The 72,089-nt window shown below is 39.3% G+C and overlaps 1 protein-coding gene across 1 annotated transcript; it reads right to left on the reverse strand.

Moving 5' to 3' along the window:
- Positions 1-12,376: 12,376 nt before the first annotated feature.
- On the reverse strand, positions 12,377-13,785 carry LOC127080775 (uncharacterized). Its single transcript, XM_051021076.1, has 2 exons — positions 13,152-13,785; positions 12,377-12,804 (listed from the first exon to the last, which is right to left on the reverse strand). Exons 1-2 carry the CDS (start codon positions 13,783-13,785, stop codon positions 12,377-12,379), a joined length of 1,062 nt encoding a protein of 353 aa, XP_050877033.1.
- Between the last annotated feature and the right edge of the window lie 58,304 nt (positions 13,786-72,089).

The raw sequence follows: 72,089 nt of genomic DNA on the forward strand, positions 1-72,089 counted from the left end.
CTCAATCAAAGGCAAATAACAATCCCAAGCACCTCCCTTTTCCAAAACACAAGCCCTCAAAAGATCCTCTAGTGACTGAATCGTCCTCTCAGTCTGACCATCAGTCTGCGGATGATATGCAGAACTCAATCTCAGCTTAGTTCCCATAGCCTTCTGCAGACCTTCCCAGAACTTCGATGTAAATCTAGGATCTCTGTCCGAAACAATACTCGACGGAATACCATGCAAACTTACAATCTTCTCAATATACAACTCAGCTCATTTCTCTAACGGATAATCCATTCTGATCGGAATGAAATGAGCCGACTTTGTCAATATGTCAACAATCACCCAAATAGCTTCACAATTCTTATTTGTCCTCGGAAAACCAGACACAAAATCCATACTGATACTATCCCACTTCCACTCTGGAATAGTCAACGGTTGCATTAGCCCAGACGGCTTCTGATGCTCAATCTTTGACTTCTGACAAGTCAAACAGGAATAAACAAAACTCGCAATTTCTCTTTTCATTCCCGGCCACCAAAATAACTTTTTCAAATCATGATACATCTTCGTAGCTCCAGGATGAATACTCAGGCCACTACGATGTCCTTCCTCCAGAATACTCTTCTTAAGTTCGGTAACATCCGGAATACACACCCGATTACCAAATTTCAAAACACCACTCTCATCAACTCTGAATTCACCACCTTGACCTTGATTCACTAGAGTCAACTTATCAACCAAAAGCACATCGGATTTCTGACCCTCTCTAATCTCATCCAGAATACCACTCGTTAATTTTAACATTCCCAATTTAACACTATTGTGAGTACTCTCACACACCAAACTCAAGTCTCTAAACTGCTCAATTAAATCCAATTCCCTAACCATTAACATAGACATATGTAATGATTTCCGACTCAATGCATCAGCCACTACGTTTGCTTTACCCGGATGGTAATTCAAACCAAAGTCATAATCCTTCAGAAATTCTAACCATCTCCTCTGTCTCATATTCAGCTCTTTCTGATCAAACAAATACTTTAAACTTTTATGGTCACTGAAAACCTCAAATCTTGATCCATACAAGTAATGCCTCCATAACTTCAGAACAAATACCACAACTGCCAACTCTAAATCGTGTGTCGGATAGTTCCTCTCATGAACCCTCAGTTGTCTCGAAGCATAAGCTATAACCTGCTTATTCTGCATCAACACACCACCCAAACCCAACAATGAAGCATCACAGTAAACCTCAAATGGTTCCGACGGACTCGGTAATATCAGAATAGGAGCAGTAGTTAGCCTTCTCTTTAACTCTTGGAAACCTTCTTCACACTTTGAGTCCCAAACAAACGCTTTCCCCTTTCTAGTCAACATCGTCAACGGTAACGCCAACTTAGAAAATCCCTCAATGAACTTCCTATAATAACCAGCCAATCCAAGGAAATTTCGAATCTCAGCAACAGACTTCGGAGCTTCCCACTTAGACACCGCTTCTATCTTAGAAGGATCAACAGCAACACCACCTCTTGAAATTACATGACCAAGAAAACTAACCTCTTCTAACCAAAATTCACACTTAGACAGTTTAGCAAATAACTTCTTTTCTCGGAGAACTTCTAAAACCACTTTCAAATGTTCAGCATGCTCTTCTTCAGATTTCGAATACACCAAAATGTCGTCAATAAACACCACAACAAACTTGTCTAGGTACGGATGGAAAATCCTATTCATATACTCCATAAATACTCCAGGCGCATTAGTCACACCAAAAGGCATTACAGAATACTCATAATGTCCATACCTTGTTCTGAAAGCAGTCTTCTGAATATCCTCAGTTTTCACACGTATCTGATGATACCCAGATCTCAAATCTATCTTGCTGAACACACTCGCACCAACCAATTGATCCATCAAATCATCAATCCTCGACAAAGGATACTGATTCTTGATCGTCACTTTATTCAGTTGCCTGTAGTCCACACACAACCTCATAGTACCTTCTTTCTTCTTAACCAATAACACTGGTGCACCCCACGGTGACACACTCGGACGAATAAATTTCTTATCCAACAGATCTTCCAACTGACTCTTCAATTCAGTTAACTCAACAGCAGACATACGGTACGGAGCCATCGATATCGGTCTAGTACCAGGTACCAAATCAATCGAGAACTCAACTTCACGCTCTGGCGGTAATTCATTCACTTCTTCTGGAAACACATCAGGAAAATCACACACCACTGCTAGATCACAAATCGCCAGTTTATCTTTAGCCTCCAAAGTCGCTAACAGCATAAACAACTCTGCCCCATCTGCTACTGCCTCATTCACCTGCCTCGCTGATAGAACCAAACTCTCTCCTTCCTCAATCTCAGGAAAGATCACAGTCTTATCAAAACAGTTGATAGAAACCCGGTTAGACACCAACCAGTTCATACCCAAGATAACGTCAATCTGCACTAGTGGAAGACACACAAGGTCCATCCCAAAGTCTCTACCAAAAATACTCAAAGGACAATTTAAACAAACTGAAGTAGTAGTCACTGAACCCTTCGCAGGAGTATCAATCACCATACTACCATGCATCTCAGATATCTCTAACTTAAGTTTCACAGCACAATCCAAAGATATAAAGGAATGAGTAGCACCTGTGTCGATAATAGCTACAAGAGGAAAGCCATTAATATAACACATACCTCTGATCAAACGATCATCTACAGAAGTCTCAGAACCCGATAAGGCAAAGACCTTGCCTCCTGACTGATTCTCTTTCTTCGGCTTAGGACACTGTGGACTGATATGACCCACCTCTCCACAGTTGAAACAAGTTACAGTCTTCAACCGGCACTCTGCAGCCAAATGACCACCTTTGCCACACTTGAAACACTTCATCTCAGCACTGGTACACTCATGGACACGATGTCCAGCCCGACCACATCTATAACACTTAGCAGGGGCGCTAGAGTCTCCCCCACTAGGCCTTTCCATCCCACTCTGCTTCTGAAAACCTTTGCCAGCTGCATACGGTTTCCCACGATCATTCTGATTCTTGCCTTTCCTATCAACCCTCTGCTGATAGCTTTCCGCTCTGGCCTTGGTATCCTGTTCAAAAATCCTGCAACAGTCAACCAAATCAGAAAACACTCTAATCCGCTGATACCCAATAGCCTGCTTGATCTCGGGGCGTAACCCGTTCTCAAACTTCACACATTTCGAAAATTCTCCAGCAGCCTCATTATAGGGAGTATAATACTTTGACAGCTCTGTGAACTTAGCAGCATACTCAGTAACAGACCTGTTGCCCTGTTTCAATTCCAAGAACTCTATCTCTTTCTTTCCTCTGACATCCTCTGGAAAGTACTTCCTCAGAAATATCTCTCTGAATACAACCCAAGTGATCTCAGCATTCCCAGCAGTTTCCAACTCAGTGCGGGTAGCAACCCATCAATCATCTGCTTCTTCTGACAGCATATGCGTACCGAACCTGACCTTCTGGTTATCGGCACACTCAGTCACTCGGAAGATTCTCTCTATCTCCTTCAACCACTTCTGAGCGCCATCTGGATCGTATGCTCCCTTGAACATTGGAGGATTGTTCTTCTGGAACTCACTCAATTGACGAGCAACTCCCACCCCCACAACATTCGGATTCCCTCCAAGTACTCCAGCTAGCATACCCAGAGCCTCAGCAATCGCAGCATCGTCTCTACCTCTTCCAGCCATCTCTATTCTGAAAACCCAACAAGATAAAACAATAAGTACTGATAGGGTTACACAACACCTATCCCGTACAGGGGAAACATAATAATTACGACTCGACTCGACCGACTATGCTCTGATACCACTAATGTAACACCCTTCTAAAATACCCCAAATATTTAATCAAAATAACAAATATGTATCTATCAGAGTAAATATGCAATTAAGGGTGTCACACAATATTTCACACTATTCATCAAAGTAGCTTGTCATGCTCATTTATTTATCAAATAAAACAGTTGCATAATACGCAGCGGATAGAGATCAAATCGATCATTCAAAACATGCAACATACTACATGTAAACTGGTTCAACAATCATCAACAATACAATTAAAATGTTCCCTCCCGATGTTACATCTATCAGAGCATGACCCACTAAGGAGACTACACTAGACTCCAAGCATTAGCTTCTACTCAACTCATTGCTCGTTACCTGAAAAATAGTTGTAAGGGTGAGTTCCTCAATCGATATAGTAAGCATTATAAAATATCATGTCATGTTAAGTAATTTAACACATTAATCACCCTAATCATATCACACATTCAGTAACGGCACATCAACCCAATTATCATACTCAATACTACACAATTCATACTCATACTCAATGTCAACACAACCACACGTATAATATTGAAATACATCCATTCATATTATACGCCATACATACATTATGAAATGAGACTCCACACATGCGGTACCGACTATTCTTGAACATATAGTTCAAGCTCACCGATCAAATCCAGATACGGCTACTAAGCTCACTAGTCCCACTCATTTGAGATCTAGTGACTCACTCACTAATTCCTCACCATGGGAATTAGCTACAACCCCAAAGGCTATGCTATGCACACTAATCACCTAGCATGCAAACATCAACAACGAATCCACAATGATTCACTCACTAATTCCTCACCATGGGAATTAGCTACAACCCCAAGGGCTATGCTATGCACGCTAATCATCTAGCAATGCAACATCAACAACAATCCACAATGGACATATGCTCACACTCTAAGCCATACAACAGTCCATTCACAAATACATGCATAATATATACATTCACAACATTATGCATATCATCATACATCATCAACACATGTATCAAACACCATATCATGTCAAATAATTAATTACAGTATTAGCACACTCTACTAATACCCTTACTACTCAAGACAACATGAACTAATCCCTATTACATCATCCGCCAACATATGCCAACCATCAATTAAGTACACAACATTTAAAACACCAATTTTCCACTCTGCAACAGTGTTAACCGGTTAACGCCCTGGGTTAACCGGTTAACGCAGCACAAACACGCTTCCTGCCCAAAACTTAACAGTGTTAACCGGTTAACGCCCTGGGTTAACCGGTTAACGCAGACAGAACAGCAATATCTCAGCAATCCCAACAGTGTTAACCGGTTAACACCCTGGGTTAACCGGTTAACGCAGACAAAACAATAATTTTACACAATACAACACAGTGTTAACCGGTTAACACCCTGGGTTAACCGGTTAACGCAAGACAGAAAGCTGTTCCTGCGCTAACACAAGGCAGAATGCAGAATTCTCCGCATTTTCCGCCGTTGGAGGACTTCCGGACCTCCAATTCCAATTCCGTAACAAGCTATACGTCCAGCAAATTACGACTCACACGACTATCGATTCAATTACAGTTTTTAACACAGTTTATCCAACATAATTTTCAGCATTCACAATCCCAATTAGGGTCAATTCAACGGTTTATCACTACCCATTACATGCTAATCCATAATACCCATTAAACGACGATAAACCCCCTTTACCTGAGTTAATCCGGCGAATCTTTTAGCTTCGAGCTCTTCCTTCTTCAACCTTCTTCCTCTTGTCCTGCCTCTTTGCCCTTTCTCCACTTTCCACTTTTCAGCCGCTTCTCTGTTTTTCACGTAAAAACCCTTTCTTTACCAAATGGACTCTTTTTCTTATTTCCAACTTATATATATTTTCCAATAATTATTATTCCAATAATAATAATAATCCAATAATTCCAATTATTTAATTAAATTAATAAATATAATATTAACTTAAATTAAATAATTATCTTATTTTTATCGGGGTGTTACAGCTTGTATGTCTTATGCTTAGGCCTGACATGCGAGGCTTGGTTAGGAAAACCATGAATCCAGTAGCAGAAGGCTTTGATATGTCCAAGCCTACCACAGTGGTGACACCTCCACTCCTGGAATTTCCTCTTCTGATGACTATTCATCTTAGTTCCCCGATGTTGAGACATTGGCTTTGACTTCTGCTTGAACTTCTGAACTTTAGCCTTTGGGCGTTTGTGTTCAGCTGAGGATCTTTTCCCAAATCCTAGGCCAGATTTGGTTCCAGACTTCTGTCCCACCTTTAGAATTTCTTCCAAGGTGTCAGTTCCCTTGTTCATCATTCTGATGGATTTAGTCATCTGATTCAGCTTGGAGGTCAGCAAGGCTATCTCACCATTTAGGCCCTCTATGGCTGTCAGATGCTTCTGTCTCTCATCTTCCAGTTCCTTGATGAGTTTCTTCTGCTTTTCTCCTTGTGCACGGACTTCTGCACTGGTGGTACACAACTTCTTATAGGCTGCAGCAAGTTCATCAAAGGTCAGTTCATCTGCACTTGAGTCATCATCAGTGGCACAAACACTGGTTAGTGCAGTGACATGTTTGGCAGATTCTCCTTCAGATTCACTTTCAGAATCTCCTTCAGACCATGTGATAGTTAGCCCCTTCTTTTGCATCTTGAGATAAGTAGGACATTCAACTCTGACGTGTCCATATCCTTCACAACCGTGACACTGGATTCCCTTGCCTTGGTTGAACTTTTCTTCAGAAGTTGATCTTTTCCTGATGTCAGACGGGATGTTCTTGACATTAGGTCTCCCTCTTTGATCAATCTTCTTCACGAACTTGTTGAACTGTCTCCCAAGCATGGCTAAAGCTTCTGATATACTTTCATCACATTCAGTATATCCTGCTTCTGACTCCTCTTCAGCATTGGATACAAAAGCTATGCTTTTGTTCTTCTTTTCAGCATTCTCACACAAGCCCATTTCAAAGGTTTGGAGAGAGCCAATGAGCTCATCCACCTTCATGTTGCAGATGTCCTGTGCCTCCTCTATGGCTGTGACCTTCATAGCAAATCTCTTAGGCAAGGACCTGAGAATCTTTCTTACAAGTTTCTCTTCAGCCATTTTCTCACCTAGTCCACCAGAGGAGTTTGCAATTTCAAGAATATTCATGTGAAAGTCATGAATAGTCTCATCCTCTTTCATCCTCAGATTTTCAAACTTGGTGGTCAGCATCTGCAGTTTGGACATCTTCACTTTGGAAGTACCTTCATGAGTTACCTTGAGAGTATCCCAAACTTCCTTAGCTAGTTCACAGTGGTGCACCAGCCTGAAGATGTTCTTACTGATTCCATTGAACAATGCATTCAGGGCCTTGGAATTTCCAAGAGCTAATGCCTCTTGCTCCTTGTCCCACTCTTCTTCAGGAATCTGCACACTGACTCCATCTTCACCTGTCCTCATTGGATGTTCCCATCCTTTGTTGACAGCTCTCCAGACTTTGCTATCTAGAGACCTTAAGAAGGCTATCATACGAGGCTTCCAGTCATCATAATTAGAGCCATCCAACATGGGTGGTCTATTTGAGTGTCCTATATCCTTGTCCATGGTACTAGAAAGTAACTTCCCTATATCTCACCCAGAAAATCACAGGCAGGGTGCCTGCTCTGATGCCAATTGAAATTCTAGTTATCAGACTTTAGATGTCACACGGGTTGTTATGACATCCAATTCTGCACAGACAAGAATTATGCAGAACTTAACAGTAAGTGCAGTAAATAACACAAGTAATTGTTTACCCAGTTCAGTCCAACATGACCTACATCTGGGGGCTACCAAGCCAGGGAGGAAATCCACTATCAGTAGTATTAATTCAAAGCTAAACTCACCCGTTTACAACTCGTCACTTAATCCCTACCCAATGCAATTTCAATCTTACTCTAAGATCAGAGTTCCTACTCACTCCCCCTCAATCACCTCAGTGATTACTACCTTTAATCAATATTAAAGACACTTTTGAAGTCACACTTCAAACAACTCTTGATTGTGCTTAACAACTTTAATCAAGATACACAGCACTCACGCTTAAAAGCTTTGAGCGACACAACACTTACAACTCAATGAACACCCTATACCAAAACAATCATCAACGTGATAAAGGCTTGGCTTACAAGATATGTCTAATACAAGACTCACAAAAATACAGCAGTGAAGTATGATGGACACACTTAATCTTCACGCCTCAAAATCCCCGAAACTGAATGAAGGAACGACTTCCTTTTATATTGCAGTACCTGGGCTTTTGCACTTGTATTCTCCTGAATTTAAGGTCACGCGAGTTCCCATAAATTCAATATCTAGGTTACTAACAAATAGGCTATTTGTTAGGTTCATTAAATGTAGCTTGGTTGTTGATTTCCTGGGTTTTCTCTAAGCTGTTGGCTTCCTGAAGAATAACCCAAGAAAAAGCTGAAACAGAAAACTGAACAACCTACAATATAGCATATGCTGTCAGGAATGAATGTCACGACATTCAGCTTGACATCAAGGATCATATGCTGAGTCTGTTTTTCCAAAAAACAGACTGTACAATTTTGCTGACCTGTACATGACCAAAATGACCATACTACAGTAACAACTTACATTAATAAATGTCAAAGTATCCAATTTGACATTTACACATTTGGCCTTAAGTTAGTTATGTTATCCTCTTGGAGAACAAACTAAGAAACATACTGAAGTGTAGCAGAACACCACTCTGTCTATTATTCAGTATATACTGTCCATGATGAATGTCATAACATCCAGTTTGACATTCATACAGTAGGCCTTATGCCAGGTCTGGTTTTTCCTTGATAACCAGACTGCAAATGAATACTGAGCTCTAACAGAACACCAACTGTTCTATTCCTCAGTATCTGCTGACAGGGATGAATGTCACAGTATCCAGTTTGACATTCAATAAATCCTGTATTAGCTAATCCTGCAGTAACTACTCAAGTGTGTCATGACATCAGTCAAGACATCAGAGTACAGTTAGATATTCTAACCTACAATGCAGTCACACAACCACACCATGTCATGACATCAGTCAAGACATTAGAATCCAGCTAGTGTTTTACCATATAATGCAGCCAATTAAACACCTACATATTAGATCTGATTTGAAGAGTCCAAGACCATACTGCAAGAGTCTATTTATAAGGACCGCCTAAACCTAAATTTTCAAGCAATTCACATTGAAGAAACCGTGTGCACAAATAAGGGTTTAGGGTTTTGAGAGTTCCTTAGGTTTTTGTATGTCCCTCATGTATCTTTTGATGCATAGTGGTTGACTGATTGTACTTGATTGTATATCAAGTTATTATTCTCTCTCTTGAGATTTTAAGTAAAGAGTTGAGTATTGTTCTTGGTTGAAGCTTTTAAGCAAAACCAAGTATGGTTTATTGGAAGTGTAATCTTTGATTGTTTTTCAGTTGTTATCACTATTATGTGATTGAAGGGAAGTGAGAAGGGTCTCATATCTAGGAGAGTTTTAGATAGAAATTCCACGGGTAGTGTTTAAGTGAGAAGTTTGTAAAACCAGAGGTTGTTTAGATCTTCAAACTAATATTGCTTCAGTGGATTTCCTTCTTGGCTTGGTAGCCCCCAGATGTAGGTGACATTGCACCAAATGGGGTTAACAATTGATTGTGTCTTTACCTTCTGCAATTTAATTCTACATACTTACTATTTTGGTAAAAGTGTTTCTGTCAGCAGATGATGTCTTAACATTTGTCTTGACATTGTGGTCTATTATTTTTTGTTCTCATATTTGTAAGTTATCTTGTTATTATGTTTTGATCAGATATCAATGTCTCGACATCTCTTAGGACATCTGATATCTGCATACCAGAATTTCACTTGTTTTGCCTACTCCACTCTTCAATGGTGTTAAAGAACCATTTGGAAACAATCACGATCTTCCACTATTTTGATAAGTTTGATACAATCCTTTTGATTACAATGAAATATAACACGATAACTTCCTATGTTGATGCAAACACTCAAAGTACTAACAGAAACAAGATCTCCAAAGATCTTAATCCAATAACCTTGTCATCCACAATAACCTGCTTTAAGTATTCGTATGTGGAAATCCACCTGATCCCACTGATTTCTTGTATAAGCATTTTTTATTAGCTAAGCGTTTATTGGATAACTCCTAACTTTCTCTGCAACCAGTCTTTCCACAATCTCACCAAAGTTGGACACCTTCAAACTTCTCCTTACGGACAATTTGTACCAGACCTCGCCAAAGTCTTCCACGGAGTATAATGAAACTCTCTTCTTGATAGATACCAATAAGATAAAAACTAAATTCAAGAAATGATACATGCACCTATTACAAACAACAAACTTCACACAAAAACATTTGATACCCTAATGTACCATTATTCTCCCTCAAACATTCAATCTTTAGAGATCAAGGTCCACAATAATGGAATATGACTAAGGATGAAGATGATGAACAATTCCAAAGTAATCTTACACACGTTCTAATTCACAAGGTGTTAATCAAGGAACCAGATGTAGGTTAATGAAGAACGCACAAACACACAAGATTCTATCAAATTTCTAGATAAATAGGTCTTGGATATTTATGGATATCATGAGCTTGATCAACCATGAATCATTGCAAAATTGATCAAATCACTCTCTCTAACTTCCCTCAAACAACAACAAATTACACAAGAACAATATACAACAAAAACAAGTAAATCTAACAGGGATTAACACTCAAGAAGTTGTTCTAGAAAAAAAGAGAAAGATGGAAGGTGCTAGTAATAGACACACTAGAGAAGAGAAGACAAATTGACATTTTATCTCTATGGGTTTCACCCACATAGTTTCACATACTTGTTTTGAATCAAAGAAACAACTATTTAAATCTAAGTTGGAAGTTAGATTTGTGAAGCTATGATTCGATTCAAGAAGAAATCATGATTTGAGTCACAAGGTGTTGTGGTTCGAGTTAAGTTCAATTCATGAATCAAGTCAGATTGAGTATAGCTCAATCCTAGCTTTCTTTAGATTTATGATTCGAGTCAAGATTAAAACATGATTCGAGTCACACTAGGTTGTAATTCGAATCAAGTTAATTTTATGATTTGATTCAAATTATCCATGGGAAATTCCAATTTTCACAACGTTCATGATCCGAGTCATGCATAACACCTGATTCAAATCAAATGACTTGTCACCCTGATCTAAGAGTTCTAACTTGTCATTCAAGACACACTTGATGAAACACCAACAAGTAATTTGCTATCCTAAAAAAGGACACTATCATGAATCAAAACTCTAATTTTATTGAGTAACGAAAGGTCTTAGTGGTACAATGCTAAATAGTCGAAGCAAATATAATACAACTCAACTGGGAATGAAATACAAACACCCAAATATTTAAATAACAAGAAAATTACAAATAAGCGAACAAACAAAGTCATATACACACAAATTGACAAAGACATCAAAACAAAGAAACGATACCAATGAATCTCCTCTCTTATTGTCTCATCAATCTGCACAAAAGATGTTCCAACATTATCTTCAACATCCATCCTTTGTTCAGTGATTGAATCATCAGTTACCATATTGATAGATTCCATTGTTATTCTAGTTCTGCAGTTAAAAATTCTACAAGTTCTGCTTCTTGAAGAGTAACCCAGAAATATCCCTTCATCACTGATTGGATCCATCTTACCATCTTGTTCTTGGTCAGTCAAGATATGACATTTACTTCCAAAGACATAAAAGTATTTGACTATAGGTTTCCTTCCTTTCTATAGCTCATAGAGAGTGGATGAAATTCCTCCTCTCAAGGTGACCCTATTATAGATGCAGCAGACAGTATTCATAGCTTCAGCCCAAAAATGATATGACAAGTTCTTACCATGAAGCATTACTCTTCTGATTCTTATATAGCTCTTGTCTTTTGCTCAACAATTCCCTTTTGTTGAGAAGAAATGGAAAACTCATAGCTAATACATTTAGAAGCACACAATTTAGAGAATTTTTCATTCTCAAACTTTTTGTCATGCTCACTTCTGATCTTGACAATCACACTCTTCTTCTCCTCTTGAATGCTTTGACACAAGTCTTTGAAGACTTCAAAGCTGTCTGATTTTTCTTTAAGAAAGTTCATCCAAGTATATCCAGAGAAATCATCTATAACCACAAAGACATACCTCTTTCCACCCAAGCTCTCTATCTGCATTAGTCCCATTAAGTCCATATGAAGAAGTTCCAACACTTTAGAAGAAGTCGGATGTTGCAACATTGGGTGTGACATCATGGTTAGCTTTCTAATCTCATACTCACCACAAACTTTCCCTTCTTCAATCTTGAGACCTGGCATTCCTTTAACAGTTTTTTCCGATATGATCTTCTTCATTCCTTCAAGGTGAAGGTGTCCAAGCTTTTGGTGCCATAGCTTAACTTCATCTTCATTGGTTATCAATTATGTGGAAGTATAAGCAGTTCTTTATGATTCCTACATATAACAGTTTCCTTTAGATCTAATGCCCTTCATCATAACATCATCTTTCTTATCTTTGACCAAACATTTTGATTTTGAAAAGTTTACAAACAGTCTTTGGTCGTACAATTGACTAATTCTAATAAGGTTAGCAGTTAATCCTTTCACAAGAAGTACATATTCTAAACTGGGAGAACCATCATACGTTAGCTTTCCAACTCCTTTGATTTCACCTTTAATCACATCACTAAATTTGATAAAACTTGTGGGATGAGATTTTAGATCCACTAAATATTTATGGACCCCTGTCATATGTCTAGAGCACCTATGTGCAAAGTACCAGTCTTCACTAGTTGAGCCTCTCAAGGAAGTATGAGCAATAAGGTTAACATCCCTATCTTTAACACTTATCTTTTTGCTCACTTGATTAGCCTTAGAATAAGCTGAATATTATTGATCTCCATTCAATTTATAACAAAAAGGCTTTATATGACGAGACTCGCCATAATAATGACATCTCTAAGTTGATTTAGATGGATTTAGAGTTTCATCATGTCTTCCAGGATGTTGTAACATGTAGTTGGACATGTTCATCTTATTCTTCTTCTCAAAAGGAATGAACTTTTCTGCAAGTATTTTCTTCTGCCTGTTATCAGTTTGATAATCAACAACTATTTCTTCAACCTCTTTCCTATGTCAGTTCTATCCTTTATCCCACTCAGGGAATTTGCCATGTTGTCAAGCTTGGAATTTAGAAAATTTTCGTCTCTTTGTAGATGAGAAAGAGTACATAGAAGCTCATTCTTTCCACTCTCCAATTTAGATATGACCTTTTTCTGATCTTCAACTGTCTTGAGGTTTGCTTCATATCTGTCATAAGCTTCATTGTAGGACACATGCAAACCATCATAGAGAATATTCTCATCACAAGATTCTACTTCATCTGCCCATCTACCAAAGAGAGCCATCACAAGTTTGGCAGTCTCAGAGTTAGAATCATCTTCTGTCTCATCATCGTCAAACCAAGATACATTTAAACCCTTCTTCCGATTCTTGAGGAAGGTGGGACATTCTGGTATAATATGACCATATCCTTCACACTCATAACGTTGAATGTCGTTACCTTGATTTGACTTCTCTTTAATTCTTGTTTTCTTATGAGAATAAAGGTTATTACTGATGTCAGATGTGATGTTCTTGACATTTGGTCTTCCTCTCCTTTCCAGTCTCTTCAATACCCCATTGAATTGTTTTTCAAGTATCACAATGGTATTAGATAATCTTTCATTAGTATCCAAGTCACATTGGTCCTCTTCATTTTCAGTGTTGGATACAAAGGCTACGCTCTTGTTCTTCTTTTCAGATATGTCATTAATACCCAATTCAAAAGTTTGGAGTGACACAACAAGTTCATCTACTCTCATGTTGCTGATGTCTTGGGCTTCTTCAATGGTTGTGACCTTCATGTCAAATTTCATAGGTAGGGACCTGAGAATTTTTCTAACCAGCTTTTCTTCTGACATCTTCTCTCCTAAGGCACTAGATGAATTTGCAATTTCAAGAACATTCATTTGAAAAACATGAATAATCTCATCATCTTTCATCTTTAGATTCTCAAATATGGTAGTGAGAAGCTGAAGTCTAGACATTTTCACTTTAGATGTGCCTTCATGGGTGGTTCTGAGAATTTCCCATGCATCTTTGGACATAATACAAGTATTTACTAACCTGAATATGCTTTTGTCAACTCCATTGAATAGAGAATTCAAAGCTTTGGAGTTTCCAAGGGCCAAGTCATCTTCTTCCTTAGACCAGTCCTCTTCAGGCTTCAAGTTAGTAGTAGCCTTCCCATCTGTCGCAACCTGAAAAAGAAAATGCGAAAAAACAACCGGCGAGAAAGAAATGACAGAAGAGTTTCCACCGTGCGTTATTCATCCCAAAGGAGGGAAAGGAAACGCTCGAAGTAAACCTGGAAAAAGGAAAGGAAAAGACAAGGTCTCGCAACCAAATCTTGGGTTCGGGAGTCGATTATGCGAAGGGAAGGTATTAGCACCCCTACGCATCCGTAGTACTCTACGGGATCCATTTTTGTTGTTCTTGTCTAAAGGGTGTGGGTTTATCTAATGTACTATTTACTAAAAGAGGGGGTCAAAAGAAAATGACTCGCACGGATATCGCATCCACTGCATACGTATCTCATCTGGATATGAGAATCAGAGTCTTCGTAGCTCGGCTGCCTATGGGCTAAAGAGGAGTGTGCTCGCTAAGACATCGCGTCTTATGCCTACGTATCTCATCTGGAATGAGAATCAGAACAAACCGTAGTTCGGCTAACTACGGGTTAAGGGTTGTGTTTTTTAGATGAACGGCGTTACTACGCAATCTACCGGATGCTCGACCTTTGGAGACTTACTCGCCTGTAGTAGAAGGAGTTAACGTGTTCTTAGGAGAAGAAAAATCAATGAGTTTGTTTGGGTTTTAGGAATGCTCATGCAAAAAAGGAAGTCCTAGACGAAGGAACAGTGCTACCTTAATTGACATACAAACGAGAGACTATACGAAGCCTAGCAATCCTATTGGGAGACGGTCACACCATACAAAACAAACATGCATAAAGTAAAATGCCACCAAGGGGGCTCAAACCTACATGGGCAGGGCTTTAGTCAAGAGGGGTCATATCAACCTCGACAAACAAGCCATGGAATAGGTAATCAAATGGGCTCTTAACCACTGACATTGAACGTCAGGGTGAGCAGATCAAAAGGGTAATGAGGATAAGACCTCATAGCTCTTAACCCTGGACAGGGTGAGCTCATGACAAAAAGTGGGGATTCAAAAAGGTGGAACCCTCTCCACTGACTGACCGGATAAAAGATCTTGGGCTTTTGTTCTGAAGCATCAGCACGTAGTGCGAGCATAAAGAACGACACACAGAAGGTGCCGCATGGTGTTATGAATGTTGTCTTCTCCATGTCTTCTGGTGCCATCTTAATTTCATTATAGCCATAAAAGCCATCCATGAAGGAGAATACCGAGAACTGAGTCGTGTTATCCACCAAATCGTCGATGTGAGGTAATGGGAAATCATCTTTAGGACTAGCTCTGTTCAGATCCCGGTAGTCAACACACATCCGTACCTTTCCATCCTTCTTAGGTACTAGAACGATATTTGCAACCCATGGCGGATAATTTGTGACTGCTAGAAACCCTGCATCCAACTGTTTTTGCACTTCTTCCTTTATCTTGACAGCCATCTCTGGTCTTGTTCTTCTGAGCTTCTGCTTGACCGGAGGACAACCTTCTTTGAGAGGCAAACGATGTACCACAATATCTATGTCAAGCCCTGGCATGTCTTGATAAGACCAAGCGCAGATGTCAACATATTCTTGCAGCAATTCAATCAGCCCTTTCTTCACATTATCTTCCAAAGCAACCCCTATCTTGATTTCTCTCTTGGCGTCCTCGGTTCCAAGATTAATCACTTCAACAGACTCTTGATGCGGTTGAATGACCCTTTCCTCCTGTTTTAATAACCTGGTAAGTTCTTCAGGGAGTTCACAGTCTTCATCACCCTCTTCTTCAGCTTGAAAGATTGGATTTTCAAAGTCGAAGTGAGCCATAGCAGAACTGTTATCAATAGGATCCGGTGACGTGCATCTGCATGAGTGATGGTATGTGCTTATGAGTGTGAAGAAAGAGTAAAAACTAAACAAAACATTGCCAAATATTTTTTGATTTTTGAAAACTGCAAAAATAGAAAGACAGTGAACGAAATATTTGAATGCAAAAAGACGTCCTTTATTGATGATGAAAAATGCAAGTATCCGCATAGATGAGCCCTACAATGAGTCATTACGCCCTGGGCGGAACGTAAGACTTGGATATGCATGAATAAACAAAGAAAATTACTCTTCAAGAAGAGTGACTTGGACAATCTCCTCAGAAGACCAATTATTGATGACTTCACCTGGGATCCTCGGACGCACCCAGTTATCGATGTCGCAATCGCTATCCCCATCTTCATCGTTGACCGCAGAGCTTGGCCAACATCTTTGACTGATTCGACTTCTCCTTCGACCATGTTAACATTTGCTTCACCATGCTGCGGCATGGGATTGTTGACGACATTCGGAGCCGGTGCAAGGTCGATGGCCTTTGAATCTATGAGGTCTTGAACTATGTGCTTAAAAGGTTTGCAATTCTCAATATTGTGGCCAGGTGCCCCAGAGTGGAAGCTACACCTAGCGTTGGCGTCGTAACCCATCGGAAGTCTACCAATGGGAGGAGCCAGAGTGCGTAACTGCACAAGTTGTAGTTGTTGAAGACTAGAAAGTAGCTGAGCGTACAACATTAGAAGAGTGTCGAAACGCCGGTCCATCGTCCTTTTCCTCTGTTGATAGGCGGGTCTGTTACCCTGTTGTTGTGGTTGGTACTGAGCTGGTTGACGCTGGGGTTGTTGTTGTTATGGTGCTGCAGCTGGAATGGTCACAGCCGCAACATACGGTTGTTGATGATAGTTCTGAAAGTCATTCCTCCGGTTACCCCTGTTCTGATAAGAAGATAAGGCACTTGCATCCCCTTCTCTCCTCTTCTGTCCCTGAATGAACGGCTTCTTCACCCCTGATGAAGATCCACCTCCACTCTGGATCTTGTATGTCTTCAGGTAATTCTCCACCCTCTCTCCGGTAGAGACTACATCAGCAAAGTTGGAGGCATTGCAACCCACCAGGCGCTCCAAATAAGGTCCGGGCAGAGTGTTCATGAACATGTTAGCCATTTCCTTCTCCAACATAGGAGGTTGAACACGGGAAGCTGTCTCCCTCCAGCGTTGAGCGTATTCCCTGAAGCACTCATTGCCTTTAAGAGACAGATTCTGAAGTTGAGTTCTGTCCGGAGCCATGTGTGCATTATACTGATACTGCTTCACGAAAGCCTCAGCCAAATCCCTCCAGCAGCGGATGTGGGCTCTGTCCAGCCTCATATACCATTCCAGGGATGCCTCAGCTAGGCTATCCTGGAAAAAGTACATAAGCAACTTTTCATCGTCAGAGTATGCAACCATTTTACGGAAATAGGCTTGCACATGGGTCTTCGGGCAAGAGTTGCCGCTGTATTTGTCGAATATCGGGACCTTGAATTTTGGTGGCACCCTCATGCCTGGGACCAATCCCAAGTCAGCAACGTCTAATCCCAGAGGATTCTGTCCTTCCACTTCCTTCAACCTCTCTTCCAGTCTCCGAAACATAGGGTCCATACCATGACTCATTCCAAAGTCTTCCTGAAGCAAGGGGAACTGATCCTCCTAGTCATCATGGACGGGTTGTTGATCGGAGGTGACATGTAGGATTGGGGTAGGCCCCGGTCCACTGGGTCTGTTAACCTCTCCAGCTGGAGGATCAGTCAACGTCTCTGGTTGAGTAGTGGCGGGATTCCTCTGCATCATCTGCCTGAGCTCTTGCTGTCCCTGAGCCACCCCTTGAACCACATCCATGAATTGGTTCATGCAGATCTTCATCTCGGCGAGCTCTGCTTGTAGGCTTTCCATTACCCTCTGGTGGTTTCTGCGGGTACCGTACCGGTGAATGCCTGAGTCAGCTATCCTGCTAGTGGAACACCAAACAATTGAGAACACTGCGGCAGTACCTGTTATGCAAGACATGCTGATAACTATGCAAATGCAATGACATGTTTATCAATTCCAAAGGGCATTCTACCCCCTTGATTCCAGTCTCACATTTGATAAACAGTGTAAGAAGAAAACCCCGACTAGAATCAAGAAGAAGATATGAACCCCTGGGAATAGATAAACATGTGTTAAATGATATGAATGCGAAATGATGTGATGCAATGCAGCGACATGGGAATCAAGATTGCTGGATCCGCTTGAATATTTGTTGGGTTGCACTGTCTGAAGAGAAACCCACTGAAGAATGTAATACAAGATCAGAACTCTGCTCTAGAAAACCGGGTTAGTTGGAGGTTAAGGTTTCCTGAATTTAGCACGCCCCTCACTGGTAGTGTAACACCCCAAAATTTGCCCTCCTCATTCATGCGTTCACTTTTTATGTCATTTAGCATTTCATACCACATTGCATCATGTCAATCGGAATTAGCTCCAAGAAGCTCGGACATCATCCAGGACACTTTGCAGGTTCTATTTAGATGGTCAGTCCACACAAGGAAAAGACTTGAGGTACTACCAATAGGTCCAAATGGGGCCCATTCACCGTGCAAATCACCAAGTCTGAAGAAGCAAGAATCTGCTGCTAAGCTGTCATGCTCGCTAGGCGAGCAGATGTTTCGCCTAGCGAAGAGTACTATCATGCTCGCTAGGCGAGCAGATCCTTCGCTAGGCGAAGGGCGCGTATTGCAGAACATAACAGAAAAGTTTTGGGCTTGAGCTGTCCTCATTCAAAGCCCACAAGCTGCGAAATTTGGTCTATAAATACCAGAGTGGTCAATGAAATAAGGGGTGAACACTGGCTGAACAGAAAAGACCAGAGACTGGAGAAAGAGACCTAGGAACTACTCTGCAGCAACCTTCAGGCAGCTCTGAGAAGTTCACTCTGCCTCACACAAACCCTAGTAATACTTTGCAGATCCAGCCGTACCATTCAATCTTAATCAGTCTCTCTCATCAGGTATGCCTTTGTTCCTATTACTTTACGCCTTGAATTTGAATATTATGAACGTATGAGGTGATATCAGGTTTTGCCCACGGGTTCGAATAGGCATGAATGTGTAACAATACCTTGAATGTTTTAATCATTTTCGTTTATGAGATGGATACCACAGGGTTTCGGATCATAGAGATCGAACTGTTATCAAGGAGGAATCCAAAACCCGCAGGCCTTCGCTAGCCGCTTCGCTAGGCGAGCCTGTAGCGAAGCTTCGTTAAGCCTTCGCTAGGCGAAGTAGTCGCGAACGTGACAGTATTTGCTTTTTGTTCTATTTTGTTCTAACCTGTCTTGTGCTTCCATGGCATTGTTTTCCCTAGATTTCATCTTGCTTGTCTAACCTTTTGTCGAGTTTTTGTGAGGACTCACATACTCTTGCAGGGATACCATGCGGAGGCTTATTCTGATTACTCGTATTGACTGATTTTCTTTGATGGTCTAGCTGGAGAGATCTCAGGGTTGCTAATCCTTTAATTACTGTAACTTCGGATCTTTATCCGTGTGGTAATCTTTTTCCCTTTCTCGTACTTTATCGCTTTCTTAGCTGGAAGACCTCGATAGGAGGCAATGTTTGAGCCCCTGGGTGTCATTTTACTTTAAGATACATGTTTTGTGTAGTGTGATCGCTTCCCCATAGGACACGAGGCTTCGGATAGTCCCCCGTTTGCATGACAATTAAGGTAGCACTGTTCCTTCGCCTAAGACTTCCTTTTTGCATGTGCGTTACTACAACGCGAACAAACCCTAAAACCCAAAGCAACATGTTATCTCCTTCTACTACAAGCGAGTAAGTCTCCAAAGGTCGAGCATCCGGTAGATTGCGTAGTAACGTTGTTCGTCCAAAACCCAATCCATAACCCCGTAGTTAGCCGAACTATGGCTTGCTCTGATTCTCATTCCAGATGAGATGCGTAGGCATAAGACACGATGTCTTAGCGAGCACACATCCCCCCAACCCATAGGTCAGCCGAGCTACGAAGACTATGATTCTCATATTCAGATGAGATACGTATGCAGTGGATGCGACATCCGCGCGAGTCATTTCCATTTCTCTTAACCTTTTTAATAAATAAACACATTAGGTAAACTCACACCCTTTAGACAAGAACCACAAAAGTGGATCCTGTAGAGTACTACAGATGCGTAGGGGTGCTAATACCTTCCCTTCGCATAACCGACTCCCGAACCCAAGATTTGGTTGCGAGACCTTGTCTTTTCCTTTCCTTTTTCAGGTTTACTTCGAGCGTTTCCTTTCCCTCCTTTGGGATGAATAACGCACGGTGGCGACTCTTCCATCATTTTCTTTCGCCGGTTGTTTTTTTCGCACACTGTATTTTTCAGGTTGTGACAGCTGGCGACTCTGCTGGGGACACTAAGAAGTTGACCTCTTACTGGTCCATCTTCCCTAAGCGAGTCCCTCCTAGATTTTGTGATTTTTGGTTCATTGGGTGTTCATGCTTTTGTACATTTATTTACTTACTTGCTTGCATTCATCTGCTGTATCTGTTGGAGCTGTTGTTTGTTTGTTGGGATGGGATGTTCTACGAGAGATAAGCCCATTACCCAGGCTTGAGTGTACACACAGGTTTTAGAGTGGATGATCATGAGGCTTGCGTGGCATGTTGCTACGTTAAGTCGTTCGTGAAGAACCACACCCAGACGAGGTTTCTTTTGGATATATTATGTCCTACGGATGTTCCGTAACGATATGATGTTCCTTTAGAAATCGTCGACTCTGGTGACCATTTCCCGAGAACTCAGTCGAGGCCTCTCCTCCGAGACGTGATTATGTTAGCTCTGGTGGGCGCATTCTCGCTGATCAATCCGAGGACCTCGAGACTGGGAACTTGCTTTAGGATGTCCTGTTGAGGGGAGTCAGTGGAGGTCTTTTATCCCGTAATAATGCCAAACCTTCAGTGGTAAACGTATTATTCGCGACTGAAGGGCTGAAGTTGATAAACTTCTGTTCTTAGAACCTACCAGTGAGGGGCGGGCTAAATTCAGGAAACCTTAACCTCCAACCAACCCGGTTTTCTGGAGCAGAGCTTTGATCTTGTATTATATTCCTCAGTGGTTTTTTCTTCAGACAGTGTAACCCGACAGATGTTCAAGCAGATACAGCAATCCTGATTGACATGCCACTGCATTGCATTCACATCATCACATCATTTGCATTCATATCATTTAACACATGTTTATCCATTTCAAGGGGGTTTACATCTTCTTCTTGATTCCAGTCGGAGTTTTTCTGGTTCTCTTAAGATGGATATTGGCAGAAAGAGACTTGTTGCCTACAAGTTTCCAGTGGTCTGTCTGGAGCCCCTCCAACAGTTGATGCAGTTAATGGATCCTGGTTCTCTAGAAGGATTCCGAGAGGATTACAGTTTGATTCTAAATTTCGTCACGTTTCTTTCCAAAGATCAACATGACGCTCTATTCACACTGCTACAGTTTTATGACCCTCCACTGAGATGTTTCACTTTCCCGGATTATATTTTGGTCCCTACTCTGGAGGAGATTTCCAGTTTTCTCAGAGTTCCTATCAGGTCACAGTTATTGTTCTACAGTTCTGAGTTTCTGCCCGATCTCAGCATGGTTGCTTCAACCACATATTTGGAGGAATCAGTCTGGAAGGCTAATATGTGTCAGAAGGGAGAAGTTAGTGGTTTTCATCTGAGTTTCTTACTGGGAGAAGCAAAGAAGAAGCTGGAAGATGGTAACCAGAGGGGTTTCAATGCTGTGTTGGCTCTTTGTGTGTATGGGATTGTCTTGTTCCCTAATGTTGCCAAATTTGTGGACATGGACGCAATACGCCTCTTCGTGTTGAGAAATCCAGTACCGACCTTGCTAGGAGATTTCTTTCATTCAGTGCACCACAGAAATAAGAATAGAAAAGGGGGATTGTTGAATTGTTGTGTGCCTTTGTTTTATAAGTGGTTCAGTTCTCACCTACCCAAATCAGGAGTGTTCGTTAATGTCAAGGACTCGTTGATTTGGTCGAAGAGATTGATGGGGTTGAGAGCTGAAGACATTTCTTGGTGGTCCGACCGGAGCTTGCTTCGGGCAGATATTATTCATAGTTGTGGGAACTTCCCAAATGTTCCGTTGGTAGGAAGAAGAGGAGGAATCAACTATAATCCTTCTCTAGCAGTTAGACAGTTTGGATATGCTTTAAGAACTCCGCCTTTGGAAAAGGATGTGGGAGAATCTCTGTTTTTCCATTCTTCGCCTGATTTGACGGTATCCCGTAAGGCAGCTGAGGCCTGGCTCAAGGTGATCAAGAGAGGAAGAACCTTCCTTGGAAAAGGAGATTGTAGAACTTACCCTCGGTATGAAGAATGGCTTCAAGGAAGAGTCGAAGAGTTTGGTCTGCCGTTCCCTATTGAAGAACCTTTGTATCCACCTACTCCTGAGCAGTCAACAATGGTAAGCCGAGAGGAGTACGACAAGTTGAAGAGTGCCATGGAGGGACTTCAAACCAAGAACTCAGAGTTAAGTGAGAAGTTGCAAGACTGTATGCATCAATTCCAGGAGGCAGAATATCAGAAGGGGGAAGCCGTCAGAGTGCAAAAGGAAGCAGGGAGGAAATTTGCTGTGGAGGCGGGCTTCTTCAGGAAGACAGACGAAGCCTTGAGATCATCCAGTTCTGAGTTGAGGCGAGTCAAGCAGCAGTTAGTAGATGCTCATGGTAAATTAGCTGGGTGGCAGGAGCAATGGGATGCATTTTCAACTTCTCGGAAGGCAAAGGAGGAGGAGACAGTAGCCGAACTGACTGGTCAGATAGAGAAATTGACGACTTTGCTGAAGGGGAAGAACAATGAGCTTCTGTGCGCCCATTCTACTAATGGCTACATCATAGATCAACTCAATGAGGCTCAAGGACAAATTGAAGAACTCAAGGTGTTGGCAGGTTTGAAGAAATCCAGACTTGAAGAGGTATTCGGAGAAGATGATGGGAATTACTACAGAGAGCACATCAACAAACTGGATGGGATCATTCACAAGAGGAATCTGCTTATCCGGCATTTGACAGAATCTCCAGATCATCCCGACACGGTGGCATTACTGGATGAAGTGAGGAGCAGTCCTTATGGGTTGTATACAGGAGGCTGATTCCTAGTTTATGTTCCTCCCTTTACTTTTTGTTTTGTTGCTGTGTAGTGATAATCCACAGGCTTGTTGTGGGGATCCTCTTTTGATGTACTTTTGTCTAAGGCCCCTTTCCTGGAACTCATTTGTATGTTGGTTTCCCTTTGTTGCATCTTGATCTCAGAAGTTTATCCATGATTCAGTCTTCTTGCACTATTCGCCTGATGTGAGACTGGAATCAAGGGGGTAGAATACCTTTTGGATTTGATAAACATGGCATTGCATTTACATATTCATTGTCATATCTTGCATAACAGGTACCGCTGCAGTGTTCTCATATTGTTTGGTGTCCCACTAGCAGGATAGCTGACTCAGGCATTCACCGATACGGTACCCGAAGGAATCAACAGAGAGTGATGGAGAGCCTACAAGCAGAGCTCGCCGAGATGAAGATTCGCATGAATCAATTCATGGATTTGGTTCAAGGGGTGGCTCAAGGACAACAGGAGCTTAGATTGTTGGTGCAGAGGGATCCCCCTATTACTCAACCGGAGACATTGGCGGATCCTCCAGCTGGAGAGGCTAATGGTCCCAATGGACCGGGGCCTATCCCGATCCCGCATGTCAACCTAGATCAACAACCCATTCAGGATGGTCAGGATGATCAGTTCCCCTTGCTTCAGGAAGACTTTGGCACGGACCCCATGTTTAGAAGATTGGAAGAGAGGTTGAAAGCAGTGGAAGGACAGAATCCTCTGGGAGTAGATGTTGCTGACTTGGGGCTGGTCCCAGGTGTGAGAGTGCCCCCGAAATTCAAGGTCCCGATATTTGACAAATACAATGGCAGCTCTTGCCCCAAAACTCACGTGTAAGCCTATTTCCGTAAAATAGTTGCATACTCTGATGACGAGAAGCTACTTATGTACTTCTTCCAGGACAGCCTGGCTGGGGCATCCTTGGAATGGTATATGAGGCTGGACAGAGCCCACATCCGTTGCTAGAGGGATTTGGCTGAGGCTTTCGTGAAGCAATATCAGTATAATACAGACATGGCTCCGGACAGAACTCAACTTCAGAATCTGTCTCTTAAAAGCAATGAGTGCTTCAGAGAGTACGCTCAACGCTGGAGGGAGACAGCTTCCCGTGTTCAGCCTCCGATGTTGGAAAAGGAAATGGCTAACATGTTCATGAACACTCTGCCCGGACCTTACTTGGAGCGTCTGGTAGGTTGTAATGCTTCCAACTTTGCTGATGTGGTCTCTACTGGAGAAAGGGTGGAGAATTACCTAAAGACCTATAAGAGCCAGAGTGGAGGTGGATCCTCATCAGGGGTGAAGAAGCCGTTCATTCAGGGACAAAAGAGGAGAGAAGGGGATGCAAATGCCATATCTTCTTATCAGAACAGGGATAACCGGAGGAGTAACTTTCAGAATTATCATCAGCAACCGTATGTTGCGGCTGTGACCATTCCAGCTGCAGCACCACTACAACAACAACAACCACAACGTCAACCAGCTCAGTATCAACAGCAGCAGCAACCGGGTAACATACCCGCTTATCAACAGAGGCAAAGGATGATGGACCGGCATTTCGACACCCTTCCAATGTCGTACGCTCAGTTGCTTTCTAGTCTTCAACAACTATAACTTGTGCAATTGCGCACTCTGGCTCCTCCTGTTGGTAGACTTCCGGTGGGTTATGACGCCAACGCTAGGTGTAGCTTCCACTCTGGGGCACCTGGCCATAATATTGAGAACTGTAAAACTTTTAAGCACGTAGTTCAGGACCTCATAGATTCAAAAGCCATCAACCTTGCACCGACTCCTAATGTCGTCAACAATCCCATACCGCAGCATGGTGGTGCAAACATTAATATGATGGAAGGAAAAGCCAAGTCCATTAAGGATGTGTTAAAGTTGAAGACTCCATTGTTGGATATCAAAGGATGCTTGCTGAAGGCCGATGTTTTCCCCGGTTGTGGGAAGGATTGTTTGGATTGTGCCACTCAGAGTGGAGGTTGTTTGAAGCTACAACAGGGTATCCAGGCCTTGCTCGACAAAGGTATCCTCCAGGTTGAAGATTTGTCTGTCCAAGAGTCCGTGGAAGGGGTTGAGGAAGAAGTGTTTGAAGATACTACTGATGAATTCGCAGATGTTGTTCCTGTTAATTTTGTGATTCCCAGTGAGGTCTCTGCGGTCAACAATGAAGATGGGGATAGTGATTGTGACATTGACAACTGGGTGCGTCCGAGGATCCCGGGTGAAGTCATCAACAATTGGTCTTCTGAGGAGATTGTCCAAGTCACTTTTCTGAAGGAGTAATTTTCTTCGTTTATTCATGGATGTCCAAGTCACTTTTCTGAAGGAGTAATTTTCTTCGTTTATTCATGGATGTCCAAGTCTTACGTTCCGCCCAGGGCGTAATGACTCATTGTAGGGCTCATCTATGTGACACTTGCATTTTTTTATCATAAATAAAGGACGTCTTTTTGCATTCAAATATTTCGTTCCCTGTCTTTCTATTTTTGCAGTTTTTTCAAAATAAAAAAAATGGCAATGTTTTGTTTAGTTTCCACTTTTTTCTTTCACACTCATAAGCACATACCATCACTCATGCAGATGCACGTCACCGGATCCTATTGATAACGGTTCTGCTATGGCTCGTTTCGACTTTGAAAATCCAATCTTTCAAGCTGAAGAAGAGGGTGATAAAGACTGTGGACTCCCTGAAGAGCTTACCAGGTTATTAAAACAAGAGGAAAGGGTTATTCAACCGCATCAAGAGTCTGTTGAAGTGATTAATCTTGGCACTGAGGACGCCAAAAGAGAAATCAAGATAGGGGCTGCTTTAGAAGACAATGTGAAGAAGGGGTTGATTGAATTGCTGCGAGAATACGTTGACATCTTCGCCTGGTCTTATCAGGACATGCCTGGGCTGGACACAGACATCGTGGTACACCGCTTGCCTCTCAAAGAAGGTTGTCCTCCGGTCAAGCAGAAGCTCAGAAGAACAAGACCAGAGATGGCTGTCAAGATAAAGGAAGAAGTGCAAAAGCAGTTGGATGCAGGGTTTCTAGCAGTCACCAATTATCCGCCATGGGTTGCAAACATCGTCCCAGTACCTAAGAAGGATGGAAAAGTACGGATGTGTGTCGACTACCGGGATCTGAACAGAGCTAGCCCTAAAGATGATTTCCCATTACCTCACATCGACGTTTTGGTGGATAATACAGCTCAGTTCTCGGTATTCTCCTTCATGGATGGCTTTTCTGGCTATAACCAAATCAAGATGGCACCAGAAGACATGGAGAAGACAACTTTCATAACCCCATGGGGCACCTTCTGCTACAAGGTGATGCCGTTTGGTCTGAAAAATGCCGGAGCAACATATCAACGAGCTATGGTGACTCTGTTCCATGATATGATTCATCATGAAATCGAGGTTTATGTGGACGATATGATTGCCAAATCTCAGAAAGAAGAAGAACATTTGGTGAATTTGCAGAAACTGTTTGAGCATTTGAGGAAATTCAAACTGAGACTTAATCCGAACAAGTGCACTTTCGGGGTGAGATCGGGAAAATTGTTGGGTTTTATTGTTAGCGGAAAAGGGATTGAGGTGGATCCCGACAAAGTAAAAGCGATACAGGAAATGCCAGAGCCAAGAAAAGAGAAGCAAGTCCGTAGTTTCTTAGGGAGGTTGAATTACATTGCAAGGTTCATCTCTCACCTAACAACCACGTGTGAGCCAATTTTCAAATTGCTGAGGAAAGATCAGGCTATCAGGTGGAATGAAGATTGTCAAAGGGCTTTCGAGAAGATAAAAGAGTATCTACAGAAACCTCCAATCCTTATACCTCCAGTTCCTGGGAGACCTCTGATAATGTACTTGTCAGTGACTGAGAACTCGATGGGGTGTGTATTGGGACAGCATGACGAGTCTGGTCGAAAAGAGCATGCCGTATATTACCTTAGCAAAAAGTTTACCGACTGTGAAATTAAATATTCGCAGCTTGAGAAAACTTGCTGTGCTTTGGCCTGGGCTGCTCGCCGACTGAGGCAATATATGTTGAACCATACTACCTTGTTGGTTTCTAAGATGGATCCAATCAAATACATATTCGAGAAGCCAGCTCTCACCGGAAGGGTGGCTCGTTGGCAAATGGTACTGACAGAGTACGATATCCAGTATACATCCCAGAAAGCCATCAAAGGGAGTATTCTGTCGGACTATCTTGCTCAGCAGCCGATTGATGATTATGAGCCGATGAAGTTTGATTTTCCAGATGAAGACATCATGTTCCTCAAGATGAAAGACTGTGAAGAGCCAGTTGTTGAGGAGGGACCTGATCCAAACGAAAAGTGGACTTTGTTGTTTGATGGGGCTGTCAACGCCAGAGGAAGTGGAATTGGTGCTGTCATTACAACTCCGAAAGGTTCCCACATACCTTTCACCGCTCGTTTGACTTTTGAGTGCACAAATAATGAAGCTGAGTACGAGGCCTGTATTTTGGGTATTGAGTAAGCCATTGATCTGAGAATCAAGACTCTGGACATCTTCGGAGATTCAGCTCTGGTGATCAATCAAGTGAATGGTGATTGGAATACTCTCCAGCCCACTCTGGTCCCCTACAGAGACTACACGAGAAGACTGTTGACTTTCTTCACAACAATAAAATTGTATCATATACCTCGTGATGAGAACCAGATGGCAGACGCACTTGCTACTCTATCCTCCATGATCAAGGTAATTCGTTGGAACCATGCTCCCAGGATCGATGTGATGCGCCTTGACAGGGCCGCGTATGTGTTTGCTGCTGAACTGGTAGTCGATGACAAGCCCTGGTATCACGATATCAAGTGCTTTCTGAAGAAATGAAGAGTACCCTGCAGGGGCATCCAACAACGACAGAAAGACTTTGAGAAGATTGGCAGGCAGTTTCTTCTTGAACAAAGACAATGTGCTGTATAAGAGGAACTTCGACATGGTTTTGCTCAGATGCGTGGACAGACACGAAGCGGACATGTTAATGCAGGAAGTTCATGAAGGTTCCTTCGGTACTCATGCCGGCGGACATGCAATGGCTAAGAAATTGTTGAGAGCGGGTTATTATTGGATGACCATGGAATCAGATTGCTTCAAATATGCTCGGAAGTGTCATAAATGCCAGATTTATGCTGATAAGGTGCATGTACCGCCGAATCCTCTGAATGTGATGTCTTCGTCGTGGCCGTTTTCTATGTGGGGCATTGACATGATTGGAAAGATTGAGCCGACAGCTTCCAATGGGCATCGCTTCATCCTTGTTGCCATCGACTATTTCACCAAGTGGGTCGAAGCAGCGTCGTTCACGAATGTCACCAGACATGTGGTTTTCCCGTTTCATCAAGAAAGAAATCATTTGTCGCTATGGGATTCCCGAAAGAATCATTACTGATAATGGTTCTAATCTCAACAACAAAATGATGAAGGAGTTGTGTCAGAACTTCAATATTCAGCATCACAATTCTTCCCCTTACCGCCCTAAGATGAACGACGCTGTGGAGGCGGCAAGTCATAGCAGAATTGGAACCCAATTGGAGGATCTTGAAGACGGGCAAGTCATAGCAGAATTGGAACCCAATAGAAATCCATTTCACATTGCCATTAGATTAATTTCTGTTTTTATCTTTTGTGCGATTACCTCTTTCCAGGGATTGCTTTCTGATGTAAATGCCTATTCAGAGGCCATTCAATCAATAAAATCATGTTATTCAGTATATCTCTGTTTTCATTTCCATTTTACTGTTTTGTTTGCAAAAATGACGTCCGAATTTTTGATAAACATTGCATCATGACACATAAGGGCTTTACAGGTACATGCTTAATAAACATTTAAAATTGCTGTAAATTTTAAGTGCTTTGGATCGTCTATTCAGAACAGATACCCTCGGGGCATTTCCTTAAAATCCCCTGCAGATGATCGTGAATATCTTCCCTAGTGAGGTCGCCAACAGACGAATTCGGTGTCTTATCCCTGCAGAGCTGATCAGAGTGTTGGATTCTTCAATCCCCAGCAGGTTCTCACCACTGTACTTCCCCAAGCGTTTGTTTCAGGACATACACTCCCCAGCGGAGTTGACAGTGCCAGACTGTATCTTCCCAGCAGAATCGGCTACTCCTTAGAGTTCGAGGCCAGATCAATAATCCCAATGCCAGATCCATGGTTTCTTTCTGTGAAGCAGAACCTCGGTACCGTATCAGTGTTTGCTTCCCCCCTGAGTCATCTCTCGCAGATCGTGGTTGCCAGAACCATTATCGCTTTCCCCAACAGCAGGTTTTCAGTGTCGTTATCTCCCCAGGCAGAATCTCGGCATTTCATCATCGCTAGAGCACCGTGTGGCGGGTCATTTCCCCACATATCTCTTTGCGCTGTGCATCTCCAGCAGCCTTGCTAGAGCCCAAAGGATGGTGATCATTTCCCCAGCAGATCCCCTTGCCTCAGCTTGGCATTCTACCCAGCATTTTGCATCCCTGCATGTAGAATCATATTGCATTGCATTCTCCCAAATCGCGTAGCATTTCCATTTTCATGGAGCATTACGCCATTAAAAAAATTCAAACATACGCATGTAAGCATAAAACATTCTCGGTATCCCAAGTGATAAGCTAGAAGTTGTTTCCAGTACTCAGACTGAAAATTGTTCATGACTCACCTTGGTTATCCCCAGCAAGTGTCATTGGCCCATGCGCCGCCTTTATTATCCTTCCCTATTTCTGCCGATGCTGACGGGCATGAAGTTTTCCGGTATCCAGACCGAAGTGGCGTTCAAGCCAGTTTTCCGGTATCCAGACCGAAGTGGCGTTCAGGCCAGTGTTCCGGTATCCAGACCGAAGTGGCGTTCAGGCCAGTTTTCCGGTATCCAGACCGAAGTGGCATTCAGGCCAGTGTTCCGGTATCCAGACCGAAGTGGCGCTCAGGCCAGTATTCAGACTGATGAGCGGCATTCAGGCCATGGTTATTTCTGTGTTACCATTTATTTTGGTATCCAGTTTAACATTCCTTGTCGGTATTCAGACGGACTTTCACCGTATCAGACGGATTCTTCTTTCAAGACCACCTCTTTGCCGATTCTGACAGGCATTGTTACTTCACTTCACTTCAGTGCAAATTTTTGGGCTTTTATTGTATTCAATCCCTTGATACCTCGAAAGTACGAAAGCCGCTGCCATCTTCTTTCCGGGTCTCCAGTTGATTGAATAGGGGCAGCTGTAACACCCCAAAATTTGCCCTCCTCATTCATGCATTCACTTTTTATGTCATTTAGCATTTCATACCACATTGCATCATGTCAATCGGAATTAGCTCCAAGAAGCTCGGACATCATCCAGGACACTTTGCAGGTTCTATTTAGATGGTCAGTCCACACAAGGAAAAGACTTGAGATACTACCAACAAGTCCAAATGGGGCCCATTCACCGTGAAAATCACCAAGTCTGAAGAAGCAAGAATCTGCTGCTGAGCTGTCATGCTCGCTAGGCGAGCAGATGTTTCGCCTAGCGAAGAGTACTGTCATGCTCGCTAGGCGAGCAGATCCTTCGCTAGGCGAAGGGCGCGTATTGCAGAACATAACAGAAAAGTTTTGGGCTTGAGCTGTCCTCATTCAAAGCCCACAAGCTGCGAAATTTGGTCTATAAATACCAGAGTGGTCAATGAAATAAGGGGTGAACACTGGCTGAACAGAAAAGACCAGAGACTGGAGAAAGAGACCTAGGAACTACTCTGCAGCAACCTTCAGGAAGCTCTGAGAAGTTCACTCCGCCTCACACAAACCCTAGTATTACTTTGCAGATCCAGCCGTACCATTCAATCTTAATCAGTCTCTCTCATCAGGTATGCCTTTGTTCCTATTACTTTACGCCTTGAATTTGAATATTATGAACGTATGAGGTGATATCAGGTTTTGCCCACGGGTTCGAATAGGCATGAATGTGTAACAATACCTTGAATGTTTTAATCGTTTTCGTTTATGAGATGGATACCACAGGGTTTCGGATCATAGAGATCGAACTGTTATCAAGGAGGAATCCAAAACCCGCAGCCTTCGCTAGCCGCTTCGCTAGGCGAGCCTATAGCGAAACTTCGTTAAGCCTTCGCTAGGCGAAGCAGTCGCGAACGTGACAGTATTTGCTTTTTGTTCTGTTTTGTTCTAACCTGTCTTGTGCTTCCATGGCATTGTTTTCCCTAGATTTCATCTTGCTTGTCTAACCTTTTGTCGAGTTTTTGTGAGGACTCACATACTCTTGCAGGGATACCATGCGGAGGCTTATTCTGATTACTCGTATTGACTGATTTTCTTTGATGGTCTAGCTGGAGAGATCTCAGGGTTGCTAATCCTTTAATTACTGTAACTTCGGATCTTTATCCGTGTGGTAATCTTTTTCCCTTTCTTGTACTTTATCGCTTTCTTAGCTGGAAGACCTCGATAGGAGGCAATGTTTGAGCCCCTTGGTGGCATTTTACTTTAAGATACATGTTTTGTGTAGTGTGATCGCTTCCCCATAGGACACGAGGCTTCGGATAGTCCCCCGTTTGCATGCCAATTAAGGTAGCACTGTTCCTTCGCCTAAGACTTCCTTTTTGCATGTGCGTTACTACAACGCGAACAAACCCTAAAACCCAAAGCAACATGTTATCTCCTTCTACTACAAGCGAGTAAGTCTCCAAAGGTCGAGCATCCGGTAGATTGCGTAGTAACGTTGTTCGTCCAAAACCCAATCCATAACCCCGTAGTTAGCCGAACTATGGCTTGATCTGATTCTCATTCCAGATGAGATACGTAGGCATAAGACGCGATGTCTTAGCGAGCACACATCCCCCCAACCCATAGGTCAGCCGAGCTACGAAGACTCTGATTCTCATATTCAGATGAGATACGTATACAGTGGATGCGACATCCACGTGAGTCATTTCCATTTCTCTTAACCTTTTTAATAAATAAACACATTAGGTAAACTCACACCCTTTAGACAAGAACCACAAAAGTGGATCCCGTAGAGTACTACGGATGCGTAGGGGTGCTAATACCTTCCCTTCGCATAACCGACTCCCGAACCCAAGATTTGGTTGCGAGACCTTGTCTTTTCCTTTCCTTTTTCAGGTTTACTTCGAGTGTTTCCTTTCCCTCCTTTGGGATGAATAACGCACGGTGGCGACTCTTCCGTCATTTTCTTTCGCCGGTTGTTTTTTTTGCACACTGTATTTTTCAGGTTGCGACAGGTAGGTTCTAAGAACAGAAGTTTGTCAGCTTCGGCCCTTCAGTCGAGAATAATACGTTTACCATTGAAGGTTTGGCATTATTACGGGATAAAAGACCTCCATTGACTCCCCTCAACAGGACAACCTAATAGCAAGTTCCTAGTCTCGGGGTCCTCAGATTGATCAGCGAGAATGCGCCCACCAGAGCTAACATAATCACGTCTCGGAGGAGAGGCCTCGACTGAGTTCTCGGGAAATGGTCACCAGAGTCGATGATTTCTAGAGGAACATCTGCCGTTATGGAACACCCATAGGACAGAATATATCCAAAAGAAACCTCGTCTGGATGTGGGTCTTCATGAACGACTTAACGTAGCAACACGCCACGCAAGCCTCATGACTATCCACTCTAAAACCTGTGTGTACACTCAAGCCTGGGTAATGGGCTTATCTCTCATAGAACATCCCATCCCAACAAACAAACCAACAGAGCCAACAGACACAGCTATGATATGTACACAATGCAATAAAATAAAGCAGATAAATAAATAACTGTACAAAAGAATGAACACCCAATAAACAAACAACCTACAAAAGCTAGGAGGGACTCGCTTAGGGAAACCAGGGTCCCCAGCAGAGTCGCCAACTGTCGCAACCTGAAAAAGAAGATGCGAAAAAACAACCGGCGAGAAAGAAATGACAGAAGAGTCGCCACCGTGCGTTATTCATCCCAAAGGAGGGAAAGGAAACGCTCAAAGTAAACCTGGAAAAAGGAAAGGAAAAGACAAGGTCTCGCAACCAAATCTTGGGTTCGGGAGTCGATTATGCGAAGGGAAGGTATTAGCACCCCTACGCATCCGTAGTACTCTACGGGATCCACTTTTGTTGTTCTTGTCTAAAGGGTGTGGGTTTATCTAATGTACTATTTACTAAAAGAGGGGGTCAAAAGAAAATGACTCGAACGAATATCGCATCCACTGCATACGTATCTCATCTGGATATGAGAATCAGAGTCTTCGTAGCTCGGCTGCCTATGGGCTAAAGAGGAGTGTGCTCGCTAAGACATCGCGTCTTATGCCTACGTATCTCATATGGAATGAGAATCAGAGCAAACCGTAGTTCGGCTAACTACGGGTTAAGGGTTGTGTTTTTTAGATGAACGACGTTACTACACAATCTACCGGATGCTCGACCTTTGGAGACTTACTCGCCTGTAGTAGAAGGAGTTAACGTATTCTTAGGAGAAGAAAAATCAATGAGTTTGTTTGGGTTTTAGGAATGCTCATGCAAAAAAGGAAGTCTTAGACGAAGGAACAGTGCTACCTTAATTGACATGCAAACGAGAGACTATACGAAGCCTAGCAATCCTATGGGGAGACGATCACACCATACAAAACAAACATGCATAAAGTAAAATGCCACCAAGGGGGCTCAAACCTACATGGGTAGGGCTTTAGTCAAGAGGGGTCATATCAACCTCGACAAATAAGCCATGGAATAGGTAATCAAATGGGCTCTTAACCACTGATATTGAACGTCAGGGTGAGCAGATCAAAAGGGTAATGAGGATAAGACCTCATAGCTCTTAACCCTGGACAGGGTGAGCTCATGACAAAAAGTGGGGATTCAGAAAGGTGGAACCCTCTCCACTGACTGACCGGACAAAATATCTTGGGCTTTTGTTTTGAAGCATCAGCACGTAGTGCGAGCATAAAGAACGACACACTGAATAACGGGGGATTGATTACTAATCCCTTTTATCCGTCAATTGCCTCTTCGTGGAGGTCTTTAGCATTGGTGCCTCCTTTTGGAGGTCTTTGGGCACAAAAGTAAACAAACAAAAGAAACCATTGCCTCCTATCGAGGTCTTCCAGCTAAGAAAGCGGTAAAATGCGGGAAAGATAAAGGGATCAAGAGGTCTACCACACGGATAAAGATCCGAAGTAATAACAACTAAAGAAATAAGAAACCCAGAGATCTCTCGAGCCGGCACCATCAAAGAAAGCGAGTCAATACAGGTAATCGAAATAAATCTCCAAATGGTATCCCACAAATAAAGTGGAATGCCAAGCAAGCTATCCTTTCAGGAGTCATGTGAGCCCTCACAAAAAACTCAACAAACAGGTTAGAGTGACAAGATGGGGTGCAATCAAGAGTTGCACCAAACAGAAGAATCAAAGCAACAACAGTGTTAGGTAAACAGTGCACGGATGCAATAGAAAGCATGTCATAACAACACAAAACAGGTTAGAGAGCAAACAAGAAAAACAGCTACTGTCACGATCGCTACTGCTTCGCTTAGAGAAGCTTCGCTGCAGGCTCGCCTAGCGATGCGGCTAGCGAATGCCTGCGGGTTCTGGGTTTTCCATTGGTAACTGTACGATTTCAGAAGTTAAGTGGTCAAACATTCAAGGCATTGTTTTACACATTCATGCATATCTAAACCCGTGGGCAAAACCGAACGATACCCACTCTTTCAAATTCACCATAATACCTCATACATTTAGAAATTTCAAATTGAAGGCATAGAATAATGGGAATAAGGCAAACCTGATTGGAGAGATCGAATGAAATTGAATTGCACCGTTGGGTTTGCAGAACAATCTTAGGGTTTATATGAGAGGGAATTGGTTCTTTGCAGATGAGTTCCCTTCAATGTCCGGAGGCTGCTCTGAATTATGTCAGCTCTTCTCTCACTATTTTTCCCCCAGGGTTTTTTGGGAGATGGAAGTCCATAATTTATAACCTGATTTTCGTGGCTTTGTGGGCTCAAATTAGAGAGGTCCAAGTCCAGGATTTTCTGTTATATTTTAAAACGCGTGCGCTTCGTCTAGCGAGCATGACAGTTCAGATTCGCTAAGCGAACCATTCTGCTCGCCTAGCGAGCATGACAGCTCAGGCACAGACTTTTTCTCCTTCGAGATTAGCGTTTTGACTGATGAATAGACCCCATTTGAACATGTTGGAAGTATCTCAAGCAATTCCCTTGTGTTGACTGATCACCCAGATAGGACCCACAAAGTGTCTTGGATGATATTCAAACTTCTTGGATCTAATTCCGATTGTCATGATGAAATGCAATATAAAATGTTAAATGACCTAAAAATGAATGCATGAATGAGGGGGGGAAATTTTGAGGTATTACACCATCTTTGTCATTCACAACAAGATGTTCCTAACCCTTGATGACAACTTTCCAAGTCTTGATATCCATAGATTTTAGGAATGTCACCTTCCAATAGTCATAGTTGGTGCCATCTAAGATGGGTAGTCAGTTAACATATCCTCCTTCCATGGTACCAGAAAGTATCTTCCTCGGATCTCACCCAGAAACAGAGCAAGATACCTGGTCTGATACCAATTGAAATTCTGGTATGTAGATTTCAGATGTGTCACACCCCAATTTTGACCCTGAATCGCTGATTCAATATATTCATCATAGCTATTGCATCTCTACATAGCATATCATGCATTCCATAATGCATAATGCCTAGAATATCAGTCGAAATAATTTTTTCGGATCTACACGCAAACCTGTTGACTTAATCGACGAATGTGCGTCAAACCAGTGTACGGAAATTTTTAAAATCAAGCTTCCAGACATCGGCTTTATTAATCTACGTTTCGCGTAGTTTAATCTGATATGCTCGATTTATTTTTCAGCTAATTTTACGACCACTTTTTGATCAGCTCGAGCCTGTTTAACCGGTAAAAAGTTATTTCAAAATTAAAAGAAACGCTGTATTTTTCCAATAAGTTTATTTCACATTGATCATTTTGGTGCATTCATTTTAATTTTCCGAACACTTTTGCATCCGATTTTTATTCATTTTGAGTCAGTTTATTTATTTTTTGTCAAAATTGTCGAAATAAATAAATAGGATTAGTCATGTGTTCATTTCAATTTTATTTAGTTTATTTAAAATTATTTGAATTTACTTGTTTTAAATAATATAAACTCTTTTTTATCTCTCAAAATATCCAAAAGGGCAATGTTGGAAATGTATTGAAAACTAACACGAATAATCCTAGTATATATCTTTATTACTGATGGAAAATGAGAAGGAACCTAAAAAAACAATATAACAATAAGGGCGGCTCCCTCCCAGCTCTGAAAAAATTGGAAAACAGAATAATGGAAAGGAATTTCTATGCATTTTAGTGGTTCATGGGCTTTTTCTTCATAAATGAACATGATACTCTTTCTTTCCATGAGAACAAATCCAACCCACATCTATTAAACCTTCATACTATAAACTCATAAACCTCACACTACCATATAAACTCATACAACCTTCAAATCCCTCCCTTCACAGTCTACCTTTGCATTTCTAAACTAAGCCTCATGTTTCAACACTATTATTCATTGCAATGAGTTATTACATTTTTCAGCGTTCACTTCACTGCATTGGTTTCTTAGTATAATGCAGAATCGTACACGAACCACAGTCGACCACAACAGCAAGCTGCTTCAAAACCGCCGTCGCATAACTTTTGACCTCTCACGCTTCAACTCCTATCTTTCCAAGGGGTAGATTTTCTTTATCACTTTTAATATTGTGTTTTGTTGAATATTAATTTTTAAGAAGAGTTGAGAGATTTTGAATTTTTGTTGAAGTCACTGTTGTTTTGTTTGCATTTTGGGGAGAAAGAGAATTTGCTTATTTTGGGAAAGAAAGAGAAGTCACTGTTATATTTTATTTTGAAATTTTGTTGAAGTTATTGTTGCTTTGTTTTAAATAAACTCATTTTTTCAGCAAAATATTTTTTCTAATTTCATGAATGGGGAGATGATGTGGGTTTGAGAGAGGAGGAAAATAATAATTAGGGAGAGAGAGGATGAGAACGTTTTTTCTCAAAATATCTGATTTCCAATTTATTTTAATATTTTATTTATGATTTTTTTTAATGATTAATACTTATCCATTTCTTTGTGAGGCCCGTTAAGTTTGAAAAGGTCAAGATTTATTTGGTCATTATTAATTAAGTTTTTTTTAATAATAATTATTAATTAAGTAATTATATCTCTTTATATGTTAAAATGAGGACTAAAAAAGAGAGAGAAGGATGGTTGTATAAGTTGTTATTTTTTTGGATTTATTTTTAATTAATTGTTAATTTAATGTGTTTTTTTTAAGGAGAAAGTCAAACATTTTTATTGTAACTATTAAGTTTGCACTTAAGATGCACTAGTATCATTCGTGGAGAGAGAAGTTACTCACTTGAATTTTTAATTTTTATTTATTTATGTTATTTTTTTTCTTTTCTTTTATTCATTTAGTTTATTTTTATTTAAATATTTATCATTTAATATATAAGTAAGTTTTCTAATTGGGCCTAGTTACTGGAGTAATTTATGCACCCTTCTTCTTGTTATTATTATTATTATTATTATTATTATTATTATTATTATTATTATTATTATTATTATTATTAAATTTTTTTTTTTTAATTAATTGATTCGATTTTATTTGATTTTTTTTTAATTAGATTCTATTTAATTAATTGTTTTTTAATTTCTAAGTGATTTACTTGATTAATTATTTAATCGATTTCATTTGTGTTAAGTCAGTTAACTATATAGTTCATGTGCATACCCTCACGTGTAAATAATCATACTAACATTTCTCATTTTCATTTAAATTTTAAAATACATTTCAAAATAAATAGAATTTATTTTCAACCATTTCACAAATCAAACATAATATTAAAATTATTTTTCTAAACAAACACGAAAAAAGAGGACTGTTGGAATCTAGCATTCCAGTAGAACCCTCAAACGAGTTTGGTCCTGAGGCACGCATCTTGGGATAATCATTCATTCTTTTCTTTCGCTCTCAAAACATTTAAATCAACTTGGACAAAATAAGGACAGTTGGGATCAAGCATTCTGGCGCAACTCTTTGAACAATTGATTCTTATCAAGCGTTTGTTGCCCATCAAACAATTTTCTTTAATTTGAATGAAAAAGGACCATTGGAATCTAGTATTCCGGTGGAACCCCAATTGATTGATCCTGAGACTTAGGTCTCGTTCTCATCAAACATTTGTCATTCATCTATAAAATACATCCAACGCATCAAACTTCTTTTTTTTGTCGTGCGATTGATCTTAAAACCTTTTCATAAAAGAAAGACATCTTGTCTTAAGGTGATGTAAAACAATGCTTAGTCCATAATTGTTGAGTTGAGATAAGTGACATTTTTTCGATTGTTGATTTGTAAATCCATTCGATGTGTGGTATACGTCCGCTCCTCATCTGTTTTGGGTAAAACAATGTTTTTCATCGATTAATACAATATAACTTTCGCTAAAATCGACAAACAAACAAACATTTTCTACCCAGAACTACGTAAGCCTTGAATTCTCTATTGCATCCGAAGATATGTAGGAGCAGGATTGTGAAATCTTGTCAGACCCATTAATAAAAAATTTAGGTTTAATTACTTTCTCAGACGCCTAATAATAAAAACCTTTTTAGGTCTTCTCTCATTAATAAAAATTCAAAAACATTTCTCTTCTCTCTCTTTCCTATCCCAAATAAGTAGAAGATTAGAAACTAGCAACACACTAACATTCATCGAAACTAACTAGATGGTTCCCGTTGAGTACAACGGACGTGAGGGGTGCTAATACCTTCCCCTTGCGTAACCGACTCCCGAACTCAGATATTGGTTACAATGACCATATCTTATCCTTTCTTTTAGGGGTTTTATCAATATTTTCCCTTTCCCTCTTTGGGAATAAATAAAGTTCGATGGCGGCTCTGTTCAATCCATCCCGCGAGCGTGCGATTGCGCTTCGTTAGGTCGTGATCTCATTTTTTGAGGTGCGATAGATGGCGACTCTGCTAAGGACAGGAACATCTCCTAAGCGAGTCAACCCTAGTTTAGTTAGGTTTTTGTATGTGTGTTAACTTTGTTTGTTTCTTCTTTTCGTTGTATATGGTTTCCTTTATGCTTGCTTTATCACACATATATATATATATATATATATATATATATATATATATATATATATATATATATATATATATATATATATATATATATATATATATATATATAATATATATATGTGTGTGTGGGCTTTGGGATTTTGATATCATGAATAAAGCTCTACGCCCGAGCTTTGGAAAAGAAGAGAGAACACATAAGTTTAAAATTGGAAGTTGTGTAGTGTTAGTCCCCAAGGGCCACTCCTTGCGTTCCTAGCATGAAGACTCCCCTAGAGTAGACCTGTTTGTAGATCTCGTTATAAGATAGCTAGCTTGTCGCATGACGCTGATTCATGAAGGGTCCATGAGTCCAAGGGTCTCTCCATGTTGCACCCAACATCAAAACCCCGCTCAGAAGAGACGTCTAATCACTCTTGTCATAAAGCGGCTAGCTTGTTGCATGATGTTGATACGATTATGATCAATGACCCTGGGAACCTTATAAAAAATGTAGAAACTATCCCGTGAGTGATTTTATGAGAAAAAGCCTAGAACTATCTATCAAGGAGCCTCCCTAGTAGGGTGTTATGAGTTACTCGTGTTATCCCATATCCTAACTACCTGCATTGCATTTTATTTGCATACCAAAGCACAACAAAAAATGAATTCCATCCATTCATATACCATTGCATCTGCATTCATCCTCATGCATTGCATGTCATTTTTCGAAAATACAAAAAAATAACTCATCCATCCTTTGTCCATGATCAGCAAAGTGATTCCTGAAACACGTTTAGAATAAAGAACCGTCTCTCATGAGATGATGGACGAGCTAAGGAAAAGTCAAGAAGCATTAGAAGAGGAACTCAATCTTTTGAAGAGCAAAATCAGATGGGTCATGGAAACCCTGCAAGTCTTATTGAGAAAAGAGGGTCATCACATACCTATTATTACAGCAGAGGGAGCTACTGCTCCACGTCTATCTGGTATTACCCTAAGTCAAGGGAAATTCTATGTGGAAACTCCTCATCTACCGATATATGACCCTCCCTCAAGATGCCGTCATCAACATCCTCTGGCCATTCCTCCTCAAAATCCCCGAAGTCAGATTCAGAACAAAAATCAGAATCAAAACAACAGGAACAAAGACCACAATGACACGATTCCAGTGCCATATAGCAAGCTCTACCCGCAACTGATCCAAAACGCTTTGGTGACCCCTCGAGCTCTCACACCTACGTCACCATACCTGCTATGGTACAATCCAAATGCAACATGTGAATTCCATAAAAGGGAAGTGGGACATGACCTGGATTCTTGCTTATCACTGAAAGCCTTGGTACGAGAACTGATTAACAAAAATAGCTTAGTCTTTGAAGAAGATCACCCGAAGATCAAATGCGGATACCATACTGGAACAATTGGGCACTCCATCGAGGAATGCAAGAGTTTTAAGCTCACGCTGCAAAGATTGATTGACATAAGGTCACCAACACTCAAGGAGGAAAGCTCAGGTACATATATCTTGATTTCTGGGCCATGTAATGAGAAAGGGAAAGGACCCCTGAAACCCCTCAAGGTTTTGTACCACAAGGAAGAGGTCAAGGATGTGGCTAATGAGATATCATTGTTTCCTGGTAAGAGCATTGAGATATCACCTTATATTTCCAATGTCACGACCCATACCAACGAAAGAAAAGGAGAAGTGAGTAGTGGATCCAAGACGGTTGCGTTCAACGACAATATTGAAGGAAAATAATTTGACGATCATCGTGTCAATGTCAAAAAGCTTGTTGATCCCAACCTTCAAGTGGCTGAAAATGAGCAGTTAGCAATGCCCAAAGTGCCATACCAGCAAACACTACCTTTTGGTCTTCATTACAAACAATCCTGGTTTGCTCCTTACCCAAATCAACAAGCCCAAAGCCCGAGATATCGAAATTAACATCAAAATCAGCGTAGGCCCCAAAGTAACTTGGAAAGAAGAAACGATCCTCGTCATCCAATCGTCATGACATATAGCCTACTTTTACAGCCTATGATTCAAAACTCGTTGGTGGTTCCCAAGTCTCTTAATCCGGTTCCACAACCTTACCCACCCGGGTATGACCCAAATGTGCAATATGGATATCATGCCGGATCAGAAGGGCATTTAATCGAAGACTGCATCACTTTCAAAGCCAAAGTACAACAGTTGATTGACAACAAGTACATAGCCTTTCAAGACGGAAGCTTGGTGATGATTGTTAACGTATCGGCCGGATAAGTGCGAAGATCTCAAGGGGTGTCCCCCTAAGTTAAGGATCAAGTTTGAAGAAGTCAATTCCCTAAAGCTGGCAATCATTTGGTTGTTTTAGCATTTCTTTTGTAGTTTCCTTGCATGTTGATTGTTAATTGCTTTTAAGCATTGTTGTTTATGCATCTTTTGAATTAATTCATTTGTATTCACTCGTTTTTCATTTATGTTAAAAACAAAAATACTCCTCTCATTCACTTTTGTTTCTCAAACCGTTGTGTTAACAAAGATTGGAAGGAGGATGACAAAAACGAAACACCTGATATTGTTTTGATATGCTTTTGAAGAAAACCTTACCGATGATGTGAGGCATTGTTTTAAATCCCCAAACACCGGAGAGATAAGGAGTTAGTCCCTAGTCAACCACTTTGAGCCTTGAAGTTAGTATTTCTTTCGGAACTAAAACCTTTAATCTTAACCAGGGGCAGGGTAGTTTGTTAAGTTAATCTGACTTTGCATTGCAAGAGGAAACATCCCACTTAAAGAGTTTCAACCACACATTACTCTTTGAACACATCTTGAAGTGTCGAAGAAATTAAAAAGTGAAAAAAATTATAGTGGTTATTCCTTATCCACCAATAATGTGACAGTCTCCACCTTTCAAAAAGAAGAGCCCGCTAAGTCAAACACCTCAAAAATGACTTAGGCAAAAATCAGGGCATCCCAATGGACCGAAAGCTTCAAAGAAGCGGTCCAGGAAAAATTAGGGATAAAGAAAATCAATCAAAAGAGGTCACTAAATCCTCAACAAAAACAAAATAAGGTGATTGCCATTTCAAGAAAATGTCATCTTGAATCCTCATCTTCACCATCACACCTTCGAAGTCGAATGTGTGTATCGAATTAACTGAACTTAGGAACTAGAGATCATCAAGAAGAAGGGGTAGATAAAAATTAAATTTTGAGCCTTATATCCTTTTGTTTAAAAACAAACCGTGAACCAGACCACGTTACAACCCTTAAAAGACCTAATTGAGGCAGGGTCTATTTTGAAAGCATACTACAACAAGATTGTGTCAACCTGACTCTAAACGATCTTTGTTAATCATTTGATCACGCCATCTTGCACACTGTGAATGACTAGATCATCATTGTGCTCTTATCAGTGACTCGTTCGATGTATTTCACTTGTTCATATCAATAAATTTTGATTTCAAATTTTTGCATAAGAACTACATTAAAATTACCATTTTTTGAATGAACAATCTTATTTGCAAGTCAACACTTAGCATCAAAGAAATTCCAACAATATACTATTGAGGAACTTGATAAAGTGAAAGAAGTCCAGTCAGGGGAAATCACTTTGAGTATCAGTCAATCTGAGCCAATCACCCCAAGGGTCAATTAGCCAAGAGTAATATTCTTCAAGACTCGGATTGGGGCAAGCCACCTTAGAAGCCCATTGAGTCCAACTATCCAAGGACAATCAATCAGAAGTTTACCATTCCAAGTTTTGGTTAATCAAGTTCAAATCACTGCAGTATTCAAACATTGGGGCAGGCCATCTCGAGATTGTCTCATGTCAAGCTATTTCAAACTCACTTTCAAGGTGAACATTTTCAAAGACCCAACAGACTGGGGCAAGATGAGCCACAAAGGGGAAAACCCCATTCATGCTTTAAAACTACTCAAACAAATTCTGCTGTACGTCAACAACTATTGAGTTTAAGACGAGTGCTCAAAAATTATGTTAGCACAATTCATTAATCCTCCAAAAGGATCTCATTTGCTAAGTTGTGGCTGTCAAGCTTGATAGAATTCTCCTTTGATAACATCTATCGCAAAATATTTGGTTGAGTTCTCAGTTTTGAGGAATCATAAAAAGCCTTTACAAACTCCCAGTCCACTCAAGTGACAGCGTTTTCATATCATGATCATTCATATATCATGCATAAAAACAAATTAAAATCATGCATAGACGAAATGTACTCCATGCTCATTTTGCATTCATTCAGGTCTTGTTGTTGATCCTATATCATTTGACCTCTAACTCCAGTTTTTCTTTGGTGCCCTTAAACCATCATTCGATTTTTTCAGTCATTTTCAAGTCCAACTCAGTTGGCACCTATCAAAATTTTTTTGTCCATGAGGTTCAATTCCTTTTTGATTCATCCGATGAATTTCTGGATTACTCCTTTGTTTATTGATGTATTTCCATAACTTGTCTGTTGTGTTTCCAGATGTTTGCCTACCTATCTGATGTATTCTCAAATATGTTTGTCTTGTATTCTGATGTATTTCCAGAATTTCCTCGATGTATTACCAGATATGTCTGTATTCTGATGTATTTCCAGAATATCACTTGTAATTCTGATGCATTTCTAGAATTTATTTCTTTTACTCTCCGATGAATTCCTGGCCATGTCATTTTTGTTCTTACGTACTTCCAGAACCTCTATGTCATTACCTGACATTATTTCAAGCATTATTGGTGTCTCCTAAAATTCAGTTGTCACTAGGCAATATTCCAAGCTCAGTTGTTACTAGAACTCATTTTAAACCCAATTGTTGTTGGCATCACTGTCACTATGTTTGTAAATATATTCGTGATTGGTATCTGAAGTTTGGTTGTCGCCAACATCATTTCAAGTCCAGTTGTTGCTGGCAAACTCCGTTGTTGCTAGTGATTATTTTACTAAAGCTTACGGTCAAAGTCCAATTGTTGTTGGCACATACTGAGAGTTTGATTACCCTGTCTTTCCTGGTGGTTCCGTGAAAGTCATGCATGACTCATCATCTTGAGGAATCCCCAGAAGCTTGGAGGTTTTTCGTGTTAGAAAACTCCAATGATGTTGGTTTTGTTTGATTTCTTTGTAAAGAATCATCGTAGCCTTTTGTTGGGATGATCTACTTATAAGAAGACTCCCATTTATCTTTGTTTTGTATAAATTCCCTATTAGGAATCTCCAAAATCTTTGATCAGATGAATTTCTTATGAGAAATCTCAAGAATTATCATATGTATTCTAAAGTGTCAGGTCATGTATGAACCTATTGATGAAACTTGTTTTGTATGTTTTCCAATATTCTCAGGTCATGTATGAACTTATTGTTGAAGTTTTCTTTGGGTTTTCTGGTGTTGTCAGGTCACGTATGAACCTATGGTTAAAATATCCGTGAAACCTCCATAATTTTCAGGTCATGCATGAACCTGCGGATATACTTCCTTTGAATTTTCCAGTGTCGTCAGGTCATGTATGAACCTATTGATAAAACTCTGTTTGGTTTTTACTAAGTGTTGTCAGGTCATGTCTGAACTTGTGAGTGAAACTTTCTTTGAATATCCTAATGTTGAGGTCATGTATCAACCTATTGATTGAACTTTCCTTGATTTTCTAGTATTGTCAGGTCATGTCTGAACCTTCTGTTTAAACGCTTTGAATTTTCCAAGTATTGACAGGTCATGTCTGAACCTGTTGTTGAAATGCTTTGTATATTCCAATGATATCAGGTCATGTATGAGCCTGTTGATGGAACTTTCTTTGTATGTTTTCCAGTATTATCAAGTCATGTTTGAACTTGTTGATGGAACCTTTTGATATCCCCCAGCATTATCCGGTCATGTTCGAACTTGTTATTGAAACTCTTTGAATATTCCAATGGTTAGGTCTTGTATGAACCTATTGATGGGATTCTTTGATTTTTTTCCAGTGTTGTTAGGTCATGTATGACCTTGTTGACTAAACTTTCCTAGATATTCAGGCTGTCATCAGATCAATGTTTGAACCAACTGTTTAAACATTCTTTGTATGTTCCCTAACGATGTCAGGTAATGTATGAACCTGTTAATTGAGCATTCTTTGAATATTTAACTGTTGTCAGGTGATGTTTGAACCTGTTGTTGAAAAGTCTTTTAATATTCCAGTGTTTCCAGGTCATGTATGAACATGTTGTTAAAATCTCTTTGCATATTCCTCAGTTGTCTTTCCCCCAGCAGGATTGTTATCCCCATTGAATTTCTACCCTTATTTTTTTCTTTCTATGGGCCACTTTTACCACATGCTTCCAACATTATCGCATAGATCTTTATTTCATTCTGCATCCATTATAAAGCTTCATGCTAGGGTTTATCTTATGTTTGTTCATATCCCTAGCAAACCAAAAAAAAAAACGAGTCATTCATACATTCATAGCATCTCATATCATATCATATCATTTGCATTTCAGGATCAAAATCCGGGTCTTCTTAGTATTTAACTATCTCCCACTATGATCATATGAAAAGTGTACTACTTCATATTCTCATGTTGAAGATACTTAAATAGGGGCAACTGTCACACCCCAATTTTGACCCTGAATCGCTGATTCAATATATTCATCATAGCTATTGCATCTCTACATAGCATACCATGCATTCCATACCGCATAGTACCTAGAATATCAGTCGAAATAATTTTTTCGGATCTACAGGAAAACCGATTGAATTAATCGACGAATGTGCGTCAAATCAGTGTACGAATAGTTTAATCTACGTTTCGCATAGTTTAATCTGGTATGCTCGATTTATTTTTCAACTAATTTTTTGGCAACTTTTTGATCAGCTCGAGCCTGTTTAACTGGTCAAAATTTATTTCAAAATTAAAAGAAAAGCTGTATTTTTCCAATAAGTTTATTTTGCACTAATCATTTTGGTGCATTCATTTTAATTTTTCGAACACTTTTGCGTCTGATTTTTATTCATTTTGAGTCAGTTTATTTTTATTTTTGTGTCAAAATGGTCGAAATAAATAAATAGGATTAGTCATGTGTTCATTTCAATTTTATTTAGTTTATTTAAATTTATTTGAATTTACTTGTTTTAAATAATATAAACTCTTTTTTATCTCTCAAAATATCCAAAAGGGCAATGTTGGAAATGTATTGAAAAGTAACACTAATAATCCTAGTATATATCTTTATTACTGATGGAAAATGAGAAGGAACCTAAAAAAACAATATAACAACAAGGGCGGCTCCCTCCCAGCTCTGAAAAAGTTGGAAAACAGAATAATGGAAGGGAATTTCTATGCATTTTAGTGGTTCATGGGCTTTTTCTTCATAAATGAACATGATACTCTTTCTTTCCATGAGAACAAATCCAACCCACATCTATTAAACCTTCATACTATAAACTCATAAACCTCACACTACCATATAAACTCATACAACCTTCAAATCCCTCCCTTCACAGTTTACCTTTCCATTTCTAAACTAAGCCTCATGTTTCAACACTATTATTCACTGCAATGAGTTATTACATTTTTCAGTGTTCACTTCACTGCATTGGTTTCTTAGTAGAATGCATAACCTGTTGAATAAAAAAAGCATTATTAGAATTTGTTACTAAACACAACCGTACACGAACCACCATCGACCACAATAGCAAACTGCTTCAAAACCGCCGTCGCATAACTTTTGACCTCTCACGCTTCAATTCCTATCTTTCCAAGGGGTAGATTTTCTTTATCACTTTTAATGTTGTGTTTTGTTGAATATAAATTTTTAAGAAGAGTTGAGAGATTTTGAATTTTTGTTGAAGTCACTGTTGTTTTGTTTGCATTTTGAGGAGAAAGAGAAGTTGCTCATTTTGGGAAAGAAAGAGAAGTCACTCTTATATTTTATTTTGAAATTTTGTTGAAGTTATTGTTGTTTTGTTTTAAATAAAGCCTCATTTTTTCAGCAAAACATTTTTTCTAATTTCATGAATGGGGAGATGATGTGGGTTTGAGAGAGGAGGAAGACAATGATTAGGGAGATAGGGTGAGAACGTTTTTTCTCAAAATATCTGATTTCTAATTTATTTTTAATATTTTATTTATTATTTTTTTAATGATTAATACTTATCCATTTCTTAGTGAGGCACGGTAAGTTTGAAAAGGTCAAGATCTATTTGGTTATTATTAATTAAGTTTTTTTAATAATAATAATTAATTTAGTAATTATATCTCTTGATATGTTAAAATGAGGACTAAAAAAGAGAGAAGGATGGTTTATCTGTTGCTATTTTCTTGGATTTATTTTTAATTAATTATTAATTTAATGTGTTTTTTTTAAGGAGAAAATCAAACATTTTTATTGTAACTATTAAGTTTGCATTTAAGATGCACTAGTATCATAGGTGGAGAGAGAAGTTACTCACTTGAATTTTTATTTTTTATTTATTTATTTTATTTTTATTTAAATATTTATCATTTAATATATAAGTAAGTTTTTGAATTGGACCTAGTTACTGGAGTAATTTATGCACCCTTATTATTATTATTATTATTATTATTATTATTATTATTATTATTATTATTATTATTATTATTATTATTATTTTCTTAATTAATTGAATCAATTTTTATTTGATTTTTTTAATTAGATTCTATTTAATTAATTGTTTTTTAATTTCTAAGTGATTTACTTGATTAATTATTTAATCGATTTCATTTGTGTTAAGTCGGTTAACTATATAGTTCATGTGCATATCCTCACGTGTAAATAATCATACTAACATTTCTCATTTTCATTTAAATTTTAAAATCCATTTCAAAATAAATAGAATTTATTTTCAACCATTTCACAAATCAAACATAATATTAAAATCATTTTTCTAAACAAACACGAAAGAAGAGGACTGTTGGAATCTTGCATTCCAGTAGAACCCTCGAACAAGTTTGGTCCCGAGGCACGCATCTTGGGATAGTCATTCATTCTTTTCTTTCACTCTCAAAACATTTAAATAAACTTGGACAAAATAAGGGCTATTGGGATCAAGCATTCTGGCGCAACTCTTTGAACAATTGATTCTTATCAAGCGTTCGTTGCCCATCAAACAATTTTCTTTAATTTGAATGAAAAAGGACCATTGGAATCTAGCATTCCGGTGGAACCCCAATTGATTGATCCTGAGACTTAGGTCTCGTTCTCATCAAACATTTGTCATTCATCTATAAAATACATCCAACGCATCAAACTTCTTTTTTTTTCGTCGTGCGATTGATCTTAAAACCTTTTCATAAAAGAAAGACATCTTGTCTTAAGGTGATGTAAAGCAATGCTTCGTCCACAATTGTTGAGTTGAGATAAGTGATGTTTTTCCAAATGTTGATTTGTAAATCTATCCGATGTGTGGTATACGTCCGCTCCTCATCTGTTTTGGGTAAAATAATGTTTTTCGTCGATTAATACAATATAGCTTTCGCTAAAATCGACCAACAAACAAACATTTTCTACCCAGAACTACGTAAGCCTTGAATTCTCTATTGCACTTGGAGATACGTAGGAGCAGGATTACGAAATCTTGTCAGGGCCATTAACAATTTTTTTGGTTTAGTTCCTTTCTCAGGCGCCTAATAATAAAAACCTTTTTAGGTCTTCTCTCATTAATAAATATTCAAAAACATTTCTCTTCTCTCTCTTTCCTATCCCAAATAAGTAGAAGATTAGAAACTAACAACACGGTAACATTCATCGAAACTAACTAGATGGTTCCCGTTGAGTACAACGGACGTGAAGGGTGCTAATACGCCCCCCTTGCGTAACCGACTCCAGAACCCAGATATTGGTTGCGATGACCATATCTTATCCTTTCTTTTATGGGTTTTATTGATATTTTCTCTTTCCCTCTTTGGGAATAAATAAAGTTCGGTGGCGACTCTGTTCAGTCCATCCCGCGAGCGTGTTCTCATTTTTCGAGGTGCGACAGATGCCGACTCTGTTGGGGACAGGAACATCTCCTAAGCGAGTCAACCCTAGTTTAATTAGGTTTTTGTATGTGTGTTACCTTTGTTTGTTTCTTCTTTTCATTGTATATGGTTTCTTTTATGCTTGCTTTATCGCATTTTTATATTTGTATATATATCTATGTGTGGGCTTTGGGATTTTGATATCATGAATAAAGCTCTACGCCCGAGCTTTGGAAAAATAAGGGAGAGCAAATAAGTTTAGAATTGGAAGTTGTGTAGTGTTAGTCCCCAAGGGCCACTCCTTGCGTGCCTAGCATGAAGACTCCCCTAGAGTAGACCTGTTTGTAGATCACGTTATAAGATAGCTAGCCTGTCGCATGACGCTGATTCATGAAGGGTCCATGACTCTAGGAGCCCTCTTAGAACCAGTTTACGCTTTGTTGGTTGTGTAATGTTGGACTCCAAGGGTCTCTCCATGTTGCACCCAACATGAAAACCCCGCTCAGAAGAGACCTTTCACCACTCTTGTCATAAAGCGGCTAGCCTGTTGCATGATGTTGATACGATTATGATCAATGACTCTGGGAACCTTATCAAAAATGTAGAAACTATTTCGTGAGTGGGTTTATGAGTAGAAAGCCTAGAACTATCTATTAAGGAGCCTCCCTAGTAGGGTGTTATGAGTTACTCATGTTATCCCATATCCTAACTACCTACATTGCATTTTATTTGCATACCAAAGCACAACAAAAAATGCATTGCATCCATTCATATACCATTGCATCTGCATTCATCATCATGCATTGCATATCATTTTTCAAAAATACAAAAAAAAACTCATCCATCCTTTGTCCATGATCAGCAAAGTGATTCCCGAAACGCGTTTAGAACAAAGAACCATGTCTCAGGAGATGATGGACGAGCTAAGGAAAAGTCAAGAAGCATTAAAAGAGGAACTCAATCTTTTGAAGAGCAAAATGATATGGGTCATGGAAACCCTGCAAGCCTTATTGAGAAAATAGGGTCATCACATACCTATTATTACAGCAGAGGGAGCTACTGCTCCACGTCTATCTGGTATTACCCTAAGTCAAGGGAAATTCTATGTGGAAACTCCTCATCTACCGATATATGACCCTCCCTCAAGATGCCGTCATCAACATCCTCTGGCCATTCCTCCTCAAAATCCCCGAAGTCAGATTCAGAACAAAAATCAGAATCAAAACAACAGGAACAAAGACCACAATGACCCGATTCTAGTTCCATATAGCAAGCTCTACCCGCAACTGATCCAGAATGCTTTGGTGACCCCTTGAGCTCTCACACCTACATCACCATACCTGCCATGGTACAATCCAAATGAAACATGTGAATTCCATAAAGGGGCAGTGGGACATGACCTGGATTCTTGCTTATCACTGAAATCCTTAGTATGAGAATAGATTAATAAAAAGAGCTTAGTCTTTGAAGAAGATCACCCGAAGATCAAGTGCGGATACCATATTGGAACAATGGGGCACTCCATCGACGAATGAAATAGTTTTAAGCTCAAGCTGCAAAGATTGATTAAAATAAGGTCACCAACACTTAAGGAGGAAGGCTCAGGTACATATATCTTGATTTCTGGGCCATGTAATGAGAAAGGGAAAGGACCCCTGAAACCCCTCAAGGTTTTGTACCATAAGGAAGAGGTCAGGGATGTGGCTAATGAGATATCATCGTTTCCTGGTAAGAGAATTGAGATATCGCCTTGGATTTCCAATGTCACGACCCATACCAACGAAAGAAAAGGAGAAGTGAGTAGTGGATCTAAGACGGTTGTGTTCAACGATGAGATTGAAGGATTTTTTTTGAAGATCATCGTGTCAATATCAAAAAGCTTGTTGATCCCAACCTTCAAGTGGCTGAAAATGAGCAGTTAGTAATGCCCAAAGTGCGATACCAGCAAACACTACCTTTTGGTCTTCATTACAAACAATCCTGGTTTGCTCCTCACCAAAATCAACAAGCCCAAGGCCCGAGATATCAAAATCAACGTCAAAATCAGCTTAGGCCCCAAACTAACTTGGAAAGAAGAAACGATCCCTCGTCATCCAATCGTCATGACATATAGCCAACTTCTACAGCCTCTGATTCAAAACTCGTTGGTGGTTCCCAAGTCTCTTAAGTCGATTCCACAACCTTACCCACCTGGGTATGACCCAAATGTGCAATGTGGATATCATGCCGGATCAGAAGGGAATTCAATCGAAGACAGCATCGCTTTCAAAGCCAAAGTACAACAGTGGATTGACAACATGTACATAGCCTTTCAAGAAGGAAGCATGGTGATAAACGTTAACCTATCGACCGGATAAGTGCGAAGATCTCAAAGGGTGTCCCCCTAAGTTAATGGATCAAGTTTGAGGAAGTCAATTCCCTAAAGCTGGCAATCATTTAGTTTTAAAAGCGAAAATTAAATTTTTCACTTAGGTAAATCGATTTACCACTTAGGGAAATCGATTTACCACTGGAGCATTTCATTTCCAGAAGCGAAATTTCAAGTTTTTTTAACAAGGTAAATTGATTTACCTCTTAGGGAAATCGATTTACCACTGAAAGTTTTTGAAAATTTTTAAATGTTGCAACAGGGTAATCAATTTACCCATTATGTAAATCGATTTACCACTGTGCGTTTCTGAAAAATCAGTGGCTGTTCATACACCTCTTCATGCACCATTTCATGGAATCTTTTCATTTCATCTTTGGCAATTGTTCATGATTTTTTCAGAACATTGCCATGTTTCATTTGAGGTGTTATGTGCATATAAATACATGATCTTTAAAATTCAAATTTCACCTATTCCAATCAATCTCTTTAATTTTCAGAATTCACACTTATTGTTATAAACCTTCATTCAAGATATTTTCTGCATATTTTCATATCATTCGAAACAGAAAATTCTTGAGCAATCTAATATTTTTGTGTGGTGAATTATTTTCATTGGAAGAGAAGATCAAGCAAATTTATATATCACTTTGTGTGATCATTTTACTACAAACCTTACATTCAATCCATTGTTGTAATCCATATCTTATTTTTAGAATTGTTGAAAAATAAGATTGTGTGTTTTGTAAACACCTTGCTGTCCAGGATTGTTGGAAGCAAGAGAGTTGAGTTTGAGAGGATTGTTCTCATATCAACTTGGTAAATCACAAGAGGTTGTTCTTGGTGATTGTGTTTGTCGTGTACAAGTCATAACAGATAGTAAATTCTCTTTCGTGTTGAAAGGGGAGTGGAGTACTCTCGATCTGTGAGGGGAACCACTATATATCGCTGTGTCCTTTACCTTCCGCACTTTACCACTTTTCATCACTTAAGCATTTCAGAAAGTAATAGTCATAAACCGTCAAAAATCCGGAAAATACTCTAAGTGCCTCATTCACCCCCCTCTAAGGCACTCCTTAAACTTACAATTGGAATCAGAGCAGGTTATAGGTAACCTGTTCCTAAAAGATCTGCATGGCTTCCGCAAGCACGAATCCGGTTTTCAAAGACGGTGGAAGTAGTAACAAACCACCACTTTTCTCTGGAGAATATTTTGATTTTTGGAAGATCCGTATGAAGGCACATCTAGAAGCCCAAGGAGAAGGCATATGGGAAGTTGTTGAAAATGGTCCACATAATCCTACGAGTGTGATCAATGGTGTTGGTACTCCAAAGATAAAGAGTTCGTACGATGAAGATGATAAGAAAAAAATATTAAATGAAAAGAAAGCAATAAACATTCTTCAAAGTGCTTTAAGCATGGATGAGTTCTTCCGCATATCTCAATGCAAGTCGGCGAAAGAAATATGGGACACCTTAGTGGAGACACATGAAGGCACCGCCGAAGTAAAGAGATCAAGGTTGAATTCATTAAGTCAAGAATATGAGATGTTTAGAATGTTGCCCAGAGAATCCATCGTGGCGCTACAAAAGATATTTTTTCACTTGACAAACCATTTGATTGCTCTCGGAAAAACATTCACAAATGACGATCTCAATCTTAAAGTACTAAGATCATTGACTCGAGAATGGCAACCGAAGGTGACGGCTATCTTCGAAAAGAAAAGTCTTTCAACAATGACGTCCGCATCACTCTTTGGCAAACTTCAAGAACATGAGTTAGAACTTGGTAGGCTTGAGAAACATGAAATCCAAGAAAAGAAATCTAAAGGGATTGCCTTGAAGGTAGACTCAAAAGAAGATAAAGATGATGACGCATTGGAGGAAGATGAGAATATCATGCTCCTTGTTAAAAGGCTCGGTAAGTTCTTTAACAAAAATGATAAATACTTTAACGCTAAAAAGAATAGACATTTCAGAAAGAAAGAGGCCACCACATCTACGCAAGATGTAACATGCTACGAATATGGAAAACAAGGCCACATAAAGCCGGAATGTCCTAAACTTTCAAAGAAAGGAGGATTCAAGAGCAAGAAGGACTTCAAGAATAAAAAGGCATATCTTGCATGGGAGGACAATGAAATTAGATCTTCATCTGGATCGGATAGCGAGGAATGTGCAAACTTGGCGCTAATCGCTTCACATCATTCCGATGATGAAGAAGAGGTTAGTAATAATTTTTCTATTTTTGATGATGATGCACAAGATGTAGTTAATGAATTGTTAAATGAGTGCAAAATTCTCTATAAAACTATATCATCTCAAAAGAAACAAATTTCTTCCTTGGAAGAAAAGATTGAAGCTTTTGAAAATAAGAAACAAGAGATGATTAGTGAAAAATTTTTTTTTGTATGTCTAGAGTGTGAGTCTCTCTCGTTCCAAATTGTCCAACTTAAAAGAGTCCTTGAAAGATATGAAAATGGACAAATTGGTTTGGAAGGGGTTCTTAGCCAACAAAGGTACTCAAATGACAAAAGTGGACTTGGTTACTCCAAATTTTCTAAACCAAGTACAAGTAAAACTATCTTTGTAAGGCCTAAGGATCAACCTCCAAAAGAAAGAGTCAACACACCAAAAGTTGTGCATCAACATCCTAAAAAGAAAAAGTTTATCAAGAAAAAGCCTTTCGTTCCTAGATATAAAAGCAATTTTGAACCAACCTGTTTTTATTGTGGTATTATTGGCCATACACCTAATGCTTGCTAGATTAGAAATTTTAGTGTAGAAAAAGGGCATTATGTTTGGGTTGATAAAGGTACTAATTATAAAGGACCCAAAGCAATTTGGGTACCTAACAAAACTTAACTTTGTTTTGTAGATATGCTTGAAGGCCACAACAAATCTTTGGTATTTGGATAGTGGGTGCTCCAAGCATATGATCGGTGATGTGCACAAATTTTCAGATCTAAAGCTTAAGGCCAAGGGTTATGTTACTTATGGAGATAACAACAAAGGAAGAATTCTTGGCATAGGCAAAGTAGGTGCACCAAATTTCATACCCATCGAAGATGTGCTTTATGTCGAAGGACTAAAGCACAATCTCTTAAGCATAAGCCAACTTTGTGACAAAGGGTTCAAAATAAGGTTCACAAAAGATGAATACTTAATTGAAGACGAAATCACACAAGAGGTAATGATTATCGGTAAGCGAATAAATAATATTTTTATGATTTCCCTTGACGATGTTTCTTTGAAGGTTAAGTGTCTTGTGGCAAATAACAACGACTCATGGTTATGGCATAAGAGATTTGCTCACATTCACATGGAGCACTTGAATAAGTTAGTAAAGCATGACCTTGTCATTGGATTGCCAAAGATAAAATTCATCAAAGATAGGCTTTGCGATGCATGTCAAAAAGGGAAGCAAACCAAGTCATCTTTCACATCCAAAAATGTGGTGTCCCCTTCTAGGCAACTACAACTATTACACATGGACTTATTTGGTCCATCAAGAACAAGAAACTTCGGAGGTAACTTATATGCTTTAGTTATTGTTGATGATTATTCTAGATACACTTGGACTTTCTTTTTAGTGTAGAAAAGTGATGCATTCAAAGCATTTAAGAAGTATGCAAAACAAATTCAAAATGAGAAATCATTAACAATTGCCTCCATAAGAAGTGATCATGGTGGAGAATTCCAGAATACCTCCTTTGAAGATTTTTGCGAAGATCAAGGAATATTTCACAACTTCTCGGCTCCAAGGACTCCACAACAAAATGGAGTAGTTGAAAGAAAGAATAGGTCATTGGTGGAACTTGCAAGAACAATGCTTAGCGACTCAAATCTTCCTAAGTAATTTTGGGCAGATGCGGTTAGCACGTCATGTTTTGTAAGCAATAGAGTTAACATAAGACCTATCCTAAAGAAGACTCCATATGAACTCTTCAAAGGAAGGAAACCCAACATCTCTTTCTTTCACATCTTTGGATGCAAGTGCTTTGTCCTAAACAATGACAAAGACAACCTTGGTAAGTTCAATGAAAAATCGGATGAAGGTATTTTTCTTGGTTATTCTCTTACAAGTAAGGCATACAAAATTTATAATAAAAGAATTTTAAATATAGAAGAATCCATGCATGTTAAGTTTGACGAATCTAACCCCTCGAAAGAGGAAATTATTGTTTGTGATGATGATGATGATTTTGTAGAAATTCCTAAAGAAGATACTTCAAACAAGGATCAAGAAGCACTGATTCAACAAGAGTCAAATGAAAATGATCCACCTAAGGAATAGAGAACTCATAGAGATCATCCCATTGACAAAGTAATTGGTGACATTAGTCAAGGTGTTACTACAAGATTGAATCTCAAGGATGCATGCTTAAACATGGCGTTCGTTTCGCAAATAGAACCTTCCAAAATTGATGAAGCTCTAGAAGATGATAAATGGATTGTTGCTATGCAAGAAGAATTAAACCAATTCGAGAAAAATCAAGTTTGGGAACTTGTTCCTAGACCAAGTGGTAAGCACATCATTGGAACAAGATGGGTGTTTAAGAACAAGCTTGATGAGAATGGAATAATTGTTCGAAACAAAGAAAGATTGGTCGCTCAAGGGTATAATCAAGAAGAAGGAATCGACTTTGAAGAAACTTTCGCTCCGGTTGCAAGGTTAGAAGCTATTCGTTTATTACTTGCTTACGCATGTTCAATGAATTTTCAGCTTTTTCAAATGGACGTCAAAAGCGCCTTCTTAAACGGCTACGTCAACGAAGAAGTCTATGTCAAATAACCCTTGGGCTTTGAAGACTTCAAGAATCCTTCACATGTATACAAATTGAAGAAAGCTCTCTATGGATTAAAACAAGCACCAAGGGCGTGGTATGATCGTCTAAGTAATTTTCTATGTGAAAAAGGTTTTGAAAAAGGCAAAGTAGACAAGACCTTATTTATCAAGAAGATAAAAGGGAATACCTTACTTGTTCAAGTCTACATAGACGACATAATCTTCGGTTCATCTAACAAAGAACTATGTGAAGAATTTGCGTTGATAATGCAAGGTGAATTTGAAATGTCTATGATGGGAAAGATGAACCACTTCCTTGGATTACAAATCAAGCAACTAAAAGACAGAATTTTTATCAACCAATAAAAGTATTGCAAAGAGCTGTTAAAGAGATTTGAAATGGATGGTTGTAAAGCAATGTCAACACCAATGGGCTCTGGAACTTATGTTGATCAAGACGAATCGGGTGTGTCAATTGATATCACGAAGTATTGAGGTATGATTGGTTCTTTATTATATTTGACGGCAATCCGTCCTGACATAATGTTTAGCGTGTGTTTATGTGCTCGCTTCCAAGCAAATCCAAAGGAGTCACATCTCACGGCGGTCAAAAGAATCATGAAGTATCTCAAAGGAACAACCAACGTTGGATTATGGTATCCTAAAGGTAGTGTTTGTAAGTTAATTGGTTATTTTGACGCAGATTATGCAGGTTATAAAATAGATAGAAAAAGTACTAGTGGAACGTATCACATCCTTGGTAATGCTCTAGTCTCATGGTCCTGCAAGAAACAAGCGTGTGTTGCTCTTAGTACGGCTGAAGTAGAATACATAGCAGCAGGCAGTTGCTGTGCCCAGAATCTTTGGCTAAAGCAACAATTAAGTGACTATGGAATCGATCTTGGATGCATACCACTCCGATGCGACAACACAAGTGCGATTAATATCACAAAGAATCTGGTCATGCACTCAAGGACCAAACACATAGACATTCGACACCATTTCCTTCGTGATCATGTGCTTAAAGGCGATGTCGAAGTTACCTTTGTCGATACTCATAATCAACTGGCGGATATCTTCACAAAGCCACTTGCAAAAGAACCATTCTATAAGATTCGAAGAGAACTTGGCATTCTAGATGAGTGTGACATATAATTCATCAAAGGTACACATACGTTTCCAACTCATCTATTTACTTGTGAAAATTATTTCATGGCTCTCTACTTCTACTCCTCTCTTTTTCATTATTCATTGGGTGTCTCTTGCATGAATCTTTGTGAAAAATATGTGTTTTTCTTAGCTTTTTCACTGAGTAAATCGATTTACTCATTATACAAATCGATTTACACATAAAACAGTAGCACTAGTTTTTGAATTTGGCATATTTGGCACTGAGTAAATCGATTTACCCATGCTGTAAATCAATTTACCCATAAAACAGTAACATTGTTTTTTCGTGTTTGGCATATTTTGAACTAGGTAAATCGATTTACCCATGATGTAAATCGATTTACCCCTGAAACTTTTCACTTTTTGTGCTTTCTGACCTCTTGAAGGTGTTTTACAAGTTATGCTGTATATTCTAGTCTATATTTGTCATATGGTTATCTTTCACCCATCTTTCCCTTCTTTTTGATAATGCCAAAGGGGGAGAAAGGTGTATATGCTTGTATGCTTGTGAATTTCCTAAGGTACAATTAATACAAATCTTCTTCAAGATGATCAAGTCAACATGAACATAAGCTTCTCAAAGTTAGGGGGAGTTATACATCTCAGGGTGAGAAAGTTTTGTTTCTGGAAATTGCACGCATCAAAGAGTATTATTTGTCATCATCAAAAAGGGGGAGAATGTGAAATCAAGCCTCTCTATGATGAATGTTTTTGATGAAGGCAAAACTCCAAGCAACAAGAAGGCAAAGATGTTATTCTATGATAAAGCATCTTGATTCAAGAAGTTATGCTTTTCACTTCAAGAAGGTATAATGAGAATACTTACCTTCACTAAAGTCTTAGATGCTCAAGTATTCATATGGCTATTACATAACTTTTCATAGTGCATGGAAAATGTCTTAGAATCATATTTTTCACTTTCAAACTGGGTAAATCGATTTACCTATAAGGGAAATCGATTTACCACTGAAGCTTACATATTTTTTAAAAGCGAAATTTAAATTTTTCACTTAGGTAAATCGATTTACCACTTAGGGAAATCGATTTACCACTGGAGCATTACATTTCAAGAAGTGAAATTTCAAGTTTTTTTAACTAGGTAAATCGATTTACCTCTTAGGGAAATCGATTTACCACTAAAAGTTTTTGAAAAATTTTAAACGTTGCAACAGGGTAATCGATTTACCCATTATGTAAATCGATTTACCACTGTGCGTTTCTGAAAAATCAGTGGTTGTTCATACACCTCTTCATGCACCATTTCATGGAATCTTTTCATTTCATCTTTGACAATTGTTCATGATTTTTTCAGAACATTGCCATGTTTCATTTGAGGTGTTATGTGCATATAAATACATGATCTTTCAAATTCAAATTTCACCTCTTCCAATCAGACTCTTTAATTTTCAGAATTCACACTTATTGTTATAAACCTTCATTCAAGATATTTTCTGCATATTTCCATATCATTCGAAACAGAAAATTCTTGAGCAATCTAATATTTTTGTATGGTGAATTATTTTCATTGGAAGATAATATCAAGCAAATCTATATATCACTTTGTGTGATCATTTTACTACAAACCTTACATTCAATCCATTGTTGTAATCCATATCTTATTTTTAGAATTGTTGAAAAATAAGATTGTGTGTTTTGTAAACACCTTGCTGTCCAGGATTGTTGGAAGCAAGAGAGTTGAGTTTGAGAGGATTGTTCTCATATCAACTTGGTAAATCACAAGAGGTTGTTCTTGGTGATTGTGTCTGTCGTGTACAAGTCATAACAGATAGTAAATTCTCTTTCGTGTTGAAAAGGGAGTGGAGTACTATATATCGCTGTGTCCTTTACCTTTCGCACTTTACCGCTTTTCATCACTTAAGAATTTCATAAAGTAATAGTCATAAACCGTCAAAAATCCGGAAAATACTCTAAGTGCCTCATTCACCCCCCCTCTAAGGCACTCCTTAAACTTACACAGGCAAAATTAGGGATAAAGAAAATCAATCAAAAGAGGTCACTAAATCCTCAACAAAAACAAAATAAGGTGATTGCCATTTCAAGAAAATGTCATCTTGAATCCTCATCTTCACCATCACACCTTCGAAGTCGAATGCGTGTCTCGAATTAACTGAACTTAGGAACTGGAGATCATCAAGAAGAAGGGGTAGGTAAATATTAAATTTTGAGCCTTATATCCTTTTGTTTAAAAACAAACTGTGAACCAAACCATGTTACAACCCTTAAAAGACCTAATTGAGGCATGGTCTATTTTGAAAGCATACTACAACAAGGTTGTGTCAACCTAACTCCAAACGATCTTTGTTAATCATTTGATCACACCATCTTGCACAATGTGAATGACTAGATCATCATTGTGTTCTTATCAGTGACTCGTTTGCTGTATTTCACCAGTTCATATCAATAAATTTTGATTTCAAATTTTTGTATAAGAACTACATTAAAATTACCATTTTTTTGAATGAACAATCTTATTTGCAAGTCAACACTTAGCATCAAAGAAATTCCAATAATATACTATTGAGGAACTTGATAAAGTGAAAGAAGTCCAGTCAAGGGAAATCACTTTGAGTATCAGTCAATCCGAGCCAATCACCCCAAGAGTCAGTTGGCCAAGAGTAATATTCTTCAAGACTCGGATTGGGGCAAGCCACCTCAGAAGCCAATTGAGTCCAACTATCCAAGGACAGTCAATCAGAAGCTTACAATTCCAAGTTATGGTTAGTCAAGGTCAAATCACTGCAGTATTCAAACATTGGGGCATGCCGTCTCGAGATCGTCTCATGTCAAGCTATTTCAAACTCACTTTCAAGGTGAACATTTTCAAAGACCCAACAGACTGGGGAAAAATGAGCCACAGAGGGGCAAACCCCCTTATGCTTTCAAACTACTTAAATAAATTATGCCATACGTCAATAACTATTGAGTTTAAGATGAGTGCTCAAAAATTATGTTAGCACGATTCATTAATCCTCCAAAAGGATCTCATTTGCTAAGTTGTGGTTGTCAAGCTTGATAGAATTCTCCTTTGATAACATCTATCACAAAATATTTGGTTGAGTTCCCGGTTTTGAGGAATCATAAAAATCCTTTGCAAACTCCCAATCCACTCAAGTGACAGCGTTTTCATATCATGATCATTCATATATCATGCATAAAAACAAATTCAAATCATGCATAGCCGAAATGTACTCTGTGCTCATTTTGCATTCATTCAGGTCTTGTTGTTGATCCTATATCATTTGACCTCTAACTCCAGTTTTTCTTTGGTGCCCTTAAACCATCATTCGATTTTCGCAGTCATTTTCAAGACCAACTCAGCTGACACCTATCAAAAAAAAATTGTCCATGAGGTTCAATTCCTTTTTGATTCATCCGATGAATTTCTGGATTACTCCTTTGTTTATTGATGTATTTCCATAACTTGTCTGTTGTGTTTCCAGATGTTTGCCTACCTATCTGATGTATTCTCAAATATGTCTGTCTTGTATTCTGATGTATTTCCAGAATTTCCTCGATGTATTACCAGATGTGTTTGTATTCTGATGTATTTCTAGAATATCACTTGTAATTCTGATGCATTTCTAGAATTTGTTTCTTTTACTCTCCGATGAAATCCCGGCCATGTCATTTTTGTTCTTACGTACTTCCAGAACCTCTATGTCATTACCCGACATTATTTCAAGCATTATTGGTGTCTCCTAAAATTCAGTTGTCACTAGGCATTATTCCAAGCTCATTTGTTACTAGAACTCATTTGTAAAGAATCATCGTAGCCTTTTACGGGGACGATCTACTTATAAGAAGACTCCCGTTTATCTTTGTTTTGTATAAATTCCCTATTATGAATCTCCAAAATCTTTGATCAGATGAATTTCTTATGAGAAATCTCAAGAATTATCATATGTATTCTAAAGTGTCAGGTCATGTATGAACCTATTGATGAAACTTGCTTTGTATGTTTTCCAATATTCTCAGGTCATGTATGAACTTGTTGCTGAAGTTTTCTTTGGGTTTTCTGGTGTTGTCAGGTCACGTATGAACCTATGGTTAAAATATCCGTGAAACCTCCAGAATTTTCAGGTCATGCATGAACCTGTGGATATACTTCCTTTGAGTTTTCCAGTGTCGTCAGGTCATGTATGAACCTATTGATAAAACTCCCTTTGGTTTTTACCAAGTGTTATCAGGTCATGTCTGAACCTGTGAGTGAAACTTTCTTTGAATATCCTAATGTTGAGGTCATGTATCAACCTATTGATTGAACTTTTCTTGATTTTATAGTATTGTTAGGTCATGCCTGAACCTGTTGTTTAAACGCTTTGAATTTTCCAAGTATTGACAGGTCATGTCTGAACCTCTTGTTGAAATGCTTTGTATATTCCAACGATGTCAGGTCATGTATGAGCCTGTTGATGGAACTTTCTTTGTGTGTTTTCCAGTATTGTCAGGTCATGTTTGAACTTGTTAATGGAACCTTTTGATATCCCCCAGCATTATCAGGTCATGTTCGAACCTGTTATTGAAACTCTTTGAATATTCCAATGGTTAGGTCATGTATGAACCTATTGATGGGATTCTTTAATTTTTTCTAGTGTTGTTAGGTCATGTATGAACTTGTTGACTAAACTTTCCTAAATATTCAGGCTGTCATCAGATCAATGTTTGAACCAGTTGTTTAAACATTCTTTGTATGTTCCCTAACGATGTCAGGTAATGTATGAACCTGCTAATTGAGCACTCTTTGAATATTTAAGTGTTGTCAGGTGATGTTTGAACCTGTTGCTGAAAAGTCTTTTAATATTCCAGTGTTGTCAGGTCATGTATGAACATGTTGTTAAAATCTCTTTGCATATTCCTCAGTTGTCTTTCCTCGAGCAGGATTATTATCCCCATTGAATTTCTACCCTTATTTTTTTTCTATGCGCCACTTTTACCGCATGTTTCCATCATTATCACATAGATCTTTGTTTCATTATGCATCCATTATAAAGCATCATGCTAGGGTTTATCTTATGTTTGCTCATATCCCTAGCAAACCAAAAACAAAAACGAGTCATTCATACATTCATAGCATCTCATCTCATATCATATCATTTGCATTTCAGGATCAAAATCCGGGTCTTCTTAGTATTTAATTATCTCCCACTATGATCAAATGAAAAGTGTACTGCTTCATATTCTCATGTTGAAGATACTTAAATAGAGGCAACTGTCACACCCCAATTTTGACCCTGAATCGTTGATTCAATATATTCATCATAGCTATTGCATCTCTACATAGCATACCATGCATTCCATACTGCATAGTGCCTAGAATATCAGTCGAAATAATTTTTTCGGATCAACAGGCAAACCGATTGAAATAATCGACGGATGTGCGTCAAATCAGTGTACGAAACTTTTTAAAATCAAGCTTCTAGACATCAGCTTTATGAATCTACGTTTCACGTAGTTTAATCTGGTATGCTCGGTTTATTTTTCAGCTAATTTTTCAACCACTTTTTGATCAGCTCGATCCTGTTTAACCGGTCAAAATTTATTTCAAATTTAAAAGAAACGCTACTTTTTTCCAATAAGTTTATTTCGCACTGATCATTTTGGTGGCTTCATTTTAATTTTTCGAACATTTTTGCGTCTGATTTTTATTCATTTTGAGTCAGTTTATTTTTATTTTTATGTCAAAATGGTCGAAATAAATAAATAGGATTAGTCATGTGTTCATTTCAATTTTATTTAGTTTATTTAAATTTATTTGACATTACTTGTTTTAAATAATTTAAACTCTTTTTTATCTCTCAAAATATCCAAAAGAGCAATGTTGGAAATGTATTGAACAGTAACCCTAATAATCATAGTATATATATTTATTACTGATGGCAAATGAGAAGGAACCTAAAAAAAACAATATAACAACAAGGGCGATGCCGTCTCAGCTCTGAAAAAATTGGAAAACAGAATGATGGAGAAGACTTTCTATGCATTTTAGTGGTTCATGGGTTTTTTCTTCATAAATGAACATGACACTCTTTCTTTCCATGAGAACAAATCCAACCCACATCTATTCAACCTTCATACTATAAACTCATAAACCTCACACTACCATAAAAACTCATACGACCTTCAAATCCCTCCCTTCACAATCTACCTTTCCATTTCTAAATTAAGCCTCATGTTTCAACACTATTATTCACTGCAATGAGTTATTACATTTTTCAATGTTCACTTCACTGCATTGGTTTCTTAGTATAATGCATAACCTGTTGAATAAAAAACGCATTATTAGAATTTGTTACTAAACACAACCGTACACGAACCACGATCGACCACAACAGCAAGCTGCTTCAAAACCGTCGTCGCATAACTTTTGACCTCTCACGCTTCAACTCCTATCTTTCCAAGGGGTAGATTTTCTTTATCACTTTTAATGTTGTATTTTGTTGAATATTAATTTTTAAGAAGAGTTGAGAGATTTTGAATTTTTGTTGAAGTCACTGTTGTTTTGTTTGCATTTTGGAGAGAAAGAGAAGTTGCTCATTTTGGGAAAGAAAGAGAAGTCATTGTTATATTTTATTTTGAAATTTTGTTGAAGTTATTGTTGCTTTATTTTAAATAAAATCTCATTTTTTCAGCAAAATATTTTTTCTAATTTCATGAATGGGGAGATGATGTGGGTTTGAGAGAGGAGGAAGACAATGATTAGGGAGAGAGGATGAGAACGTTTTTTCTCAAAATATCTGATTTCTAATTTATTTTAATATTTTATTTATGATTTTTTTAATGATTAGTACTTATCCATTTCTTAGTGAGGCACGTTAAGTTTGAAAAGGTCAAGATCTATTTGGTCATTATTAATTAAGTTTTTTTTAATAATTATTATTAATTAAGTAATTATATCTCTTTATATGTTAAAATGAGGACTAAAAAAGAGAGAGAAGGATGGTTTATCGGTTGCTATTTTCTTGGATTTATTTTTAATTAATAGTTAATTTAATGTGTTTTATTTAAGGAGAAAGTCAAACATTTTTATTGTAACTATTAAGTTTGCATTTAAGATGCACTCGTATCATACATGGAGAGAGAAGTTACTCACTTGAATTTTTAATTTTTATTTATTTATTTTATTTCTTTTCTTTTCTTTTATTCATTTAGTTTATTTTTATTTAAATATTTATCATTTAATATTTAAGTAATTTTTTGAAAATGGGCCTAGTTACTGGAGTAATTTATGCACCCTTCTTCTTTTTATTATTATTATTATTATTATTATTATTATTATTATTATTATTATTGTTATTATTATTATTATTTTTTCTTTCTTAATTAATTGATTCGATTTTTATTTTATTTTTTTAATTAGATTCTATTTAATTAATTGTTTTTTAATTTCTAAGTGATTTACTTGATTAATTATTTATCGATTTCATTTGTGTTAAGTCGGTTAACTATATAGTTCATGTGCATATCTGTTAGATGCCCAAAAGTGCTTATTTGAGCTATCATATGTGGGCATCTTTCACTCTTTTGCCTTGCTAAAATTGTCAAAATCACATTTGTTTTACATGGAATGCGTTACATTGATAAACAAGCTTGGTGCCTTTGATGTATGTGTTATTGTGCAGGAAAGGCATGAATTAATTGATAATAAAGACACAAGAGAATTGGCAAAGGAACCAAAGAAAAGGAGCATTTCATCTGCCTGCTCGCTAGGCGAGGCTGTGGCGAAGAATGGGTTCGCTAGGCGAGCTCCTGGCGAACAGCTCCAGTAAATTAGCAAATTAATTCGCTAGGCGAGCTCAAGGCGAAGTTTGCAGCGAATTCATTCTGTTTTGGTGAAAAGTGCAGCCAGCACTCACTCGCTAGGCGAGGCTCTAGCGAGTCCCCAGCGAGCATTCCAGTAGCAAAACCTCTCAACCTCGCTGGGGCGAGCTTGAAGCGTTTCCTTCGCTAGGCGAAGGTATGTTCGCTAGACGAACATGACAGTTCACCTACGCCCTGTTTTCTCTGGGCGCAGGGGCCTTTTGTGCTCATATTTGACCTTCGCTAGGCGAGCCATTTTGCTCGCCTAGCGAACATGACAGTTCTGCACTTGTCTATAAGTAGCAGGTGCCACTTTTGGGCACCAGACCTCATTTTTACCAACTTTTCCATTTTTTGTACTTTCTTCTAGATATTTTACAGCATTGTTTTGTGGGAGCTTTTATGCCCTAATTTCATTTCTCTTCATCTAGCAACCATCTTCCACAAAAAGAAGGTGGATTCCCATCCAACCTCGATTATTCGACTTGGATGTTGATCAACCCTCTTTCCTTACTTGCCGACCAAGCTACCATGAAAATGAGTAGCTAAGTCTTCCATTTGTCAAGGTTAGATGTAGGTGATTGCTAGCTTTGTGTGTAAATGTAAGGATCCTCATATGTAAACTCTTTAACGGTAAATATATGATGAAAACTTTGTTTCTATTTAAAACCCTTTGTGTTGGTATTTGATCGAGAGATGTTTACCGATTCTTGACCTAGGTTTTCATCCAAACTTGTTTGTTAGCTAGAGATAGTAACGAATGATTTTGTTCACCATAAGGTTGAACCAAAAAGTTGTCATTTTGATAGATTGTGTTCGAGAGAAACAATGGATCAAAATGGCAAAACTCACAATGGGTGTTCGAGAGAAACGCATTGAGAGGACCTTGTGAAATAATTTATCATCTAAAGGAGTTTATAAGATTGTTGACCGAGCAAATACATGCAAAGCAAATGCAATCATTGAAACCTAACTTTGACAATATTTCTCATATTAATCAAAACATAACTTTTACCGCAATTAATTACTTTGTATGCAAGATAACTTGATTAAAACCAAAACCCTAGTGTTACATTAAGTTAAGATTAATTCAACCATTGAACGGCAGTGATATCTTACAATCTCTGTGGATACGATAACAAAAACCTGACACGAAATATACTTTTCAACAAAATGGCGCCGTTGCCGGGGATTGTAAATTGATATTGCGAGCATCGCAATGGTTGTTTAAGTTTTAGCTTGTGAATTTTTGACTTGTGCTTGTAATTTGTTTGGTTTAGTGTGCAGCTTACGTTTTATGCGAGGGCAAATCCCTGTGGACGAACTTCTTTTTGATCCTGAGATCGAGAGAACCGCAAGGAGACTCAATAGCAAAACGAGACGTAGGAGGCAACAGGCTAGGCAACGCCAAGAGCAAGGAGAAAGTTCTTCGACCACAAATCACCACCCATTCATACCAAACATGGAGCCACAACCACCACCACCTATTTCTACTCCATGTATCAACAGTCCAAGGAACACCGCTCAGTTTGCCAACCACACAGGAAGGCAAGCTGAGATGAAGACGGGAACTCTGAATTTATTATATGGGAGTCCATTCACCGGAATGGACCATGAAGACCCATTTGCTTTTCTCACAAAATTTTATGAGATAGCATTGGCTGCCGGAGTGGATCAGGCTCAGGAGCTTCCGTTGTTCAGACGATTGTTTCCCCACGCTTTGCTCGGTAAAGCAAAGGATTGGTATCTTGATCAAACACCTGCCGTAATGACCGACTGGAATGTGTTAGAAGAGAAATTCATTGAAAGATTTTTCTCTCATAACCGATTCATGGAATCAAAGACGGCCATCTCGGTGTTTTCTCAAGGAACCAGTGAATCTTTAAATGAAGCGTGGGAGAGATTCAAGTCCATGCTTAGGAAATGCAAAGGGCATGGATTTGATGAATTAACTCAAATCCATATCTTCAGAAATGGACTTCAACCAAACTGTAAGACGTTGTTGGATGCCACCTCGGGTGGCTCGTTGATGTCAAAAAGTGCCGAAGAAGCCACAAACATTATCAACCGTATGGCTTTGAATGATCTTCAAAGTCAAAGTCGTGGAAATTCTTTGAAGAAGGCGGGAGTGCTTGAGTTAGGGACGAATGATGCCATACTTGCCCAAAACAAGCTCATCTCACAACAAGTGGAACTCTTAACGCAACAAATAAAAGAGTTAAGAGAACCGTCAAAAGCTAAACAAATAGCTTGTTGTGAACTTTGTAAAGGTGAACATGACACCGGATTTTGTCCACCTCCCGGTTTTGACGAAGTAAATTACATGGCCAATCAACGGGACTATCAACCAAGACAACAACAACCTTATCAACCGCACCCTCAACAACAACAACAACAACAATTCCAAGGGAACCAAGGGTTCCAACCTAGAAGCAACTATTATCATAACCAAGGTTATGGAGGTGGTTCTTCTAGCCGTCAAAACCCTCCCCAAAATCCGTATCAATCTCAACCACCGCCGGTAGTCAATTCTAAATTGGAAGAGACATTGACGCAATTCATGCAAATGTCAATGGCCAATCAAAAGAGTAATGACGCGGCCATAAATAATCTTGAAACTCAAGTTGGGCAACTTGCCAAGCAACTAGCTGAGCAACAAACCGGTCCTTCTTTCTCGGCTAATACGCAAACAAATCCTAAGGAGCATTGTAAGGCGATTATGACGAGAAGTGGGAGGGAGTTGGGTAGTGAAAATGAAAAAAGAGTTGAGAGTGAACAAAGAGAGAAAGAGAAGGAGATTGAGGAGGAAATAGTGGAAGAAAATGTTGATGGTGAAGTAGGAGTGTGGAGTGATGAGGAAGTAGTTGAAAAGAATAAAAATAATGGTGAAGTTGAAAAGAAAAAGGTGTGGAGATTGAGGAAAATAAAAGTGATGAGGTAATAAGGGAGGTAGTGAAGAAGCCTAGATGGAAAAGTGCTAGAATTGCAAAGGGAAAGGAGGTAGTGAGCGCTACTCCGGTCCAAAATCTTCCTTACCCTCATGCTCTTTCCAAAAGGGAAAATGAACGGCATTACGCCCGGTTCATGGATATTTTTAAGCAATTACAAATTAACATTCCGTTTGCTGAAGCTTTGGAACAAATGCCAAAGTATGCCAAATTCATGAAGGACATACTGACCAAAAAGCGGAGGTATACGGAACCGGAGACCATCGTCCTTGATGCGAGCTGTAGTGCCATCATTCAAAGGACGCTTCCTAAGAAAGAGGTTGATCCGGGAAGAGTTACATTGCCGGTTAAGATTGGTGACGTTTATGTCGGGAAGGGACTTATTGACTTGGGGTCGAGCATAAATCTTATACCTTTGTCAATTATCAAGAGGCTTGGCAACATCGAGATTAAGTCCATCCGAATGACATTACAATTGGCGGATAAGTCGACGACCCATCCTCATGGCGTAGCCCAAGATGTGTTGGTGAAGGTCGACAAATTCTTTTTCCCGGTGGATTTTATTGTAATTGATATGGAGGAAGATGATGATGCTCCGCTCATATTGGGACGACCATTCATGAAGACCGCAAGAATGATGATTGATGTTGATGACGGTTTAATGAAGGTGCGTGTTCAAAATGAGGAGGTCACATTTGATCTATTCGAGGCGATGAAGCATTCCAAGGACAGAAATGATAGCTTTCGCATCGATGTGATCGAAGACGCTATTATGGAAGTTTCAAAGCATATCCACGAGATATCTCCTATGGAGTTAGCTCTCAACGACTCATTGGAGGTTTTCACTGTTGAGGAGGAGCTAGCTCTTGAGGAATGCTTAAAGGAACTTGATAGCTTGGAAGACCTACAACCGTGGGAAGTAGAGGAAGAAAATTTGAAGAAGGAGGTAATTGATGAGAAAGTGCCAATTGAATTAAAAGAGTTACCTTCGACTTTGAAATATGTGTTTCTAGATGAGACCGAGGCAAAGCCGGTCATCATAAGCAACCTTTTGACAAAAGAAGAAGAAGCCCGTCTAATCATTGTGCTAAAAACCAATCAAGAAGCTATGGGTTGGACTCTTTCCGATCTAAAAGGAATTAGTCCATCCTATTGTATGCACAAGATTTTGATGGAGGAGGATTTCAAGCCGGTGGCTCAACCACAACGCCGCTTAAATCCTACGATGAAAGAGGTTGTAAGAAAAGAAGTTGTGAAGCTTTTGGATGCGGGAATGATTTACCCGATCTCGGATAGTCCGTGGGTTAGTCCCGTGCACGTGGTTCCGAAGAAGGGTGGAATGACCGTAATCCGTAATGACAAAGACGAATTGATCCCGACTAAAGTTGCAACGGGGTGGAGAATGTGTATAGATTATAGACGGTTGAATACCGCGACTCGTAAGGACCATTTTCCACTCCCATTTATGGATCAAATGCTTGAAAGACTATCGGGCCAACAATATTACTGTTTTTTAGACGGCTACTCCGGGTACAACCAAATTGCGGTTGACCCGGTTGATCATGAGAAGACGGCTTTCACGTGTCCGTTTGGAGTGTTCGCATACAGAAAAATGCCTTTTGGGCTTTGCAATGCGCCGGCGACATTCCAACGATGTGTCCAAGCTATTTTTGCCGATCTGATAGAGAAAACAATGGAAGTCTTCATGGATGACTTCTCGGTGTTTGGTGGGACGTTTAGTCTATGCTTGGCAAATTTGAAGACGGTGTTGGAAAGGTGTGTGAAGACTAATTTGGTGCTAAATTGGGAAAAGTGTCACTTCATGGTGACCGAGGGGATCGTGCTAGGCCACAAAGTCTCAAAAAGGGGGCTTGAAGTGGATAGAGCTAAGGTTGATGTAATTGAAAAATTACCCCCTCCGGTGAATGTGAAGGGCATCCGTAGTTTTTTGGGGCACGCGGGGTTCTACCGGCGCTTCATCAAGGACTTCTCAAAGGTGGCAAAGCCTTTGAGCAATTTGCTCGCCAAAGATCAGGTATTTCTCTTCACCGAAGATTGTTTGCAAGCTTTCGAGGTTTTAAAAGAAAAATTGGTTACCGCTCCAATAATAGTCGCTCCCGATTGGAATGAAAATTTTGAACTAATGTGTGACGCGAGCGACTATGCCGTTGGAGCGGTACTTGGCCAAAGAAAGGACAAAACTTTTCATGCTATACATTATGCGAGTAAGGTTCTTAACGAGGCTCAAATAAATTATGCCACAACGGAAAAAGAACTACTCGCAATAGTGTATGCGCTAGAAAAGTTTAGGTCCTATCTTATAGGGTCGAAAGTCGTTGTCTACACCGACCACGCGGCGATTAAATATCTGCTAACCAAGCCGGATTCGAAGCAAAGGCTCATCCGTTGGATCCTCTTGTTACAAGAATTCGATGTAGAAATCAAAGACAAGAAGGGGTCGGAAAACTTGGTAGCGGATCATTTATCCCGCTTGGTGAATGTCGAGGTTACCGCATCTGAAAAGGAAATCCGGGAAGAATTTCCTGATGAAAAATTGTTTAAGGTTCAAGTTAGGCCGTGGTTTGCAGACTTTGCAAACCACAAGGCTAGTGGTTTTGTGCCGGCCGACCTAACTTCGAACCAAAAGAGGAAGTTCCTTTCGGATGCGAAGTATTATGTTTGGGATGACCCATACTTGTTTAAGTTGGGTAGCGATAACCTGTTAAGGAGATGCGTAACTGGTGATGAAGCCCAGAGCATCCTTTGGCATTGTCACAACTCGCCTTATGGCGGACATTATAATGGGGTTAGAACGGCCACTAAAATTCTTCAATCGGGATTTTATTGGCCAACTATTTTCAAAGACGCACATACCCATGCGCAAAGTTGTGACAGTTGCCAAAGAAGTGGTGGGATAGGTAAGAGAGATGAGATGCCTCTCCAAAATATCCAAGAAGTGGAAGTGTTCGATTGTTGGGGCATAGATTTTGTTGGACCTTTCCCACCCTCTTATGGGAATGAGTACATGCTTGTTGCTGTTGATTATGTCTCTAAGTGGGTTGAGGCGATTGCCTCACCTCGGGCGGATGCCAAAACGGTGATAAATTTTTTAAAGAAAAACATCTTTTCCCGTTTTGGAACCCCCCGAGTGTTGATAAGTGACGGAGGGTCACACTTTTGCAATGCACCTTTGGAAACAATTCTAAAACATTATGGTGTATCGCATAGGGTGACAACTCCGTACCACCCTCAGGCTAACGGGCAAGCGGAGGTCTCTAATCGAGAGATTAAGAGAATCCTAGAAAAAACCGTGTCTAATTCTAAAAAAGAGTGGTCCCAAAAATTGGACGAAGCATTATGGGCCTACCGTACGGCCTTTAAAGCTCCAATTGGCCTAACTCCGTTTCAATTGGTATTTGGTAAAACTTGCCATTTGCCGGTTGAATTGGAGCACAAGGCCTTGTGGGCCCTAAAATTTTTAAATTTTGAACATGAGTTGGCCGGTAACAAAAGGAAAGTACAACTACTTGAGTTGGAGGAGATGCGCAATGCCGCATACCACTCAAGTTGGTTGTACAAGGAAAAAGCAAAGAAGTATCATGACAAGAAGATCCGTACCAAAGAATTTGTGCCCGGACAATTGGTCCTATTGTTCAACTCCCGGTTAAAGTGTTTCCCGGGAAGTTGAAATCAAAATGGTCCGGGCCATTTCGGGTGAAAGAAGTAAAAGAGTACGGGGCCATTATCATT

Source organism: Lathyrus oleraceus, chromosome 5 (genome assembly GCF_024323335.1).
Source record: "Lathyrus oleraceus cultivar Zhongwan6 chromosome 5, CAAS_Psat_ZW6_1.0, whole genome shotgun sequence".
NCBI lineage: Eukaryota > Viridiplantae > Streptophyta > Magnoliopsida > Fabales > Fabaceae > Lathyrus > Lathyrus oleraceus.

Coding starts and splice junctions, on each gene's coding strand:
- LOC127080775 (XM_051021076.1), bottom strand. CDS start 13,785: ATGAGAGTAGATGAACTTGTTGTGTCACTCCAAACTTTTGAATTGGGT. Junction 12,805..13,151: donor TGGAAAGAATGAGCTTCTAT/GTACTCTTTCTC, acceptor AATAATATTCAG/CTTATTCTAAGGCTAATCAA.